The 72,089-nt window shown below is 37.1% G+C and overlaps 4 protein-coding genes and 2 pseudogenes across 6 annotated transcripts; 2 read left to right on the top strand and 4 right to left on the bottom strand.

Annotated features, from left to right (window-relative positions):
- Positions 1 to 5,933: 5,933 nt before the first annotated feature.
- On the top strand, positions 5,934 to 7,498 carry LOC145208910 (uncharacterized; annotated as a pseudogene).
- Positions 7,499 to 8,684: 1,186 nt separating this feature from the next.
- On the bottom strand, positions 8,685 to 10,049 carry LOC145208924 (uncharacterized). The gene is made up of 2 exons (XM_080079173.1): positions 9,458 to 10,049; positions 8,685 to 9,388 (listed from the first exon to the last, which is right to left on the bottom strand). The coding sequence occupies exons 1-2, from the start codon at positions 9,629 to 9,631 to the stop codon at positions 8,792 to 8,794; spliced, it is 771 nt and encodes a 256-aa protein (XP_079935299.1). The 5' UTR covers positions 9,632 to 10,049; the 3' UTR covers positions 8,685 to 8,791.
- A 2,640-nt stretch (positions 10,050 to 12,689) lies between these two features.
- LOC145209503 (26S proteasome regulatory subunit 10B) lies at positions 12,690 to 47,315 on the top strand. The gene is made up of 9 exons (XM_080079799.1): positions 12,690 to 12,848; positions 13,051 to 13,170; positions 27,105 to 27,225; positions 29,208 to 29,322; positions 29,441 to 29,590; positions 31,649 to 31,873; positions 46,351 to 46,455; positions 46,778 to 46,907; positions 46,968 to 47,315. Exons 1-9 carry the CDS (start codon positions 12,764 to 12,766, stop codon positions 47,084 to 47,086), a joined length of 1,170 nt encoding a protein of 389 aa, XP_079935925.1. The 5' UTR covers positions 12,690 to 12,763; the 3' UTR covers positions 47,087 to 47,315.
- LOC145209502 (uncharacterized) lies at positions 41,978 to 43,373 on the bottom strand (annotated as a pseudogene).
- A 147-nt stretch (positions 47,316 to 47,462) lies between the features above and the next one.
- On the bottom strand, positions 47,463 to 51,114 carry LOC145209504 (uncharacterized). 2 transcript variants are annotated; one of them, XM_080079800.1, is made up of 2 exons: positions 49,310 to 51,114; positions 47,463 to 49,128 (listed from the first exon to the last, which is right to left on the bottom strand). In XM_080079800.1, the coding sequence occupies exon 2, from the start codon at positions 48,603 to 48,605 to the stop codon at positions 47,607 to 47,609; it is 999 nt and encodes a 332-aa protein (XP_079935926.1). In that variant the 5' UTR covers positions 48,606 to 49,128; positions 49,310 to 51,114; the 3' UTR covers positions 47,463 to 47,606. The 2 variants fall into 2 exon arrangements, with proteins under 2 accessions (XP_079935926.1, XP_079935927.1); XM_080079801.1 differs by having other exon boundaries at positions 47,463 to 48,676.
- Positions 51,115 to 61,267: 10,153 nt separating this feature from the next.
- Positions 61,268 to 68,798, bottom strand: LOC145229250 (dolichyl-diphosphooligosaccharide--protein glycosyltransferase subunit DAD1-like). Of its 2 annotated transcripts, none has more exons than XM_080094555.1 (4): positions 68,658 to 68,797; positions 68,465 to 68,600; positions 68,089 to 68,223; positions 61,268 to 61,516 (listed from the first exon to the last, which is right to left on the bottom strand). In XM_080094555.1, exons 1-3 carry the CDS (start codon positions 68,733 to 68,735, stop codon positions 68,093 to 68,095), a joined length of 345 nt encoding a protein of 114 aa, XP_079950681.1. In that variant the 5' UTR covers positions 68,736 to 68,797; the 3' UTR covers positions 61,268 to 61,516; positions 68,089 to 68,092. The 2 variants fall into 2 exon arrangements, with proteins under 2 accessions (XP_079950681.1, XP_079950687.1); XM_080094561.1 differs by having other exon boundaries at positions 61,425 to 62,761; positions 68,658 to 68,798.
- Between the last annotated feature and the right edge of the window lie 3,291 nt (positions 68,799 to 72,089).

Raw genomic sequence — 72,089 nt, 5'->3', positions numbered from 1 at the left:
TGCGTTTATGTGTGAGCGACATTTGCGAGCAACATCGGTAAAAGTCATTTCGTTGGCAAATACGAAATGAGACCATAAATTGGACTTTACGAGTTGAAACTACTTGCTCTAACACACATCTGTGCCAATTTATAGAAAAATATTAGACGCGGAATGTATTTTTATTTTGTTCTGATCATTGGACACTATACCTTATATGCGTTTATGTGTGAGCGACATTTGCGAGCAACATCGGTAAAAGTCATTTCGTTGGCAAATACGAAATGAGACCATCAATTGGACTTTACGAGTTGAAACTACTTGCTCTAACACACATCTGTGCCAATTTATAGAAAAATATTAGACGCGGAATGTATTTTAATTTTGTTCTGATCATTGGACACTATACCTTATATGCGTTTATGTGTGAGCGACATTTGCGAGCAACATCGGTAAAAGTCATTTCGTTGGCAAATACGAAATGAGACCATAAATTGGACTTTACGAGTTGAAACTACTTGCTCTAACACACATCTGTGCCAATTTATAGAAAAATATTAGACGCGGAATGTATTTTTATTTTGTTCTGATCATTGGACACTATACCTTATATGCGTTTGTGTGTGAGCGACATTTGCGAGCAACATCGGTAAAAGTCATTTCGTTGGCAAATACGAAATGAGACCATAAATTGGACTTTACGAGTTGAAACTACTTGCTCTAACACACATCTGTGCCAATTTATAGAAAAATATTAGACGCGGAATGTATTTTTATTTTGTTCTGATCATTGGACACTATACCTTATGTGCGTTTATGTGTGAGCGACATTTGCGAGCAACATCGGTAAAAGTCATTTCGTTGGCAAATACGAAATGAGACCATCAATTGGACTTTACGAGTTGAACCTACTTGCTCTAACACACATCTGTGCCAATTTATAGAAAAATATTAGGCGCGGAATGTATTTTTATTTTGTTCTGATCATTGGACATTATATTGTAAATGCGTTTGTGATGTGTGAGCGACATTTGCGAGCATACATCGGTAAAAGTCATTTCGTTGGCAAATACGAAATGAGACCATAAATTGGACTTTACGAGTTGAACCTACTTGCTCTAACACACATCTGTGCCAATTTATAGAAAAATATTAGGCGCGGAATGTATTTTTATTTTGTTCTGAACATTGGACCCTATACCTTATAAGCGTTTATGTGTGAGCGACATTTGCGAGCATACATCGGTAAAAGTCATTTCGTTGGCAAATACGAAATGAGACCATGAATTGGGCTTTACGAGTTGAACCTACTTGCTCCAACACACATCTGTGCCAATTTATAGAAAAATATTAGGCGCGGAATGTATTTTTTTTGTTCTGAACATTGGACACTATATTGTATAAGCGTTTATGTGTGAGCGACATTTGCGAGCATACATCGGTAAAAGTCATTTCGTTGGCAAATACGAAATGAGACCATAAATTTGACTTTACGAGTTGAAACTACTTGCTCTAACACACAATGTATTTTTATTTTGTTCTGAACATTGGACACTATATTGTATAAGCGTTTATGTGTGAGCGACATTTGCGAGCATACATCGGTAAAAGTCATTTCGTTGGCAAATACGAAATGAGACCATAAATTGGGCTTTACGAGTTGAACCTACTTGCTCTAACACACATCTGTGCCAATTTATAGAAAAATATTAGGCGCGGAATGTATTTTTATTTTGTTCTGAACATTGGACACTATATTGTATGTGCGTTTATGTGTGAGCGACATTTGCGAGCATATATCGGTAAAAGTCATTTCGTTGGCAAATACTGTTTGAAACCTGAAATGTGATTTTACAAGCTGATACTTTTTCTCCCATACCTCAAAATGTCGATTTGTACGTACCTTGACCTCTCCCTATGGTTTTTAAAAAATAAAAAAATATTTTGGAAACTGTACGCAGTGGTGCGTAACGCTTATTAACAATTTTCGCACTTACCATTTCGGCGAAATGATGATGGTATTTTGAAGGCAAACTTGACAAAAATTGCTTACCGGTAGGGTTCCTTTATTTCCCGGATTTTTTAATTCCCGGGAATCGGGAAATAATTTTTTCATTTCCCGGGAATCCCGACCGAAGAATATGCCGATTTTTTCGTGGATTGCAAGGTCATTGCAATCGCTAAAATTAGTTTATTTTCGCTGAGGCCATCTATTTAGCCATGATTTTGTCGATTAAACTATGTTTGCAATTGTTTGAACGTAAACACGATTCAGAAATTACGAAAAATAAATTTGTTTTTTCAAGTACCGCTGGGTGGCGTATTTTCGCGAAAATAATTTACCATCTCGTATAAAAACGCTTACTTAATTTATCATTAAAATTGCAAAACGCCGTATTTTGGTAACAGCTAGCAGATATTTAAACATTTCTGTTATTTTTTTTACAAAATTACCACGTTTTTGCTTGTTTCCCGGGAATTGAGAACAAATTTCCCGGGATTCGGGAACGTAATTTTGCCGGGAAATCCCGGGAATTTCCCGTCGAGACATTCCCGAGAAGGAACCCTACTTATCGGTACTTTTTTCCTGCTTTGAACTTTGCGGTACTTTCATCTAACGCGCACGCGCCCCAAAGTAGGCGTCGAGTTTTACAAAAATGCAAGGTGGTATAACTAAATTCATTGCGACGTCATTAATGCATTCAACACCAACAATCGCTCAACTCAAACCCACGACCAAGAGACAGACTGCCCATAAAAAAACGTTGGTCATAACCCGAAAAACAACGGATTGAAACTTTATTAATTTTGGAACACGTTGTTGCAAATATTGCTGTTGCTTTGTGTCTTATTTGCATTGTACGAAACAATGAGGAATCATTCATTGTTCAACAATTGAATATGTGCCATCATAATCAAGCCAATTACCTGTTAAGGTTGCAGTTTCAAGGCAAGGTTTGTGGCCATACCGATAGTAAGTTTGTTTAAAAGCAAAATGTCATAGCCACAAACTAACCAAAAAATCCGCAGTAACCCCAAACTTCCACAACAACGTAAGAGCCGCATAAAACCAGGCATAGCCGCATGCGACTCGCGAGCCACGGGTTGGCCACCCCTGCACTATAGCTACGACAGATAGGAAGCATGGCATCATATTTTGCGCTGTGTGAGATAATCTAGTTTTGACTTAAGAGCAGTTTTTGATTTTCGGCAACAAAAGAGAGAAAATACTGCTCTGTAGCCATAGTTGATAGCTACTTTGTTTTAGCTTGGTAAGTGAAAATGAGCACTTATGTTAATGGCGTGTACTGTTTACCAAAAAACTTTATAAGCCGCGGTTTACAATCGAATAAATATTATACACTACTCCGCAAACTGGTAAGAGGGTGCCCAATAGTTTTGTTGGCATACATTTAAACAAAATTTAATCTGGGGTAGTTTTAACAATCTGGGTAGACCATAAATACAGGGTATCAGCAATGGTTTACAATCGTATAAATATAATACACTACTCTGCAAACTGGTAAGAGGGTGCCCATACTGCCCAACATAAAGGTACACCAAGCGATATTAAGATGCACCAAGTAATATTAAGGTGCACCAAACGATATAAAGGACAGGTGCTTCAAGCGATCCCGCATATTTTGACCAGAGAGAAGCCAGCGCGCAATAGCTTTACGCTAAAACTAAAAAAGATGCGATACTGAAATTTGGACACAATATTCTACGCTTTTAAAGCTTTTCAGCGCACAAACTTTCGAAAAAAAAAAATATTTTTCAGTTATTAATACGCGTATTTTGAAATTAATATTCAACGATATGAACGTCATAACGCCAGGGGTGCTCCATATAATGTCTTGCAAAGTTTTCTCCTGAACACAAGCTTCAAAATAAGCCCAAACACAATGTTCTAGCCAATCGGAATCGTGTCGAAATATTAATAACAATATGCCATATTCACCAAAATCATATTCGATGTGCGCTGGCCTTAAAAATTTAACGCAGCTCTTTGAAATTGACAAATGTTACTCCTTACATTCATACCTTTAAAATAAGCCATCACTCGAGCTTCTAGCAACAAGTTGGCTTTGCCAAATTCGCGGTTAATAATTCATAGATAATATCCAAAATCAACCCAAAAAGTAGTCGATGTGCGCTGGCCCTAAAATTCACCGCTGCCCTGTGAGATTTACATGTGTTATTCTCTACAACTATACCTTTAAAATGAGCCATCACTCGAGCTTCTAGCAAATCGGAGTCGGCACCTAATACGCAAATGAAAATTTATAACCGACAACCCAAAACTGAAACAATTCCACCCAAACAATATGCGATGTGCGCTGGCCCTAAAATTCACCGCTGCCCTGTGAAATTTACTTATGTTATTCTCTACAACTATACCTTTAAAATGAGCCATCACTCGAGCTTCTATCAAATCAGAATCGGCACCTAACACGCAAATGAAAATTCATAACCGACAACCCAATACCGAAAAATTTCCAACCAAACAATATTCGATGTGCGCTGGCCTTAACATTCACCGCTGCCCTGTGAGATTTACATATGTTATTCTCTACAACTATACCTTTAAAATGAGCCATCACTCGAGCTTCTAGCAAATCAGAATCGGCACCTAATACGCAAATGAAAATTCATAATCGACAACCCAATACCGAAAAAATTCCAAAAACTCCGCCGCCCGCTTCTTTTCAGTAGCCATCTTTTCTGCCCTCATCTTTTCAGCCGCCATCTTTTCCGCCCGCTTCTTTTCAGCCGCCATCTTCTCTGCTCGCTTCTTTTCAGCCGCAATCTTCTCTGCTCGCTTCTTTTCAGCCGCAATCTTTTCAGTCTGCTTCTTTTCGGTCGCCATCTTCTCCGCCGCCCGCTTCTTTTCAGTAGCCATCTTTTCAGCCGCCATCTTCTCCGCTGCCATGTTCTCTGCTCGCTTCTTTTCAGCCGCAATCTTCTCCGCTGCCATCTTCTCTGCTCGCTTCTTTTCAGCCGCCATCTTTTCAGTCGCCATCTTCTCCGCCGCCCGCTTCTTTTCAGTAGCCATCTTTTCAGCCGCCATCTTCTCCGCTGCCATCTTCTCTGCTCGCTTCTTTTCAGCCGCAATCTTCTCCGCTGCCATCTTCTCTGCTCGCTTCTTTTCAGCCGCAATCTTTTCTTCTCGCTTCCTAGCCGCCAACTCTTGAGCCCGCTTCTTCGCTATTTCAAAATCCGTTTTGTACGCCTATTAAGAAAAAAAGTGTTTTACATTGTTTTACATTTACACAGTAAAACAAAACACGCACTCAAAAATTGAGAATCATTAAAAACAGCAAATGGCATGTCCATATGTTTTAATATACCTGATAAAAAGAGAGATTCAGCCTTTCTTTAGCAGCGCTACCGGACAGAGGCGGAAATTCCTCGGCAAAGCTGAAATGCTTGTCCGGCGTCGCTGCAAAGCTGTGACTTGGTGCATATGGGCGAATCCACTCCTCAAGTTGATTTAGGAAAATACCTAAACCTTCATCGGAAAGATGGATGTGATCGTACCACAGATCATTACAATTGGGAACAATTAAGTTCATAAACTCGACTCCTCTTCGGGCCGAAACCTGTTGAATCGCCGAGTTTATTTCTCCAATGAAGTGACCTTCGCAGTACCAATGAAGTGGCAGCATAGAGCACTAATACTAGAGAGGTAACTGATTGTTCACTCAAGCGTGAAATCAATCATATCTTGTCTTGTTTAGCAAATATATCTATTTTTTGAAGCAATAAGATATTTAACAACTACATTCTGTGGAACACAGTTTTAGTTTTGCAAAAAAAATAGACAAACAAGGAATGGGGCACAGTTTCTTGAATCGTTGTATCACAAGGGGTCGCTGTTCGAAAGGTCTGGTATCTGTTTGTTGAGCGGAAAATTGGTGTTGCTGTCTGCGGACCGTGATATAAGAATAGGGATGCCTGCATATTGCTGCGTGCCACAGTGTAAAAACCGTGTGGGTGGACACAAATTTCCGACAAACCAACTGCTACTAAAACGATGGAGGGTCGCCATAAAACGGGAGACTTTTTCTGCAAAATCTCTATGGTATCCAAACTTAAGCTACGATGTTGTCTGTTTTGACCATTTTCTACCCTCCGACTATGTGTCAATTAGTTGTGGCCCAAGTGGCAAAATTAAAATAAGAATACTAAAAAAAGATGCCGTTCCTTCAGTCTTTCCGTTTAGAAAAAGAGCAGTGCAGAGAAAGAGCAGACAGGATTTATAAAGCCCTGCATTAGATTTTGTAGAAGTTGTAGTAGATACGGATAAATCTGCTCGGTTGGAGAAAACTTCTTTGACAAAAAATGAAACCACCTACTGCACTCAACAAATACAATGCACTCTCTTAAAACATACTGTAAATTTTAATTATGAATCTTTGAAAGATGATGCAAATGCCATTCAGTATTACACTGGATTTGATGATTCTTCCCATTTTGACATGTTTTTTAATTTACTTGGTCCATCTGCTTTTCACTTAAACCACCAATGTGATTGTTTGACACCACAAAATCAACTCTTCCTTACAATTCTCAAACTGCGGCAAAATAAATATCACAAAGATTTGAGCTTTTTGTTTCAAGTTTCAGAATCAACAGTTTCTTAAATCTTTGTCACTTGGATCAATTTCCTATGGTTTCAACTAAAAGAGATTAACATATGGCCTTCGTCAGAAGTAGTAAAACAAACAATGCCTGCCAATTTTTACAAACATTTTCCAACAACAAGAGTCATTTTAGATGCCACAGAGATACCAATAGAAAAACCTGAAGCTGTTATTGCACAATCTCAAACTTTTTCCACATATAAAAACAAGAATACAGTTAAAACACTTATTGGAATAACTCCTAAAGGAACAGTTTCCTATGTTAGTGACTGCTATGGTGGCTCTGCTAGTGATCGTCAGATTGTTGAAGACTGTGAGCTGTATTTGGAAGCAAGCCAACGATTTAATGCAAAAGAAAGTATAATGGCAGACCGTGGGATAATGGTTCAAGATTTGTTTGCAAATTTTGATGTTTTTGTGAACACTCCTACTATGTTAAAAGGAAAATCTCAGCTCGAACCACACGATGTAATTAAAGACAGGAGAATAGCCTCAAAGCGTATTCATGTGGAACGTTTGATCGGACTTGCAAAAACATACAAAATATTGAAAACCACCATTTCACATCAACTGCTTCCCCTCATTTCCAGAATTGTTTTTGTTTGTTTCATGCTTACCAATTTTCGTAGAAATATTGTCAATGATGCTCAGTAATTTTGTTCTATTATCATACCACTGAATTGTATATGTTATCTTACCACAAAGTGTATGTTCTGTTGGTGCTCATGTACTTTTTTTGACCATTCTGCAATTTGATCCTTGTATTTCATGGTATAACTTTTATTTTTGCTCTCTTTTTACTAGGTAGTTTGAAAATAATATTTCATAGTGGATTTGTGGATTCACATCAAAAATACAATAATTACCAACAACATTACGTGTTTTTCTTACATAGCACATCTCCCAAAAAAGGTCTCCATTGTGTGTCATAGAAGTCTTTCAACTTAGGCAACATACAGTTCTCAAAATAGTTGACATTAACCCTTTAACTGCGGGGGGCGCATAAATGCGCCCCGAGACATGCCTCGTTGTAAACAGCGATAAAAATCATATCAGTGCGAATATTTTTTCCAACTGGGGTGCGTTTGAAAACTTATGCATATTGGCTTCAATTTATTCGAAAAAAATTATATGTCACTATTTGAAAAAAATTAATTACAGTAAGGAGAAAGTAAAAATTCGGAAAAAAACATGTTTTTTCCTAATTTTTGTTTTTGAGCCGTTTTTTGTTATTTTACGCTTGGTTGATTCACAGACAGCTGTTTGGACTTGATTTCAGGGCTTTGCGTGCGTGTTGCGGCGATCTTTGTTTACAATTCGATATGTGTGCAGCTGAATTGGGCTTGGAAGTGGGTAGTTTTGGGCAGTAAATTTGCCTTGGTTTGCTTGAATATAGTGCTGTATCAGTCAGTTTAGATACTATTAGTGGTGAAAGCAGTTATTTATCACGAAAACAACTGTTGTAGAAGCGATTTGACTCGGGAAGTTTATGGTTGCTGACCTATATTTTGATTGTATTTGGTCATCAACTGTATTTATATTTGTCAAATGATGGGAGGATTTGGCCTCATAAATGGACAACAAATACAGAAGAATCAGTGCAAAGTTCCTTTGGAATGCTTGGAATTGTGGTTTTTCTGCTAACTTCTGTGAACTGTGTTTCAAAATTTTACATGTTGTGGTGTAATGATACATAATAAACATCCCATGTACAAACACTTGTGAAAGCATTATGTGTACAGGTATTTGGTAAACATTAGAATAAGTCAGTAAATTGGAAAGATTGCCAATAATTATTATTAAAAACAAGTTTTATACCCTCAAAAACATTAATTTTGTCCTTTACTACAGTAAAACAAGAAACTAAAATTGTTCATTATGACGTCATGGGCTAATTAATGACGTCATCGAAAAAACACACATCAATATTTTATAAGGAATTGTTTGTAAAACAACTTGGAACTAATAATTGTAACGAAAACATAAATAAACTGCAATTTTATGAAAAAATAGAATTGAAATGACGTCATTTCGTAAGTGATGACGTCATTGAAAAAAATTTTTCTTTAAATTGTAGAAAATTTTATACCCAACAACTTTCCCAGAGAAAGTTTTTGCCTATCTTCTATCGATTTTGCATAAAACCTCAAAGAGCAAGAGCATGTCTAAACCATAATTTTTGTCAAAAAGAATTCAGCAGTTAAAGGGTTAAACATAATTTTTTGCACAAACATATCACAAAATGTATACACAATAAAATAACAATATGGTTTCTTACATATTGCAAGTAGACCCTGAACTTGTTTATAGTATTTGTGGCTTGTTTTGAGCTGAAGGACACCCAAACTGGCTTCCAAAAATGGAAAGCAACTGTTTGCTTCGATCTTAGAGTTGCGGCCATTATATGGACATTTAATTTCAACAATGCCATCATAAGCTAAACCATCAGGTGTTGCAGCTAAATAGGGATAAGACACACTGATAAAAAGACCACAGGGAAGAACTGCAATTCCTGAATCTTCAGAAAACTTTGTTAAACCAAATGACTCATATGTCTTTCCATGAATAATGGCATTTGATTGAATGTTTGCAGTGGAATACATTGAAGTACAGAGCTTGCCCATATCCCTTCGATCAGTTATATTAATTATGTCTCCAAATCGTGAAGCTGTTAGCCGCCACTCACGTTGAAGGTGCCATTCCTTGCACTCACGTTGCATGACAGTCCTCCTTTCAATTACCTTTGCCTCAGTTTCAGATACCTGATAAATAAATGATAAGTATGAGATAGACACATAACACAGCTATTTTTTGCCATGTATTTTTTATACCTTCAATGACTTTTCAACCCAGTATTCATGGAATGGCAAAACAAAATAGTCATGATCAACAGTAGCAGTCTTTAAGTCAGCACTTCCATAAATATGCCTTATGCTAATGTCTTTGGATGATTTGCTACAGTAATTGATTACTGTACTTCTCACAAAATCTTGGTAACCAGGCATGTTGCGAAACCGCTGTGGCCTTGGGTCATAAGGGTGACACTAAAACGCTGAATGGGCGGGAGATGGCGGGACGTCGTGAAAACCGCTGAATATCGGGTTAAATTGCTGACGGTTAGTGCTATTAAGGTTGGGATAAGGTTTTATAATAGAAAATCATTAAAAATAATTCCCCCGGATACCTTCCGCGACCGAGCGAAACATTCAGCGGCCGACGGAAACATTCAGCTGCCGAGGGAGACTTCCCGCCCAAGCATTTTTGCTGAATGTCAGGAAACAGCTGAATAAGTTTTAGGCAGGGACATTTTTTGATTCACATACTTTTATAAAACCTCAACCCAACCCTAATAGCACTAACCGTCAGCAATTTACCCGATATTTAACGGTTTCCGCGACGTCCCGCCCATTCAGCGTTTTAGTGTCACCCGATCAGTGGGCAAAACAGTTGCGACCACTGATATCTATAAACAGGTAGAGCCAAAGTCTCTCTGTCAAACACAAGTTGTCGAACGAGAATTCATGCAGCGTGAAATGGGGCGACTTTGCACGCTTTTAACAACGCAAAAGATAGGGTTTTTGGGTTTTTTTCAATAACCTGGTTTAACGCCCAAATATTTTTTATTTCTAAATTGCCTTGCTGACAAGAAAATTTAAATGTGACGTAAAATTGACGTCATTGGTTGCTAGGCAACACGCAATCTCTGCAGGAAAGCTCTTTTATTGGCACTAGTTGGGCGAAAACGTTCGTTTCCTAGCAAATTTGTGAAAATATTGTTTTGAAAAACTAATCTTGATGATAAAATGTAGTAAATATGAATAATCCCGACAGTTTTAAGCAATAAAAATGTTGTCTGCACAGATATTTAAAAAATTAAAAAGTGTTAACCAAAGCAGTTTGAATTGTCAAAATTATACTTTGTAAACTTTTTGTATTTTCAGATACTGGAAAAAGGAAAGTGCAAACCTATGAAAAGTAACAATACGTTAAACAGTTCTATGATAAGATTACTAAGTGTGCACATAAACTTGCAGCTTAAAATAGTGAAAAACTAAAAAAAGTGGCCAGTTAAGTTCACCGAAATAATGAGTAAACTGTTGGATGATTGGGCTTTAAAATGAACAAGACATTGATTTTAAAGTATCCTTACCAAAGAAGAAACATCTTCAGCCTTCCATCATACCAAACCTGGGTGGATAAATGGCACCTGGCTTACAATACCAACAGGCATGAAGACAAAGAAAAGGGAAACATAAATGACAGTGTTTTATTTTGTATTTTCTGATGTCATAAATTTGATTAAAACAGACACAATTATTGACATAAAATAATGATGCATAACACAACAAAAAAGCAAAATACACTTTTTGTTTTAATTGGTTAATGTTATTTTTCTGACATTTATTACACTGACACTAGATGCTTTGGACTTCATGCAACTACTGTGTTTCCGTTTATGAAGCTACAAACAGCCATATCATACAATGCTGTGTTCTAGCTGAAGTTGTGACTTTTTCGTTTTTATGAAAACAGCTTTTTCATAAAAACCAAGGTTTGAAAATTGCAGATAATCCTTACATATTAATTTATGTCCTTAATAGAATCACTTGGAAAATTTTATTCATGATTTCCTCATATAACATGTATTATGAGAACTGGGAAGTATCAGCTGAGATTAAAATAAACAAATAAAAATGCCATTATAAAAATTAATTTTTTTACAAAACAAATCTTTGCTTTTATGCTGTCCAGGTGGATTAGTTGAAGAATCTCTTCCAATTTTGTTTTCTGTTGGTTGTTGCATGTAACAATTTTAGTTGTATTTGTTCATCCTGTCTTTTTTCAAAAAGGGATTTGCTGTTGTGTTTCACATGGTAATTCTTGTAATAAACATGATATATAGTCCTTGATTGATGCAAAAAACATATTTATGACTAAAAGTGTCAAAGAAATGATTAAAAAAATAAAAAGCAGAGTAAAAGATTGTACAATACCTTATAAGGTACTGTCAAAAGCTTATAATATCAAAATACAGTATGTAAAAAATGACGTCACTATTACGTCATCACTTTTTTGACGTTGGAGGAACATAGTCAAACTATTTATTTCAATATTAGATGATTATACATCACAACCTTTGTATCTTCAAACACCGCAAAAGTTTCCAAATTAATCATTTTATAAATCGGCCCCATAAGGCGCAATGCAAAATTCGCCCCATTTTCATCCCCATGATCCGAAACACTGCAATCCAGTTCGTGCGACAACTTGTGTTTTCTATGGATTTTGGATCGGGTGGTAATGCTCTACCGGCAGAATGACATGGATGATTTTGGTAGAGCTGCTAACGAAAAAGTTTAGGGCCAGCGCACATCGCATACTTTTTGGGTTGATTTCGGACATTATTTATGAATTATCAATCGCACATTTTGTACAGTTGACTTGTTGCTAGAAGCTCGAGTAATGGCTCATTTTAATGATATGAATGTAGAGAACAACATTTGTAAATTTCATGGAGTAGCGATAAAGTGTATGGCCAGCGCGCATTGAATATTGTTTGGGTGGAATTTTATCGGTTTTGGGATGTCGGTTCTGAATTTTCGATAGTGTATTAGTGCTGACTCCCCGTTGCTAGAAGCTCGAGTGATGGCTTATTTTAAAGATATGAATGTAGAGAATAACATTTGTAAATCTCGAAGAGTAGCAATGAAGTTTAGGGCCAGCGCACATCGCATACTTTTTGGGTTGATTTCGGACATACTCCGATTTGTGCTGACGGAAACAAATATTGGCAAACGGTTGCCCGTATTCTTATAGTGTTAACTGTGCCTTCGGTATCGAACGTTGGTATCGAAAACTGAGGCAAAAAATTTCTATACCGAGTACGAGTATCGATACCACTGAAATCATTCGATACCGAGTACGGGGTACTCGTCCCATCACTATCACTCATACTTGTTACAAAAAGCATGTGAAACACACACACACAAACAAACAAACAAGTATTTGGGTTTGTCATTTAATTTGTTTTTGCAAGGATAAAATTCATGATTATGTATGTTATGATTCAGTGTTTTCCTATCAGATATTGGATTGGGATTTAAGACATACATTAAAAAGTAGATGTACACATAACAATGATTGAACCCAGGGAAAAAGTACTAACAGACTACAGAAGAAAACTGTTGGAACACAAAGAGATTGATGGAAGACTTAAAGGATGTAAGAGTTTTTCTTATTATTAAAGTGTAAAACTATTGTGAAAAATAATTGTTTTTATTGTTTGTTGCTTTCCAAATAGTTAAAATTGTTTTGTAACATTTGGTTGGATTTGTTCAGAAATTGTCAACCCAGTGAAAATGGTAAATACTAATGATATGTTTGTGTAATCTAATGCACAATTACCAACTGTTTGTAATTGCAGTGAGAGAAGACCTAAAAAAGAAAACCAAAGATTTTGATAAATCAGAAAATGACCTTAAAGCTTTGCAAAGTGTTGGGCAAATTGTTGGTGAAATTCTTAAACAGCTAACTGAAGAAAAATGTAAGTTGGTGATGCCCTTTTTTAGTTATTGTTGCAAAAATGTTACTTGTATTAAAATAATTGTCTAATGTTGGTTTGTAATGCTTGACTGTCTAATGTTGGTTTGTAATGCTTGTTTGGTCAAGAAAGAGTCCTTTAAATTGATTCAAATTTGGACAGATGTTATTTATTTATCCAAATTTTAACCTCGCTGAATGACCCACAGGCTCCCAAAACGTAGTATTTATGGGGGACACATATTGTTTTTGTCTACATTTTCCCCCCCGTCCAACGCAGATTGGTTCCCACGTTTTGGTCAAGAAAGAATGGTTCAAACTTTTTTAAATTTACACACATTATAGATATTGGTCTAAAGATGGCCCATGTGAATTTTGACCCCATTTGATCCCTCGGGTCATCCACAGCCCCCCAAAACGTGAAATTTTTAAAACGGCTATACTTGCTAAAGCAGATGATTCTGGAGTTTCATGCTTTTTTATGGGTATATTGTTTTTGTCTGTATTTTTTTTCTTTTTTCTGTCTAACGCTGGCTTGTGGTCAAGAAAGAGTGCTTTAAATTTATTCAAATTTACAGAGATGCTAGTTAATAATCCAAATTTGATTCTCCTGAAGTTTGACCCTGATTGACCAAGCGGTTCACCCACAGGCCCCCAAAACGTAACGTATCTTGGAGTTTTTTTCTTTTTTTCTTTTTTCTGTCTAACGCTGGTTTGTTAAACGCGTTTGGTCAAGAAAGAATGCTTCAAATTTATTCAAATTTGCACAGATGTTACATATTAATCCAAATTTGAAACGTACAAATTTTAAAACGGCTGTACTGACTAAAGTACATCATCTAGGAGTTATGTGCTCTGTTGGTTGGTGCAATGTGATGTTTTCTAAAGAATTTTCGAACTTTTTACATGATTTACCCATTTTTACCCCCTAAACCCCAAAATATTCGTTTCTGTCTAACGTTGGTTTGTCAAACGCGTTTGGTCAAGAAAGAGTGCTTCAAATTTATTCAAATTGACACAGATGTTAGCTATTGTTTAAAACCTGATCCTCCTAAAGTTTGACCCCAAATGACCCAGCGGTTCACCCACAAGCCCCCAAAACGTAAAATTTGAAAACGGCTGTACTGACTAAAGTACATGATGTAAGAGTTTCATGCTTTGTTGGTTGGTGCAATGTAAGGTATTCTAAATACTTTTCTAATTTTGTATTGGATTTACCCATTTTTTACCCCTTTAACCCCGAAATAATCGTCACCCCTTAAATCCCGAAATAATCTTATTTGGTTTCAGGCCAGAAATACAAGCCCTAATGTGCTAAAATTTTAAACAATTGTTAGCAGTAGGTTACTGGTTTAGTATTCAAAAATTTGCCTTAATCGGCCAAATAATGACTTTCACAGCCCATAGTTTGTGTACACTGTCAATCAGACAGAAGTCCCAAGGGAGTCATTCACTGGTTTACGATTAAAACGGTTTAGTGCAGAGCGGGAGTGCTCAGCTTGACGTCCGGACAGACGTTTTAAGCGACAGTCTTTTCAATGATTAGAAATCAGCTGTTTTTGCGCAGCAATGCCATGTCGTTTTATAAGTTATCACTCGCACTTTCCGCGAACGTTTTACGCCTAAGACGTAATTTAAATTCGATAAAAGTGCTTCGGTTTTGTAAATGTCAAGCAAAACATTGTTGATCAAAAAAAATAAACATAATTTCTTTTTATAGCCGTGATAAATGGTCTTTAAATTCTCGTTGTCAGCTTGGCCACCGCATGACCACAGGTCACTAAAGGTCAACTTGTAGGTATTACAAACACAGTTAAGATCGAATTTTCATCACAACGTAGCTTCATTATTTTTGACAAATCAATACTCAAATATAAATTAGGCAAACCGGTATTGTTTTACACTAAGTCTGCTTGCTATTGAAAAACGGTGTCAAAAGAGGTTACTAAAGGTCAGTGAGAGGTTACTAAAGCTCGATGGTAGTCGTTTTGCGAAACAAAGTTAAGTAAAAAACAATTTGTTATGTATATATACCTGTGCAGCAAATGGCTGTTTAATTTATAGTGTCTGTAATATAACTATTGAGGTTTTGTAGGAAAATTTGTTTAAAACCCGACGTTGGACGACAATATCTGGGTCGAAGCAAGAGATTAAATTGAAGTATTTGTATCGTTTTTTTTTAAGTTTTTGTAATTTTATGACAATAATCTAAAAATCACTGCAACATTTGTTTACCGTAAATCCGCACAAACACGCGTGTGGGGACCCATTAGATTTTGTTTACAAAAACAATCATATGTGTAGATCAAAAATGATGTGTATAGTAAATTGGTAAATATCGTATAGAATATATAAAATGGAAGCATATCAGAAAGCCACTCTTCTAGTTCTTTGTTGTTTAATGCAATGTAAGTTTTTATGGGTCCCCTTCTATGAAGGGGACACATATTGTTTTTGTCCGTATTTTTGTTTCTTTTTTTCTTTTTTCTGTCTAACGCTGGTTTGTTAAACGCGATTGGTCAAGAAAGAGTGCTCCAAATATATTAAAATTTTGACAGATGTTACATATTAATCCAAATTTGATCCTCCTGAAGTTTGACCCCGAATGACCCAGCGGTTCACCCGCAGGCCCTCAAAACGTAAATTTTTTTAAACGGCTGTACTGAGTAAAGTACATCATCTAGGACAGGGGTGTCAAACTCGTGGGGTTCGCGGGCCACATTGCAGTTTGGGAATTATGCCGTGGGCCGCATGTGATTTTTAATCTAGTTGTATACACTTAAACAACCTTTTCGCTACGACGACCGCATTGTAGATCCTTATTTCACCAAAGGCAGCCAATTATCTGCTGTTTTTGTTTAAAAATTACAAGAAAAAGGTTTATATCATATATATACCATCTATTGACGCCCAAAAAGCCCAGATTAATTTCCAACTTATTGTACAGATTAAGCTCCACAATGTGAAGACCCGCAGTTTTAACTCTATTATTACGTCATAATCTATATTGTGACGCTTTTTGTACCTGTTTTTCGCATTGTTGGCACACAATACGCCTACAAAAAGTCTGTCGCATATGGCTACTAGGCTGGTAATACTCTTTTCGGTAACACAAAAATCTGTTTAGGACAGTTTGAAAATCAAAAGTTTTGGCAAAGAAGTTTTAATTACATCACGCCTGCCAGTACATATATTTCAATGTGGCCGTACGGCCGCGGGTTGTACACCCTTGACTGAAACTTTAAGGAACGGTTCAATTACTATCGTTTCTATTCATAACATATGAATTTGTATGTATAAATTAAGTTTCGGTAAACGTCAGTTTAAATAATAGCTTTCAACTTGAAAAGTAAGACAAATTTAGTGTAATTAGATAAAAGTCTGACAAAATACTACAATTGTTGTTGACTGTTCGTGGGCCGCATTGGAGGGCTTCGTGGGCCGCATGCGGCCCGCGGGCCGCGAGTTTGACAGGCCTGATCTAGGAGTTATGTGCTCTGTTGGTTGGTGCAATGTGATGTTTTCTAAAGAATTTTCTAACTTTTAACAAGATTTACCCATTTTTACCCCTTAAACCCCAAAATATTCGTTTCTGTCTAACGCTGGTTTGTCAAACGCGTTTGGTCAAGAAAGAGTGCTTTAAATTTATTCAAATTTAGTCAGATGTTAGCTATTGTTCAAAACCTGATCCTCCTAAAGTTTGACCCCAAATGACCCAGCGGTTAACCCACAAGGCCCCAAAACGTAAAATTTGAAAACGCTGTACTGACTAAAGTACATGATGTAAGAGTTTCATGCTTTGTTGGTTGGTGCAATGTAAGGTATTCTAAATACTTTTCTAATTTTGTATTGGATTTACCCATTTTTTACCCCTTTAACCACGAAATAATTGTCACCCCTTAAATCCCGAAATAATCTTATTTTGTTTTAGGTCAGAAATACAAGCCCTAATGTGCTGAAATTTCAAACAATTGTTTGCAGTAGTTTACTCGTTTAGTATTCAAAAATTTGCCTTAATTGGCCAAGTTATGACTTTCACAGTTTGTGTACACTGCCAGTCAGACAGAAGTCCCAAGGGAGTCATCCACTGGTTTACGATTAAAACGGTTTAGTGCAGAGCGGGAGGGATCAGCTTGACGTCCGGACAGACGTTTTAAGAGACAGTCGTTTCAGTGATTAGAAATCAGCTGTTTTTGCGCAGCAATGCCATGTCGTTTTATAAGTTATCACTCTCACTTTCCGCGAACGTTTTACGCCTAAGACGTAATTTAAATTCGATAAAAGTGCTTCGTTTTGTAAATGTCAAGCAAAACATTGTTGATCAACATAAAGGTGAAATAATAAACATAATTTCTTTTTATAGCCGTGATAAATGGTCTTTAAATTCTCGTTGTCAGCTTGGCCACCGCATGACCACAGGTCACTAAAGGTCAACTTGTAGGTATTACAAACACAGTTAAGATCGAATTTTCGTCACAACGTAGCTTCATTATTTTTGACAAATCAATACTCAAATATAAATTAGGCAAACCGGTATTGTTTTACACTAAGTCTGCTTGCTATTGAAAACGGTGTCAAAAGAGGTTACTAAAGGTCAGTGAGAGTTTACTAAAGCTCAATGGTAGTCGTTTTGCGAAACAAAGTTAAGTAAAAAACAATTTGTTATGTATATATACCTGTGCAGCAAATGGTTGTTTAATTTATAGTGTCTGTAATATGACTATTAAGGCTTTGTAGGAAAATTTGTTTAAAACCCGACGTTGGACGACAATATCTGGGTCGAAGCAAGAGATTACATTGAAGTATTTGTATCGTTTTTTTCAATGTTTTTGTAATTATATGACAATAATAGTGCAAAAAGAATACGAAAATTTTTTTTTTATTGTTGGGTTAATGCTTTCTAAAAATCTGTCCTTAAGAATCTAAAAATCACCGCAACATTTGTTTACCGTAAATCCGCACAAACACGCGTGTGGGGACCCATTAGTTTCTGTTTACAAAAACAATCATATGTGTAGATCAAATGATGTGTATAGTAAATTGGTAAATATCGTATAGAATATATAAAATGGAAGTATATCAGAAAGCCACTCTTCTAGTTTTAAAGAATTTTGTATCTTTTTTTTGGATTCACCCATTTTCACCCTTTAAACCCCGAAATAATCGGTTTTAGTTTTAAGGCAGAAATACAAGCTCTTTGGTGCAGAAATATTAAAAAAATTTGACAATTGTTTAAGCAGGGTATTTGTTTAGTATTTAAAATTTTGCCAGTTACCTTTACAACCCATAATATGTGTATGCTATCAGTCAGATATAAGTACCAAGGAAGGAATTAACTGGTTTACAATTTAGGCGGCAGAGCGGGAGTGCTCAGCTTGACGTCCGGACAGACGTTTTACGAGACAGTCGTTTGGGTGATTAGAAATCAGCTGTTTTTTGTGTGCAGCAATGCTGTGTCGTTTTATTCAGATATCACGCACATTTTTAGTTTTGGCGAAGGTTTTACACCTAAGACGTAATTTAAACTCGATAAACGTACTTTGCTTTCGTTTAGGCTATGTCAGGCAAAACGTCGTTGATCAACATAAATATGAAAAAATAAACTTAACTTTTTCGAACGCCGCGATAAATGGTCTTTAAATTCTCGTTGTCAGCTTGGCCGTTGCATAACCACGGGTCACTAAAGGTCAACTTGTAGGCATTACAACACAGTTAAGAATTTTTCGTCATAACAGAGCTTCTTTGTTTATGACAAATCAGTTCAAGAATCAGTACTTAAGTTATGTATAAATTAGGCAAAACGGTATTGTTGAACACTGCATGCTGTTAAAAACATTGTCAAAAGGTCATTAAATGGTCGTTTTTGCGAAGCAAAGTTAAGTGAAAAACAAGTTGTTATGTATACGAAGCAAAGTTAAGTGAAAAACAAGTTGTAGCAAACGACTTTTTTATATAGTGTCTAATCTAACAGTTGTGTTTAAAAACTGTACTTGAATGACAATGTTAATGCTTTGTGAAAAATTTGTCCTTAAGAATCTAAAAATAGCCGCAACATAGGTTTACCGTAAATCCACATAAACATGCGTGTGGGGACCCAAATATTTGTTTGTTTGTTCACATATTAATGAGGTCAGAAATACAAGACTTAACCTGCTGAAATTTTAAACAGCTGTGGATAGGGTGCTCCTTGTTGGCTGTTAAAAATTTCAGTGCAATCAGCTCAGTAATTACTCTTACAGCCCCAAATATGTTTTTACATGCTGTCTTTTGTCAAATTTGTGCTCGCTCAGTGCACAGCTGATGCAATGGGAGTGATTGACGATAGTGGTGCATGGAAAAAATGCCTCTGCTTCACCTATGAACGCAGTCGTCACTTGACCATTTTCTCACTGGTTGGAATTAAGATGTTACGGTCTTAGTTATATTGCACTGTAAACGTTAATGTAGGTCAACTTATTCGTGTTTCAAAACGCAGAGTGACAACGCAGCACGATTTGTTACACCTGTGTAATGTGACTTCTCAAACTGAAAGCGTTAATAAAACTGTTTCAGAACAGGTTTTGGACTAAAAAGCCCTGCTAAGCAATCGTATTGTTGGCATGAAGAAAACAAAAGTTTATAAATATTTCTTTAATACGACAAATGTCATCTGTGCCATTCAAATTCTTACCTAGCATATGCATGCACCATTCATCCTGTTACAAATTCAAAATATATGTGCGTGGGGGCTAGGGATGTTCAAAGTAGAATAATTGGGTATTCTAGAATAATTGATGCGAATCTAGAATATCAAATCCAATTCTTATATTATTTTTGACTGAGCAATCATTAATCTTGACAACAACTAAAGTAGACCGGTTTAATACATTATAAAACATATTTTTCATATATAATGTAAAAAAAACAAAAACAAATAAAAACACTGGGAAAAAACTTTGCACAACTGCATTGAAACTAAATGACCCAAAATCCACTAAGCCAGAAAAATTGGCATAATGTTAAAAAATAACTTTTACAATTTTATTTAGTGATTATTATTGCCTTCAGTAGAAGTAACTATGTTGTAAGTGTGCTTTAGTAATACTAATATATAACGTTTGTTAACCTAAAACAACTGCAAAAACAGGCACCCTAGCAAAGTTAAAACATTGGGTGATGTAAAGCTGGGACATTGGGTGATTTTAAATTCCAATTAAACTACCAGCGGGTTTGCAACACAAAATGTGAACTTTGCAGCGTGTACTAACTGCATTCTTATGTTTGTATGGGGTTAAAAAATGATGCAAACGTCATATGTTATGGGATTCCATCACTGTTTTTGCGATATTAACAGACAATCCCATGCTTCCAATCGCTGCCTAACGCCATGACCACGTTGCAAAAAGTTGCCGGTATGTCATTTAATGGCATAAGCATAATCACGTGATCAGATGCGTAACAAGTGTGCTAATCGTTAATTATGCCTCCAACGCACAACCGTCGTTATGGCGCGGCGACTCGTAAATTGACGTCATAACGTTGTATAGCGCTCACTGATTTGACGGCGACCATGCACTTGCCGTCTTTGCAACTGGTACAATGACCGGGCGTCAACGTAAAAGCGTAACACATGTGTTTACATTTTTGCCAACGACGAGAGCACACATTCAAATCGGTTCCAATTACCCCGATATAAACAGCAAAAATGGATTTGAATCTAACTGGATTCGAATCCAAAGGATTCGTTATTCTACTTTGAACATCCCTAGTGGTGGCACCCATTGGTTTTTGCTTGCAAAAACAATTACTGTACATACTCACAGATAGGTCGCAATTTTTTCCTTTTAAAAAAAAAATATAGGTGCGACCAATCCGCTCGACATAAGTGAAAATCGCCACCAAGTCGGAACAAAATGGATGCCTGAATCGATATATTAATCACGTATTTATCCATTGATTTAAAACAGATTTTTGACCACCTAAACCAGGGGTCTTCAACCATTTTGGCTCAATCGCCCTCTTTTCAAGGCACTGGCTCAAAATCACCCCCCCATGAGATTGTTATTCGTACCAAGGTTCTGCCTTTTGATCAGATGTGGGCGGTTAGATTCACCTAGCAACATGAAAGCTTCAGTAAACAGTTAAAACCTAATTTAATTGCTACTACAACATGCAAGGTCCATTTCATGCAATTCTTCTATAACGCATCTTAGAAAAAATTGTTCAATCATGGATAAAACAATTATGATTATGCGCAAACAATCGCCTTCTTTCGTTGAGAACAATGACTCGGTAGAGGAGAATTCTAAATGATACAAATACTTTTTTGGAAGCGCTTGTAGGCCTATAGCAGGGGTGACCAAAGTGTGAGTGAATAAATTCGTTTTTGATATTTTGTGTTGCGGCTCTTTTAAAACTAAGTTTTGTGATATGCGGCTCGAGCATGAAGCAGGTCTGACCACCCCTGGCCAATAGGAAAGCGAAACAATTAGTTTGAGGTAAAGCTCGTTACCATTGTATTCAATAAAGTGTCCCATGTGGCAAATTAAATAACCAACCTTGCTTTCGAGATCACAAAAAGTACAAACAATCCCCAGTAAACACAATGTATTCAAATAGCAGTTTGTTTGAGCTGATGCGTCCCTTGTCCCTGGTGTTTGTTTGCAAGACGAATTATGTCCGCAAGTTAAAGTTAGCTAAGTCTCACAGTTCTTGTACATATAGTTATACAATCAGTAATGTTGAAATCGCCCCCTTTTGAAGTCAAATCGCCCCCTAACTTCCAAAATTGTCACCATCGCCCCCTCGGTAGATGAAATCGCCCCCGTTGAACAACCCTGACCTAAACCAAATGACACAGACATAAAAAAAACCTGATCGGGATTCGTCCCCGGGAGTGACCTGGGTTCGAACCCCGTGGAAAAAAAAAAACCAAATACATTCAAGAACATACAACAATACAACACAGTCTAAACAATCTAACTGATATAACATAAAATTATTCACCACAGCAAATTTAATGCATACTCCACAGACTTAGAGATACTGCTGAAACACTAACTAGGCTATACGTGTGGAAACAAAGGAAACCGTGAAAGCAGGCCACACATGGCTGGCAGTTATGTCATAATAATGGACGTATGGTGCAATGGTAGCAACGGCGGGAAAGTTTTTTGCTATCGTGGAGCGTTACTGTCCGTTACAACTAAATCTGCGGGCCGCTCAAAACCCCGTCGCGGGCCGGATCCGGCCCGCGGGCCGTATGTTGCCCACCCCTGGTATATGTGATAAATCGTTACATATGATGTAGTATATATAAACTGGCAATATATAGGAAAATTACTATTCTAGTTTTAAAATGGCTATACTGACTAAAGTACATAATCTATGAGTTTCATGCTTTCTTGTTTGGTGCAATGTAAGGCTTTCTAAAGAAATTTGTAACTTTTAATAGGATTCACCCCTTAAACCAGGGGTGCAAAATTTTTTTAGGAATCTGGTAGCGCGCAAAAAAATTTAGTAGCGCATGCGTTTTTGTGTATGTGACTTTTTCCACCTAATGCACAACCATTTCGCCACTAATAGCCGTATCGCAGGTCCCTATTTAACAAACGCCCACCAAATGTCTCATTGTTTATGATCTAGTGATCTAAAGAATTTTGATTTATTTCACAATATCCCATTTGCTTGGACCTGAAAGTTTATGCCTAATCCAGTGGTTCTTAACTATTTTGGGATGGTTTCCCACTAAAGTCGATCACCAAGTTGGAATTTCCCCCTCTGTTATTTTTATAAAGATGTTTTGTCCTCGACGTTAACAATTTTTTTTATTTTTATTTTTATTGAAATACTTTTGTGAAGCGATTTGGTCGGGACCATAAAGGCTTAGTGCAATGTTATTTAGTTTGAATAGTGCTACCGTTAGAGAGTAAAAGTGTATGGGATATTGAAATGTCCTCTGTTGCATTACTCAATTTTTATCACAATCAACAAAGGGAAGGCATTTATTCGCGCACAATAACAAAAGCATTGATATTTTAGACATGTCTGTGATGTAACACACGGCCTTCTAACACTAGGTGAAATTAATCTTACATGTTGTTGCGAAAAAAATTGTAGTAAATTAACTTTTAACAGTTAATTTAAGTTAATTTAAGGCCCGATTTGACCGTCGGGCCGGAGTGTGGTTGCTCTCGACTTACAAAATTTCCCTCTAAATACAACAAATTTCCCACTAGTGGGAAATTTCCCACCTGTTAAGAACCACTGGCCTAATCCATATATTGAACTGAACAGCTTAATGAGCACGCAAATTTTCGAAAGTTTTAACAATTGTTTGAGCAAGGTATTCGTTTAGTATTTAAAGTTTTGCCAGTTACCTTTACAGCCCATAATATGTGTACACTATCAGTCAGATATAAGTCCCTATAAGTCCCATTCACAGGTTTATGATTAAGGCGGCAGAGCGGGAGTACTCAGCTTTCGTTTGGGTGATTAGAAATCAGCTGTTTTTTATGCAGCAATGCTGTGTCGTTTTCTTAAGTTATCATGTGCATTTTCAGTTTTGGTGAAGGTTTTACACCTAAGACGTAATTTAAACTCAATAAACCACTTGCTGGCTTGTCATGTAACCTAAAACCTTACTGAAATGATTTTTAATTTTCTACCCAAAACTTATTGAATTATTACAAAATGAATTGATTCCCCCTTTTTCTTTACTTTGTATCATTTTTCTTAAGGCCTGGATCCAAATTTGTACTTTTAGCCACGCAGGTATAGTTTTTGGTAAAAACTTCCAAAGGTCCCCTGAATGGGACACATCTTGATTTCACTCTGTTTTTTTTTCTGTTTTTTCACCGAAGTTTGTCCATGCACTTTTGGCATGTAATCTTTGGTGGATTTGGATGAAATTTTCACAGATGGTAGATATGGTTATACCAATGTGTCGTCTGTTTCGTTTGGGTTGATAACCCCAGTATTTACCTCGCTAGCCCCAAAATGAAAAACTTTGTATGTTGCCACGCACCACAAACGAAAGATTTCTGTAGTGTAATAGTGTGATAAAGGTAACAGAACGTATGGTACTTGTGTTTGTGCATTACTTGGTGGACGTTTTTGCACATGCCAGTTGGAGTGGTGTTAACAGCCTTATAACATCAGAAGCATTAACAAGTGTTGCTAATAACACCTCTAGTGGTTAGAAATTTAAACAATGGCCGATTTGGATAAAATTTTACATGACTGTTGATTGGGTCATTGTAATTTGATATTTTATACTTTTGGTTGTAGAACCCCATTAGTTGTCCCACTAACCCCCTAAAATGTTTTTTTTTTAAACAGTGTCGGAATTAAATGAAATTTGGACAGCTTGTATAATTTGTCATTTTTAGGTGTCAATTGTTGTGTATAATCCTGTAGCCCAATATTTACCCTTCTAGCCCCTAAAATGGGTGAATTTTTTAAACAATGTCCGAATTAGATAAAATTTCAACAGTTTATAGAGTGTGCTATTTATAGTTGTTGATTGTTTTGTTCAACCCCGTGGCCCCACATTTACCCCACTAGCCCCCCAATCTTGGTTAATTTTTTAAACAATGTCTGAAATAAATGAAATTTTAACAGCCTGTAGAATGTGCCATTTATAGGTGTAGAATGTTGTGTTTCACCCTGTGACCCCAACATTAACCCCACTAGCCCCCAAAATGGGTCAATTTTTTAAACAATGTCTGAATTGAATGAAATTTGGAGTGTGCCACTCATAGCTGTCAATTGTTGTTTTAACCCTGTAACACTGTCATTTACCCCACTACCCCCTACAATCGGGTGCAATTCGCCATAAATAGGAGCTGATTGTTGTGTTTAGCCTTTTTTCTCAGATAGAGAAAAACCTTCAAAAATGTATGAATGGAATGAAATTTGAATAGTTTGTAGTCCATATAGCTTATTTATACATGCTCAGTGCAGATCACTATGTTTCACCTTACAACACCAAACTTTGTCATGGTTATCTCTTGAAATGCATTATTTACAACTTTGCATGTGTGGGGGACACCTGAGTTTCTGCTTGCAGAAACAACCAAGGTTATGAAAGACAGTGGCTGATATGGGACCCATTTCAAAATAAGTGTTGGAAATATATTAATGTTTTAAAATAGGTTATTATGGGTCCCCTTCCCTGAAGGGGACACATATTGTTTTTGTTTTTTTAGAGTGCTCCAAATTTATTCAAATTTACAGAGATGTTAGTTAATAATCCAAATTTGATCCTCCTGAAGTTTGATCCTCCTGAAGTTTGACCCCGATTGACCCAGTGGTTCACCCACAGGCCCCCAAAACGTAAAATTTTTGAAACGGCTGTACTGACTAAAGTACAGCATCTTGGAGTTTCATGCTTTGTTGTTTGGTGCAATGTAAAGTTTTTCAAAAGAATTTTGTAACTTTTTATTGGATTCACCCATTTTACCCCTTAAACCCCAAAATAATAAGTTTTAGGCCAAAAATACAAGCCCCAATGTGCTGAAATGTTAAACAATTGTTTGCAGTAGGTTGATCGTTCAGTATTTAAAATTTTGCCTTAATCGGCCAAAATCGGCTTTCACAGCCCATAATATGTGTACGCTGTCAGTCAGATAGACGTCTCAACTCTCAAGGGAGTAATTCGCTTGTTTACGATAAAGGCGGGTGAATGCAGCGGGAGTGCTCAGCTTGACGTCCGGACGGACGTTTTACGAGACAGTCATGTCGGTAATTAGAAATCAGCTGTTTTTGCGCAGCATGCTAAGTCGTTTTGTTACGTTATCAAGCACATTTTCAGTTTTGGAAAATTGTGTTTAAAAAGTGACCTTGAACGACAATATCAAGGTCAAAGATTAAATTAAAAGTCTTTTTCCCATTCTTATTTACTGTTTTTTTTGTAATTACATAACAATAATGATGCAAAAAGAATACGGACAAAACTTTTAAAGTTGGGTTATTGCTAAAGTTGGTTAAGTTTTTCCTTAAGAATCTTAAAATAACCAGGATGTTTGTTTACCGTAAACCCGCACAAACGTGCGTGTGGGGACCCATTCGTTTTTGCTTGCAAAAACAATCGTGTGTAGATCAAATGATGTGTATAGTAAATTGTGCTAAGCCACTCTGCTAGTTTTTTAGCAATAAATGCAGTCTTGCATTATATTGCTAACAGACATGGGGTCGAATACAAGCGTCCTGTATTCGAATACTTTACGAATACCACCATGACTGTATTCGAATTCATGAATATTTTGGTAATTTTTGAGTGACAGCAATTCGAATAGTATTCGAATAAAACAAGTCAAGTATTTGTATTCATGAATAGTTGTCCAAATACAACGAAATGTAATTCGATTACTATTTGAATAAACCCAAGCATGTATTCGTATTCACGAGTACTTACGCACTTTTTAAAGTCCAGTGATTTGAATAATGCGAGTCAAATATTTGTATTCATGAATTGTTTTGTAATTTTTAAGTGACATCAATTCGAATTGCATTCGAATAAAATTGCATTCGAATAAAAGTATTTGTATTCACGAATAGTTGACCAAAAAACAATCAAGTATTCGAATTGTATTCATGCACTGTCGAACGAAAGCCAAAATCATTCGAATGCAGCACAAAGGTGGTAAAACCTGTATTCGAATGCGAATGACAAATACGAATTGCCCCATGTCTGATTGCTAATAAGTGGTACACATCAATCTGTAATATCCTTTGTAGATTAGCAGTACATTTTAATTACATAGCAGTCCAATGACCATGGTCATGAGTTTAGAAAAATATCATTTTACAAACAAAATCTTAACAAATTCCACCAGACATGAAAAAGCATGGTGAATGAGCCTTTTTCAAAATGTGCCAAAGTGGGAATATTCATGTTGTAAAAGTCATGCCTGAAGTAAAAATTTTTAATCCACCTAATTCTTATTTTATGTTTAGTCATTGTCAAAGCAACAAATGGCCCAAGATATGTGGTGGGTTGCAGAAGACAAGTAGACAAAAGCAAACTGAAGTCTGGAACCAGAGTTGCATTGGATATGACTACTCTGACTATTATGAGGTGAGTATCTCAGTATATATTGAGTTTAAATGTCTGCTTTGGTCTAAAAGTTTTTGGCTTAAAATGTTGGGCAATGATTAACATACAATAAAAAAACTGTGTTAAAATGAGATATTGTGTTAGGCACTGTAAATGTTTGTGCACACAGCTTTCTACTTTTACAGATTGTGGGTATACAGCTGTTATGTAAGGATTTTTGGCAGCATAGTTACTAATTCCAAACCTAGTAATACTTGACAAATTCAAATGAATCTGGTTAATTGCATGACTAAATTTCTAAGCTTTTATGTGGGTATTATGTAATAATCTGGATGCTGTACAAACAGTGTATGTTGTTTTCCGTGAAGGTGTTGCCTTAATCGACCAAATAATAGCCTTTGCAGTCCATAATATGTGTACACTGTCAGGCAGACAGAAGACCCAAGGGAGTAATTCACTGGTTTACGATTAAGGCATTTTAGTGCAGAGCAGCAGACCTCAGCTTGATGTTGGACATACGTTTTCCAATACAGACGTTTCGGTGATTAGAAATCTTGATGTATTGCACAGCGGTGTCATGTCGTTTTCACGCGCATTTTTAGTTTTGGCGAAGGTTTCACACCTAAGACGTGATTTAAACTCAATAAACATGCTTCGGTTTCAAGATTCAATATTTAAGTCATGCATAAAGTAGGCAAAACGGTGTTGTTGAACACTAAGAACTGCGTGCTATTAAAAATGGTGCCAAAGGGTCAAACCGTCTTTTGACACCGTGAAAGGTTACTACAGGTCAGTGGTACTTGTTTTGCGAAACAAAGTTAAGTGAAAAATATTTTGTTATGTATACCTTTGTAGAAAATTGCTTTTTAAATTATAGTGTCTGTAATACAACTGTTAAGACTTTGTAGGAAAATTTGATTTTAAAAACTGACCTTGGACAACAATACTAGGTCAAAGCAAGAGATTAAATTAAAAGTATTTTTTTCGTATATATTCTTTTTTACTGTTTTTATAATTATATGACAATAATGATGCAAAAAGCAAGATGGACAAACTTTTTTAAAGTTGAGTTAATGCTTTCTAATAATTTGTAAGAGTTTAAAAATAACGGCAGCATTTGTACATTCGCACAAACACGTGTGTGGGGACCCATTCGTTTTTGCTTGCAAAAACAATCATATGTGTAGATCAAATGATGTGTATAGTAAATTAGTAAAGAGGATATAGAATATATAAAATGGAAGTATATTAGAAAGCCACCTTTCTAGTTATGGTCAGGATTGCCATCGACATGTACCCTAAAATAAGGACAACAACAAATTAAATTTAAATAAATGAAACAAACATTTTTCAACAAATCTTTGCATTTATCTGTGTCATGACATATCACATGCCATATTTTTTTGCCAGAAATAATCTGTTGCAGCAACTCCTTGTTAGTAGAAAACACCGCCGTGCATTTTATAACAGCTCAGGCCTAGGTATACTTTTACTTGTACCAGGGGTTTGATTTGACTTGTTGAAAATAAGACAAAATAAGGAGACTAAATTTATAGCCTTTCAAAATAAGGACAAATCTTACAAATAAGGACAGTATGGCAATGCTGGTTATAGTCGTGAAAAATTTCTGTCGCAAGTCATAAACACATCCTCAAATGTTTGTAAATGCATGTTTTCAGTGTGGTCTAAACTCTTAATAATATTTTTGAAATTTATGCTAAACAACCATTGCCTAAATAAAATCATAAATTTGCCACCTGCAAATGCATTTTTTCAAAATACCCACCATTTGCAAATGTATCCTTAATAATTCACCCAACAACAGTGAAAATTTTTTTCAATATGAAACAACTTACTGTAAAATTGACGCTTTGCTGTATTGTTGTGGTCAATGGGTATTATTTTAAATCCCACCTATAGTGTAAGTATAAAAATAGGACTGCAACAGTCATTGGTGCACCATACCACCTAAAGTGTCAGGTAAAATGCAGTCATGTTTTTAGACATTTGCCGCGAGAAGTCGACCCCTTGGTATACAACATGTCTCATGAAGATCCTGGAGATGTTAAGTACTCAAGTATTGGTGGATTATCTGAACAAATCAGAGAATTGCGAGAAGTATGGTGTCTGTTTTGTTTTTTTTAAAAAACTTTTATTATGTTCAGATTATAGAAATCTGAACAAATTGGATAATGGTAAGAAGTGTGCTGTCTGGTATATATTTTGTTGTTTTTAGGTTATAGAACTTCCACTTTTAAATCCAGAGTTGTTTCTTCGTGTTGGAATAACTCCTCCCAAGGGTTGTTTGTTGTATGGACCTCCAGGAACTGGAAAAACCTTGCTTGCGAGAGCTGTTTCTAGCCAACTGGATGCAAATTTTTTGAAGGTAAAATTTTAAGTTATGAAATAAATGCTTTTAACATTTTCAAATTTACATGTTGATCGTCCCAAAACATAAGTTTGACCCCATATGATCCAGGAGTTGCTCACAGGCCTCCATGTCCAGATGTGAGGGTAGAGCCAATCTAGTTGACAGGTGTTATTTATTATGGGTCCTTGATTTCACTCAGTGTTTTTTTCTTTTTTTCCGGTGAAGTTTGTCTATGCACTTTTGGCATGAAATCTTTTGGTGGATTTTGATGAAATTTTCACAGATGGTAGATACAGTTATGCAGATCTGCTTTGTTTGACTTACAGTATTTACCCTGCTGGACCCAAAAGAGTAAAACGTTTTTGTATGTTGCTGCCTACAGAAATAATGACATATTTCTGTAGTGTAATAGTATAATAAAGGCAACAGAACATATGGTACTTGTGTTTGTGCATTACTTGGTGGACGATTTTCCACATGCCAGTCAGAGGGGTTTTAACAGCCTTATAACGTCAGAAGTGTCAACAAATGTTGCTAATGACATCTCTAGTGGAGTTTGTAAACAGTGTCGGAATTTAATGAAATTTGGACAGCTTGTAGAATTTATAGGTGTCAATTGTTGTGTTTTACTTTATTTTGACACTATTTACCTCTTCGTTCATATAAATAGAACATTAAATACAACAAACTTTAAACTATGTCTGAATTGAATCTGATTTGCTTAGTTCATACTTTTATAGCATGATTATGTAAGCCAAGTACTGGTCACAGTGTTTTACCTTACAACACCAAGCTTACTGATGGTTATCTCTTGAAAGGCATTGTTTTTAACTTGTGGGGGACATGAGTTTCTGCATGCTGAAACAACAAAAGTTATAAAAGACAGTGGGTGATATGGGACCCATTTTAACTTAAGTATATTACTGTTTCAAAATACATTTTGGTTTATGTGCTATGGCAAAATGTGCTAAGTGACCCTTCTATTTAGGTGATGAATGTATAAGTGTTGTACATGTTACAAAGGTCTGTGTGTTTACCTATTAAATAGGATACTAATATAAATCGCCAACATATATGCCCAGGGCAAGAAAAAATGAAAATTTTCCAGGAAGCCAGCAAAAATATCCCGCTACTTTTTAGTAAATCCTCCCTGTTGCTATTCGTAAAAAATATAAAACTTCTTAATCCACCGTAGTTCACTCGCACTTTCTGCCTACTTAACGCATCAGACAAATTTATTAATCTCTACTCATTGTTATCACTCGTTTTGTGGAAAGCCTCTTTGCCAAGGAACATTTACAATTTTATGCTGAGAAATACATTGTTATTAAGGTTGTTAGGCCACTCATAAAAATTAGCACCAAACAGGCCTGTGTAACTCACTGTTTTATTGAACAAAATACCCACAAATGGGTATTGTTGCGCATGCACACGCATTGCAAAACAAACAGTGTGTTAACGTGCAAGCCGCCGCACTTTTAAAATGTAGAGACATCATGCATCATAATGTAGGCGGTTTTAAAAAACTAATACTATCTGGCACAGTTATCTTATTCTACCACAATATTTATTTTCGACTTTTTGTCGACCTATCAGACAAGCGGCGAATAATAATTTCCCGGGAGTAGGACCAATTTCCCTGGAAGGAGCTTCGCAACTTCCCCACTTTTTCCAGCCATGTATATTGCACTGACCTTTCTAGGTGTGGTTGGCATATGCTTTTCCAATTATATTGTGAACAGCACTCTTTGCTCCATTCGCGATGGACAGGTGGGATACCATGCAATACAAGGTTTAATATTCTATTCCTTTTATGTGAAGTAGGCGCATCAAACAATAAACTGTGCTTGACTGAAACCATTTTAAAAGATCACAAGAGGTGGCCCACTTGGAGTGTACTTGGCAAGTGATTACAGCAGGTCATGGTATACATACTGCAAAACACAGTTAATTTGTCAGTGTTTGTTTGGTACATTTCTTGCCCAAAGCTGCTTAATGTTTGTTTTAGGTTAATTTAAAAAACATTGAATTATGTGCAGAATATGTTTGCAAAATTTCACTTAATTTAAATAGGTAGTTTCATCTGCTATTGTGGACAAGTATATTGGTGAATCTGCACGGTTGATTCGAGAAATGTTTAACTATGCTCGTGACCATCAACCTTGCATTATTTTCATGGATGAAATTGATGCCATCGGGGGTCGGCGCTTTTCAGAAGGAACAAGTGCTGATCGGGAAATTCAACGAACATTAATGGAACTACTCAACCAAATGGATGGTTTTGATACTCTTGGAAAAGTGAGTTAAGATACAAGTTCTTACCAATTTAAATTTTAATGTGGCGTCAATAGCCTAATGATATCAAAACATTGACTAGTTGTTGCTCATAACACCTTTCAACACCATTTGGAAATATATTTTTTTGGTTTGACTGTAAAACCAGCTATCCTAATAGGTGAACGTACAATCTTCAAATTGGTTGAAATTTCTGCATTTTGTAAATGGGGTATTGCATTTTACCCCAACTCGATACCCCCCCCCTAAACTGGGTTTAAATAGACAGTTTGCATTGCCGCTGCCGGGGCCCTTTAACATGTTTTTCACTTTTATTGCACTATTTAAAGCTTTGTGCATTCGAGTACTTTATGAATACCTGCATTCGATTTCATGAATAATTTAGTAATTTTTAAACGACTGCAGTATGAATTGCATTCGAATAAGGTGAGTCTAATTCAAATCAATTAAGTATTCTTATTCATGAATTATTACATACTTTTTAAATCTAGCAATCAAATAATGCGAGTCAAGTATTTGTATTCATGAATAGTTGACTAAAAAACAACAACTGGCAATTCTAATAAACCGAGGCATGTATTCGTATTCATGGATATTTACCGACTTTTTGAGATCTAACTATTCAAATTGTATTTGAATTAATTGTTCAAGGTAGTTATGGGTCCCCTACCCTGAAGGGGACACATATTGATTTTACTCAAATTGTTTTTCTTTTTTTTATTCTTTTTTTTTCTCCCCAAAGTTTGTCCGACTCGTTTTTCCATCAAATGTTTGATGGATTTGGCTGAAATTTACACAGATGGTAGATATAGTTATGTAGATGTGCATCCCACTTTGTTTTTGTTGATAACCCCAGTATTTACCCCGCTGGCCCCCTAAAATGGGTTATTTTCTTTCCAAAGTTTGTCCGACTCGTTTTTCTATCAAATGTTTGATGGATTTGGATGAAATTTACACAGATGGTAGATATAGTTATGTAGATGTGCATCCCACTTTGTTTTTGTTGATAACCCCAGTATTTACCCTGCTAGCCCCCTAAAATGGGTATTTTTCTTCCCAGAGTTGGTCCGACTCGTTTTTCCATCAAATGTTTGATGGATTTGGATGAAATTTACACAGATGGTAGATATAGTTATGTAGATGTGCATCCCACTTTGTTTTTGTTGATAACCCCAGTATTTACCCTGCTAGCCCCCTAAAATGGGTTATTTTCTTCCCAAAGTTTGTCAGACTCGTTTTTCCATCAAATGTTTGATGGATTTGGATGAAATTTACACAGATGGTAGATATAGTTATGTAGATGTGCATCCCACTTTGTTTTTGTTGATAACCCCAGTATTTACCCCGCTAGCCCCCTAAAATGGGTTATTTTCTTCCCAAAGTTTGTCAGACTCGTTTTTCCATCAAATGTTTGATGGATTTGGATGAAATTTACACAGATGGTAGATATAGTTATGTAGATGTGCATCCCACTTTGTTTTTGTTGATAACCCCAGTATTTACCCCGCTAGCCCCCTAAAATGGGTATTTTTCTTCCCAGAGTTGGTCCGACTCGTTTTTCCATCAAATGTTTGATGGATTTGGATGAAATTTACACAGATGGTAGATATAGTTATGTAGATGTGCATCCCACTTTGTTTTTGTTGATAACCCCAGTATTTACCCCGCTAGCCCCCTAAAATGGGTTATTTTCTGCCCAAAGTTTGTCAGACTCGTTTTTCCATCAAATGTTTGATGGATTTGGATGAAATTTACACAGATGGTAGATATAGTTATGTAGATGTGCATCCCACTTTGTTTTTGTTGATAACCCCAGTATTTACCCGGCTAGCCCCCTAAAATGGGTTATTTTCTTCCCAAAGTTTGTCAGATTCGTTTTTCCATCAAATGTTTGATGGATTTGGATGAAATTTACACAGATGGTAGATATAGTTATGTAGATGTGCATCCCACTTTGTTTTTGTTGATAACCCCAGTATTTACCCCGCTAGCCCCCTAAAATGGGTATTTTTCTTCCCAGAGTTTGTCCGACTCGTTTTTCCATCAAATGTTTGATGGATGTGGCTGAAACTTATACAGATGGTAGATAAAGTTATGTAGATGTGCATCCCACTTTCTTTGTTCAAATAACCCTAGTATTTACCCCGCTAGCCCCCTAAAATGGGTGAGCTTGTAAACAGTGTCAGAATTGGCTGAAATTTGGATAGCTTGTAGAGTATGCCATTTATAGTTGTCGATTGTTGTGTTCAACCCTGTAGCCCTAACATTTACCCCCCAAGCCCCCAAGTGTAAAACGTATTTGTATGTTACTGGACACCACAAACTAAAGATTTCTGTTGCTCAATAGTGTTACAAGGGCAAGCAGTTGTATGTTACTCGTTTGTGACTTTGTGGATTGCTTGGTGAACGCTTTTGTGCCATGGCAGTTAGGGGGTTGTTGCCCTATGACGTCAGAAACATCAACGGTTGTTGCTCAAAACACCTCTAGTGGTCGACATTTTAAACATTAGCAGATTTGGCTGAAATTTTGCAGTACTATTGATTGAGTCATCAAGGTTTCCTATTTTTTAGTTTGTGTGTCAGACCCCATTAGTTACCCTACTAGCCCCCTAAAATGGGTCAGTTTTTTGAACAGTGTCGGGATTGGATAAAGTTTGGGTAGTATGTGGACTATGCTATTTGTAGGTTTCAATTGATGTGTTTTACCTTGTAGCCCCAACATTTACTCAACTAGCCCCCTAAAATAAATGAACTTTTAAAAAACGTCCTAATTATATGAAATTTTGCAAAGTTTATTAAACATACTAAGTCCTCAAATGTTATGTTTTGCCCTGTAGCACCACAACTTAACCAACTAATTCATAAAATAGGTGACCCTTTTCACAATGTTCGAATTGCATGAAAACCGGGCAGTTTTGTTTCACCCCATTATGCCACTACTTACTCCTTCGTTTCTTTGAAAAGGACTGTTAAATAGGACATACTTCAAACAATATCTGGGGTGAATCTAAATTTATACAGTTTGTACTCTACATAGTATTATTATTTAAGCCCAGTGTCGATCACTGCGTTTTACCTTACAACACTAAACGTTCACATGGTTATCTCTTGAAATGCATTATCTACAACTTTGCATGTGTGGGGACCCATGAGTTTCTGCTTGCAGAAACAACTAAGGTTATAAAAGACAGTAGATGGTATGGGACCCAATATAAAATAAGCATAGTAAATATATCAATGTTTTAAAATAGGTTATAGTGTATATGCAAGGGCAATATGTGCTAAGTCACCCTTCTAGTTCCATTTGCAAATTGTTCAGTTTGGTGTAGGAGGAAGACAATTGGAATATCATTTGAATGCATCGAACATAGCATTTGTAATCATGAATAATTAGAAAAACAACTAGCGATGGGACGATACCAGGTTTTGAAGCGAGTACTGATACCGAGTATGAGTACCACATGTATATACCTTAGATACCGAGTACTTAAGTGTAGTGTTGTACTTAGTTGTATATCACTGGCTAATTTATCTACCATGGTCGGGGTCATAGGTGTAGAGTTTTAAAAAATTACGCGGGTGCGACTTTCGATTACCGACGCTGATACCTATATCATGTGCAGTATCTGTACCCGCATGGGACCAAACACCGATACCTTCGGGCTTAGACTATCCCTATATAGTTTCTATCACATTGTTTTGCAAATAGTCACTTGGCACATTTTCTTCGTGTGGTTTGGACGTTTGCTGTGCGTCTGATAACGTCTGATGTAAAGAAAGGACGATTTGCGGAATCAGCAACTTTCACGCCGATTTAGTTCTTAAGTAATGTGTTACGACGGGCGATCCACGTTTTAAATATAGCCAACCATGTATTGTATACGCCTAAACTGAGGTCATTTTGGATCAAGTTTAGGTCGTTGCAGTGCTTTGTAAACGAACATTACACTCGGCTTGGGAATCAACATATTAACTATTTTTATTTTTATTTATTTTTGCAAACGTTAGTCTATATGTCATGTTTGTGTTGCATTAAAATGCCCGCTTATTGCGAAACACCGACGTCTGTTCGATCAATGGCATGAGTTCAAGCGCATTTGTTTAGTTTTAAAACCGACGTAACTTGAACAAAGATGTGATTTTGGCGTTATACAAAGGTCAAGGGCGGCGGTGCGCGGCATATTGGCCAAACGTTGCCCGTATTCTTATGGTGTAAACCGGCCATCGGTACTCGCACGTTGGTATCGAAAACTGAGACAAAACATTTCGATACTGAGTACGAGTAGCGATTAGTGATGTACCGAATCGGCAAAATTTCGATTCGGCCGAAACCGAATATTCGGCGTCTTTGCCGAATAAATTCGGCCGAATTAACCGAATCATTTATGACGTCACGCAAAGTCGTATCCCAGGCGTTTGACATGAAAACAGAAGTTTATCTACCAGGCAGTAATGCAGAATGGTTGTGTTTCGTCCTTATTTTAGTTCTGTGGGGTTTAACATTGCCTCAAGCATGATTGCCGACCCGACAATGAATTACTGATTATTTGTCCGCAGTGGGAAAAGCGTCAATGTGTTAAAAAATATAAAGATTGACGCGATTTTCGTTGGTTCTAAGCAGAAAGGAAACGTTTAACGCTTTAAATGGGTGTTTGTAAGCGATTCGGTTTCAGCCGAATCGCCACAAATTATTCGGCCGAAACCGAATCTTTGCAAAAGTGGCCGATTCGGCCGAATAAATTCGGCAAACCGAATATTCGGTACATCTCTAGTAGCGATACCACTGAAATCGTTCGATACCATCGATACCGAGTACCGAGTGCCGGGTACTCGTCCCATCACTAAAAACAACAGAAATTTACTTGCCATGTGCTAAAAATATTTGCTTGCGTTCCACATTTACATCACATCACAGACAAATTTCCTTCATTTACATGCCATATAAAGACAAACGCCAAATCAGGTTATGTTCACTGACAATTAGAATTATATTCATATCAATTTTGCTAAAAATATGGCAATATATTTCTCGACTACTCGTTTAAATGTAACCAACATTCAAATTGTATTCATAAAAATGTGGTCGTGTATTCGATTGAATAAAATGTTTTAATTCCTGGAAGTTGTAATATATCAGACTATTTTGTGTCCCTCTTTCAATACCTCCACAGCCCACAGGTTGGCTGCAACCTAATGTTTGGGAAGCATTCTGCAAAGCCCTTCCGTGAAGGGGAACCATATTGATTATGGGTCCCCTTCCCTGAAGGGGACGCATCTTGATTTCACTCAGTTTTTTTTTCTTTTTTCTCCGGTGAAGTTTGTCCATGCACTTTTGGCATGAAATCTTTGGTGGATTGGGATGAAACTTTCACAGATGGTAGATATAGTCTTGCAGATGTGCCATCTGCTTCGTTTGACTTGATAACCCCAGTATTTACACCGCTAGACCCCAAAATGTAAAACGTTTTTGTAGGTTGCTGCGCACCACAAACAGAAAATTTCTGTAGTGTAATAGTATAATAAAGGCACCAGTTCACATTACATGTGTGTTTGTGCATTACTTGGTGGATGTTTTTGCATTTTTTTTTTGAAAAAAAAAAAAAAAAAAAAAAAAAGTGGATGTTTTTGCACATGCCAGTCACAGGGGTGTTAACAGCCTTATTTTTTTTGATTATTATTTTTTTATTGGCGATAAAATATGGAAACGACAAAATAACAACATAGGAACACACAGTAGCGAATTAACGCAAGTGCGCATTCCACTTTAATTTATACTTCGACAGAGTATCATTTTTCACTGCTATGATTTTTTCGTTACATTGGCAACGTTTCACTTGGTACACAAACATGTCTACTTTTGGTTTTAGTTTTTGTAATTTACATCTGTAGATGACAAATCTGGCATTTAAAAGCATGCAATTCACACGTTTCAGAAAATATTGATCAATTTTTTTTTATGAAGTCCAAACGTTTTTATACCATTATTTAAAACGATTCGGCAGCCTAGAACACTGTCGATCCATGAACTAACATTTTCCCAATATGCCTGTATACATACACATTCACAAAATAAATGTAACATAGTTTCTTTGCACACGCCGCAAAAAGTGCACTCATCAGCATCAGCAATCCCGAAGCCATAAAGGGTATCGTTTAGAACAGTGCTCCGCAAACTTTTTTCACGCACGTCACACCATACAAGCTTTAATGTTCGGCGGCACACCCGAACCAAAAAATGCGATAATTTTTCGAAAGACTAAAAAGAGCATTAAGCAAGGGGTCTTAAACTTCTTTGAGGGCCCAAAACATATTTTGCGTTGGTAAAGGGCCGTACTCGTACTATTGGAACTTCTTCTGTAAAAGTAATTTGAACAAAAATATTATGTGCTTATGTTGTGCGTTCATGCCATTTAATGTACAAAAAACATTTGTAATGCAATAAACAGATATACATGCAATTACGACACAATTGAAAAATTTGACGCAACAATTGGAATTGCTGATTTTCAACAGGAGGAACTATTTCCATCATACGATTAAATAGTCGCATTTATTTCTAGCCATTACGAATAAAGTTGGAATAAAATTTAGTTGGATGTTGTAGACTACTGTATCATTTGCTATAATGTTAAAATACACAAAAACAAATTTAAAACAAAAAGTTACGGTTTTGCGGCGGCACACCCAGCATCGTCTTGCGGCACACCAGTGTGCCGCGGCACAGCGGTTGCGGAGCACTGGTTTAGAACAATAGCCCTTAGATTAAACTTGATTTGGAAAGAGCGTAGTTTTGTTTCCACTGTGCAATCGTATAGATTTTTGTACATTTCTCCCCATTTTTCAGTGGTGAGCGGTTCCCATTGTAAAATCTCCTCCCATTTATTTTCTTGCTTGGTCGGCCGCTGTACGTTTATTGACGCGAAAAACTGGTATGCATTTTTGCTATTTGGTAATTTGTTGCGTATACCTGCCAATATTTTTTCAGTGGAAGTTTGTCTGTAAATTTTACTTGAGGTGTGTGTTTCCCATGTAGTGGGAATAGCCGCGATTAGACACTGGTAGTCAGAATGATTTTTACTGTCGTTTGCCAAGTCGTAAATTTCGCAAAGTTTATTGAAAGTTTTATATTCCGATTTGTTGTCAATAATTTGGTGGTATTCAAGTATCCCAGCGTTAACGAAACTCTCGTAGGCGATTGGTTTTCGTTTGAACAATACACTTCTATTTAACCACATGCAGTTGTTGTAAACAGTGGGCTGCTGCCAAAACTGGGTTACGCAATCTTTCCAAAGGTCGACCGATGACCATCCTGAGGGGTGTTAGTTTTTTAACTTGTTTATGGGTTGGTTTTAGATTGGTGGCTGCGATGCATATCATGGTATGTAGAGAAGTAATATTAGTTTCGATGCTTTTCCAAAGCGAGACGTAAGCAGTATCGAATAGTTTTCTTATCCAAGAAAAGCGTATTGATTTGACGTAGGCTTCCACGTCTATCATATTTATCCCTCCCTCTTCAATTTTACAGCACTTTGTTCCTTGCTACTCTCTCCCAGTTTGAGCCCCATAAAAAGGTGAAAAGTTTTCTTTTAATTTCTTTTAAAAACGGTCGAGGTATATTTACAGGCAAAACACTTAGTTTGTAAAGTAGCTTGGGTATCGCCAACGTTTTGATAATAATCACTCGACCCAATAGGGAAAGTGACCTTGCCAACCAAGGTTTTGTTACAACTTGAATTTCCTTACTTACAGATTCAAAGTTTAGTGTAAACAGGTTACCACTGTATCTGTTGGTAGGAATTTAACGAAAGTGTTAGGCCAGGTTAAACCTTCTGATTTCAGGTAGTATTTAGGGTTTGTCTCTGCCTTGCCTATGTGCATTGCACTTGATTTTGTGAGATTTATATTGCAGCCAGTGTGCATACCAAATACATTTGCCTCATCAAATGCTGCGCGAAAGCTGCTTTCCGACCCATCTAGAAAAAGTAAGGCGTCGTCAGCAAATAGCGAAATTTTTACTTCCTGTTTTCCTATACTGATTCCTTTTACGTTTTTGTTCCCTTTAATTGCCAAGGCTAGAAATTCTATTGCGAGTACGAAAAGCGAAGGGGACAGCGGGTCCCCTTGACGAACACCCCTTTCAACCCTGATAGGATTTGACATGTGGTTATTGTTTATAATCAAGCACTTCGAGTCCGCATAAAACGTTTTTATCCACCTGCACAAGTCGTTTCCAAAACCAAATTTTGAGCACGCTGCATTAAGAAAGTCCCAATTCACAGAGTCGAACGCTTTACAAATATCTAAAAACAAAAAGGCCCCCGACGTTCCTTGCTCGGCAACGTGATCCCAAATATTAAAAAGCGTTCTTATGTTATCTCCTATGTATCTGCCCCTGACAAAGCCCGTCTGTTCGGGGGCGATGATTGTCGGAAGCACATTTTTGATACGGCTATTGATTGCTTTGGCTGCTATCTTATAGTCAGCGTTCAGTAAAGTTATCGGACGATAGTTTTCCGCGTATAGGAGATCTTTCTCTTGTTTGGGAATTAAGGTTACTACACCCCAAGCCATTTGTCCACCAAAAGAACCTGTCTCGAATGCGTGGTTAAGTGCGTTCACCAGTAAGTGTTTTAATTCTTTCCAGAACGTTTTGTAAAATTCCGCTGGTAAACCGTCTAGTCCCGGGGATTTGTTATTTTTCTTCGTCCTGAGCGCTTCTAAGCATTGCTCGGCGGTCAATTTTCCCTCACACATACGCGCTTTTTCCTCGTCCAGTGTTGGGCACGCTATGTTATTAATATAATCGTATATTTTGCTGGTGGTGCACAACGGGTTTTTGTTCGCGCTGTACAACGTTTTAAAATACTCTTGAAGGGTGCGTAAAATTGTCTTTTGGTCCGTTTCTATCTTCGAAGTTGATTTTAGTCGCGTAATGGCTTTCTTTCCCATTCTCCGTTTTTCGAGGTTTAGAAAGTATGCATTGTTTTTACCTCCATATTCAGCCCATCGCGCTCTAATTCGTATTATTGCGCTTTTGCTGTACTTTTCAATAATATCATCATATTTTTCTTGAGTAACTGCAATTTCGATGGTTGTGCGCTCATCATGGGGTTGGCGTAATTTTCGCATTTCATTAAGTATATTTTCCAGCTCTGTCTGTTTTGCTTTAGCTTTTCGTTTCTTTTCGCTTGCATACTTTATAATGCAACCGCGAAGATTGCATTTTAGTGCTTCCCACAGGATTTACGGAGACACTTCCCCGTTATCATTATTTTTGATGAATTCAGCGATCCATTTTTTGGTATTTTCTACAAATTTCCGGTCTTCTAATAAGGATGTATTGAATTTCCAGTAGCCTCTACCCCTGGGTATTTTATCAAGGTTAAGTGTAAGTTTAACAATACTGTGGTCCGATTGCGTGCTTGGGTCAATTTGAATATGGGTTGTCTTGTTTAGTAGTTCGTTTGTGACAAGCACAAAATCGAGCCGACTAGCCGTGTAGGGGTTGTTTTGTGTGCGTGTGTAATGTTTCGCTTTTGGATGTTTGTTACGAAAAACGTCATATAATTCAAGGTTTTCCATAGCTTGTAAGATGGAAGTTTTTGCGCGTTGGTTAGTGTGCATTGCTCTACCTCCTGTCTTGTCTAGCTCGTCATTAAGTACGCAGTTAAAGTCACCAACCAAAACCATATTTTCGGTTCCGCTTTTAGCGCTTTTATCAGCTACAACCCGAAAGACGTTTTCGTAGAATTGCGGGTTGTCCTGGTTAGGCCCGTAGAGATTGCACAGCGTTATGCGCTGCTGGTGATTTATTTCCAGCTCAATGATTATATAACGCCCGTGGTTATCAACAGTCACGTCGTGTTTCAGGTAGGAAAGGTGTTTGGAAAACAAAACCGCCACTCCTTTACTTTTTGTTGTGCCATGCGAAACTACAATTTCCCCGCCCCATTCTAACTCCCATTGCTTGAGAATTGATGCAGATGAGTGCGTTTCTTGTAGGCACATTATATCGAACTTTTTTTGTCTCAAAAAATGAAAAACGCTTCGCCGTTTCCTAGTGTTTCGCAACCCTGCTACGTTGTAGGTTATTACAGTGAGAGGCATTTAAATACGTTCTACACCAATGTCTATATCATATTCATATTCAAAGCCACAATCGCACAAGTACGGGTTGTTAGGTCCCATTAACTGAGATGTTATTTTCCCACAGCTACAGTGGACAAGCGTATATTTGCATGCATTATTCACACAGTTAGTAGTCATTGTCCGTTTTGGTATAGCGTTAACAGTTTTACAAATGAAAAACATTGAATACCTTCTGCATTCCACGCATTCGAAAGTTCCTTCATCTGTTTGGTACTCCGGCTGAAACTTGTGGCAGCACGGCATCCTTCTCATGGGTTGGTGGCATGTGACACAGTTAGTTTTCACCTCCCTATCCGGGACCAAAAATCTATCAATTTCGTTGCAGCACGATGCAGCAATGTTGAACTCCGATGAACATTTCCAGCAGAAGAATGTTGAATTTTTTTCTGTTACGTAGCTCTCTTCTTTACATTTCGGGCAGGAAATTGGTATTTTTAGTTCACTTAGACTTATCGATTTCGCTTGATGTAGGTTTCCTTCGGTTGGGCTTCGTTGGTGCCGTTTCCTTGATGACCAATTTTTAGTTTCCAAAAGCGATCCGTTAATTAGCTGTTCATCAGGCAAGTTAGTTTCGGGTTTTCTTATCTCCTTTTCTGCTGTTTCGCTTGGGGTGTGGACGGTTTCCAAATATATTGTTGTCCCGTTCGAGTCAATGGTGCCCTTATCTTCTCCCGCGCCGTCCAAGTTGTTTCGTTTCTTATCAGAAGCGGTGCAATCCTTGCCTTCTTGGTTTACCTTTTTGCTTGTTTCTGAGAGTTTTGGGTAGTCTTGTATTCTTTTTGGGCAGTCTTGCTGTTTATGTCCAACTTCTGAGCAATATTTTCAGGTTATTTGCTGGCCGTTATATGTACAATAAAACTCATAACCATGTAATGTTACGTGACTAGGTATTGGATTTTTTTTCCACATCAGCTTTGTCTAGCGTAACAATTCTCATTCCAGTTAGTAAACCATTCTTATCTTTTCGGTGCTGGATATTCTTTACTTCTCCGAATATTTTTTGAAATTCTGTTTTGATTTCTTCGTTGGGGAAAGGTATAGGCACCCATCCTACAGCCACATTAAGCTTGTCAGATTCGTAGAGTCGAACGGAATAAATTGTTTCTACCTGAACCAGTTTTTCAAACAATTCTAAAACATCTTTTCTTGTAGTGCATGTTATGTCGACTATAGGTTTCCTTTCCTTTCTGAGATTCCAATCAGTTTTTGGACAGAGAAACTCTTTTTCTATGATATTCAAAATATCATTTCTTTTACTTTGATTTCTCGTTTTAAAACTTAGACAGGTGGGCCTCTTTAAATAGCCCCCACCCTTTTGTTGCGTGACTTGCGCAAAACTTGGACCTTTATCCATTGCTTGATTGCGTCCGCTCGCTACAAGCGCCAACCGTGAATGTTAACAGCCTTATGACGTCAGAAGCGTAACCAATGTTACTAATAACGCCCCTAGTGGTCAAAATTGTAAACATTGGCCGATTTGGATAAAATTTTACAGGATTGTTGTTTGGGTCATTGTAATTTCATATTTCATACTTTTGGGTGTTGAACCCCATCAATTACCCTACTAACCCCCTAAAATGGGTGAAATTTTTGAACAGCGTCGGAATTAAATGAAATTTGGACAGCTTGTAGAGTTTATCACTTATAGGTGTTGATTGTTATGTTTAACCCTACAGTCCCAATATTTACCCCTCAGGCCCCCTAAAATGCGTGAATTTTTTCAACAATGTCTAAATTGGATGAAATTTGGACAGCTTGTACAGTGTGACATTTATAGTTGTTGATTGTTGTGTTTAACCCTGTCACACCAACATTTACCCCACTAGCCCCCAAATTGGGTATATTTTTTACAATGTCTCAATTGAATGAAATTGGACAGCGTTTTTTAGCTTTTTTTCTCAGATAGAATGTAAAATAAAAACATCTTGAAAAATGTATAAATGGAATGAAATTTAAATAGTTCGTACTCCATATAGCATATTTATTTATGCACAGTACTGTTCACTGTGTTTGCCCTTACAGCACCAAACTTTTCCATAGTTATCTCTTGATATGCATTATTTACATCTTTGCATGTGTGGGGACCCATAAGTTTCTGCTTGCGGAAACAACAAAGGTTATAAAAGACAGTGGACGACATGGGACCCAATATAAAATAAATGTAGGAAATATATTAATCTTTTAAAATAGGTTATGATGTATATGCAAGGGTAATATGTGCTAAGCCACCCTTCCAGTTTTACTCGAATTGTTGTTGTTTTGTTTTTTTCTTCCCAAACTTTGTCCGACTCGTTGTGCCATCAAATGTTTGATGGATTTGGATGAAACTTACACAGATGGTAGATGTAGTTATGTTGATGTGCATGCCACTTTGTTTGTGTTGATAACCCAATATTTACCACACTAGCCCCTAAAATAGGTGAGTTTTTAAACAGTGTGGGAATTGGATGAAATTTGGATAGCTTGTAGAGTATGCTATTTATAGGTGTCGATTGTTGTGTTCAACCCTGTATCCCCAACATTTACCCCACTAGGCCCCAAAGTGCAAAATGTGTTTGTATGTTACTGGGCACCACAAACTAAAGATTTTTGTGGCGCAATAGTGTTACAAGGCCAACCAGTTGTGTGTTACTTGTGTTTATGGTTGCTTGGTGGGCGTTTTTGTGCCATGGCAGTTAGGTGGTTATTAACAGCCTTATGACGCCAGAAGCGTTAACGGCTGTTGCTTAAAACACCACTAGTGGTCAAAATTTTAAACATGCCGGATTGGGCTCAAATTTTGCAGTACTATTGATTGATCCATTCAGGTTTCTTATTTTTTTAGTTTGTGTGTCGAACCCCATTAGTTACCCTACTAGCCCCCTAAAATGGGTGAGTTTATTAAACAGTGTCGGAATTGGCTAAAAATTTGGGTAGCATTTGGAATATGCTAGTAGTGGGTTTCGATAGATGTATTTTATGTTGTAACCCCAACATTTACTCAAATAGCCCCCCAAAATGGGTTAATTTTCTAAATAGCGTTTAAATTGAAAGAAATTGGGATAGCTTGTAGGAATGTTGATTGTTGTGTTTTACCCTATAGCTCCAACATTTACCCCACCAGCCCCCTAAAATAGGTGAATTTTTACAAAACGTTGGAATAAAATGAAATTTGGATTTTTACATGTAAATTTACAAGTTGAATTTTTTGAAAACAAGTTTATTGAAGATACTATTTTAAGTCCTCAATTGTTGTGTTTTGCCCTGTAGCACCACAGTTTAACCAACTGATCCCTAAATGGGCAAAAAAAATCTTTTAATAATGTTCAAGTTAAATGAAAATTGGACAGCTTGTAGAATTTGCTATTCATAGGTTTGTATTTTTTTGTTTTACCCTATTATAACACTATTTACTCCTTTTCTTTAAAAAAGAATGTTAAATAGGACATACTTGAAACAATATGAATCTAATTTGTATAGTTTGTACAGTATTATTATAAGCCCAGTGCCGGTCACTGTGTTTTACCTTACGACACCCTACTTTCTCATGGTTATCTCTTGAAATGCATTATTTTCAACTTTGCATGTATGGGGACCCATGAGTTTCTGCTTGCAGAAACAACTAAGGTTATAATAGACCAGTGGTTCTCAAACTTTTTTGACCACGACCCAAATCTGAGCTTTATGAACATCTTGCGACCCAAGCCTCAAACAACAAAAATGTATTTTTTATTTTTGTATGAATAGTTATCATCCTTAAACGCTAACTGTTACTTTCCAAGTTCAGTATCGTATGATTAACCTCCTATCATTCCCTGTGCTAACGTGTTACTATCGCCGTGTGCGTAATAGAAAATTGGAAGGCTATTGTCTGTATGTTATAATGATTGGTTCATTTTGCTGTATAGCGTTGTCGAGTGAGGCTGTATTTGGCTACGGTGCTATCAAAACTCTCAGAAAATCACTTACTTATGCTGCAATACTCCAAGGTTACTAAGATAAAGCCACATAAAATGCCTATGATACAAGAATTCAGTCATGACTGAGAATTGAAAATACTTGAAAATTGAAATGAAAAAAGTTCGTTTGGACAGAATTAAATCACCACAGCGCGACCCATTTTGTGACCCTGCGTGACCCATGTTTGGGTCGCGACCCATACTTTGAGAACCACTGTAATAGACGATGCCTAATATGGGACCCAATATAATAAAATAAGCATAGGAAATATATTAATGTTTTAAAATAGGTTATAGACTTATAGTGTATGTGCAATGACAAAATGTGCTAAGCCACCCTTCTAGTTTTGCACATTTTTTGTGAACAAAGTAACGTTATATCAACCTTTTCAGGTGAAAATGATTATGGCAACAAATAGACCTGACACATTAGATCCAGCTTTGTTGCGCCCAGGAAGATTGGATCGAAAAATTAGGATTGATTTACCAAATGAACAAGTTAGTTTTATACCAAAATTTTCCTAGAGCCTTTTGTGAGATTTCAGTTACCTAACATGTTCCAGCTTGACAAACTTGTGAAACTATTTTTAGTAATTTAGCATGTAAAATAGTAATATTAGATTACACTGAAATCAATATTTTAGTTATCCAATAATTCATTTAAATTATATTAATTATTCAGGATTTGCGTTTAAGCAATTGTAAATAAATCGGTATTTTTTGTCACAGAAATAGCAATTAACCGAAAGCTTCTGCATTGAGAAGTTTTGCTTTCTTTTGTTGTTTACATAAACTTCTAAAGATACCTGGTATATTGCAGGGAAGATTAGACATTTTAAAAATTCATGCTGCACCGATCACCAAGCACGGTGAAATTGATTATGAGGCTGTTGTTAAACTATCAGATGGTTTTAATGGTGCTGACCTTCGCAATGTTTGCACTGAAGCAGGTAGGTGACAAATATGGGAATCCAGTGTTAAAACATTCAAATAAACAAATCTATGTGTAGGTTTATTTGCAATACGATCGGAAAGGGAGTATGTAATCCAGGAAGACTTCATGAAGGCAGTGCGAAAAGTGGGAGATAACAAGAAGCTTGAATCAAAGTTCGACTATAAACCTTTGTAGTATTATTTTCGTTTGTTTAAGCTGCTACTAAATTTTCATTGTTACCTTCATGTTTTGAAACTGAGTGGCTTGATTACTAATAATGTCATTGCTAAATGAAAATTGAATCCAATATATTGACAACTTTTGGCTTGTTTTGTTGGTACCAAATGCACGAAACAAGTTTTTTTTTCGTTGTTTTGGAGTGTTTTAAAATCTCCAACGCCCATTAAACCTGTCAGGAATGTGGGATATATTTTATCTTAGTGCTATAGTTAACAATAGTCTCACCACCAGAAAAACAGTTGACCATCGGTGAAGTTTAAAAAGCGTGGATGATTTGCTAATTTTTAGGTTTGCTGGTTTTGGCGTGATCCAACTACAACGTTAAATTCGCTGCGTTCAAATAAGTGATTTTTTGGTTTAGTTCCAACAGCCGAAAAGGGCGGACAGTAAACTGCAGGTAAAACAGATACCTGAACATACAAACTATTTTAAACACACATAAAAAACGGATAAAAGATGCAGACTATGTCGTCGGTCAAAAAAAACAGCTGTAACGCAAATTTAAGTCTGAAATACATGGCAACACACCAATGTCTTTGTTCCCGTTAGTGCTTCTGTCCAACCTACAAATAGATGATTGCCTAATACCTAATTCATTGTTTCCTTGAGTAATAACAGTCACGTAGTTTCGAGACCTTTTTCTGGCTTTTCTATCAAAACAACAACGCCGTGCCGATTTTTGATTCCCATTCATTTCTACGCCCAATGGCAATACAGGACTGAATTTCCAGGTGTTTGAGTTGTGAGGCAACGATTGAACACTTTTATTTATGTTTGGGAAGCACAATCTGACAAACAGTTTACGAGAAGTAGGTAGATGGTCATCGCGAAGACTACTTGAAATTGCTGGAGGGAGCTTTTTAACATCAGTGGCAGTCTTGCTCAATTGTGTAAGTTTTCGTATTTTTTTGCTCCTGCCATCTTTGCAAAAATTCTTCGCGCTTGCAACGCCCCTGTATCGATTTTCAACCTGTAGATTGTTCAACGGTGGTGGAGGCAGTTTTGACACATAAGGATTGCAGATTTTCTGTTGCTTTACGTTTTTTATCATTGGATTTAATCTGTTTTGCACAGCGTTTGAACGGACAGAAACAATCATCTCATCACGAGTGCGGATCTTGGAAATAGGTTTTGCAGGAACTAAAAAATCCCTTTTCTTCGGTAAAATTTCTATTGTTTTTGAGGGCAAGATATCCTTAAACTTTTTTTTGGCTTGAATTGTGCTTTGTTTAAATTCAATGGTGCGTAGCGAGCGTTTGTCGCCATCTTCGCAGTTTGCTGTTAAATTTTGAAACGCGAGTTTTAGCAAACGAAAAACATTGTCGTCTCGCCAACCATCAAGGTGATTTTTAGCATAATTTTGTTCTGGTTTTGTGATGAGTTCACAAGAATCACTTATATAACAAAGTTTTGATATAAATTCAACCTGTTGTTGTGTGTTAGGGACAAATGACGTGATATCCCCAAAATCCATTACATGTCGTTTCGGTAACACCAGTGCATTTACATTTAAGTTTTCAACAAACAATAAAACCTACAATTGTCCTGTGGTTTAAAAGTAAAAAAATAAATTTTATGAGCAAATTTGGTTATGCAAGCTATAATGATCAGTCAACAAATACCAAAAACTTACTGCGTTGCTATTTCTGAAAAACTATGGGCATATGTAGAGAAAAAAAGTAAGTGGAATTAACAATAAGTTAATTAACTTAGATCTGGCAAATAACCTTGCGTGCTGTAATAATATACAATATTAAACTAGTATAAATATCTTCAGCCAAAACGCTTGCCAATCAAATTGTTGAAAATCAAACAATTATGAACGCCGACATAGAAAACACAAAATTACAGACGAAATCAGTGATGTGTCGAAAATAAGTTCCGCTTTTTAAAACGTGTCATTATCTTTGAAACTTGAACTTCGAAACTTAAACTTGACAGCTTTTGCCTTTTCGTTGTTTTTTTCCTAATGGGTTAACTACTTGCAGGTTGCAGACCTGTCAACAAAAACATTCCACGAAGGTGACCCCATAAGCAATGGGCTTGCAATTATAAGCTTCATCACTTATTGGCCAAATAAAGGTAACATGACTTTGTTTTGTAAAATAAAGCACAATCATTTCCAGTATTGCATTAAATAGTTTACCAGGCAACTCTTTATTCAAAATCAAAACTTACCTCAACTTTTATTCAATTGGCCGCTTTTGACCTACGGGTCTAGGTTGCACATCCCTGGCGTGGGCTTTTCTGATTCTGACATATAACATTGCCTGAAACTACCAAAACAATCTTTTGAATTGTTCCACACAGATGATCTTATTGTTCGCCAATCAAGCATTATGACGCAACAAAGGCAATTAGGTTCTTAAACAATACAACAGACGTGTTTATGTCATGAAAAAAGTAATGGGACTTTTTTGATTCGATTACTGCAAAATGATTTCGTCCCATATGAAACCTACGCTTATGACATGATGGTGACTTATCGGTTAAATAAGGCAGTGGTGGGATTCAGCCGGTTCGCACCGGTTCTACCATAGAGCACTAATACTAGAGGCGACACTCCGGGTAAGATCGCCGATTTCCAGCAATGCACACAAAAATTTTCTCAATTATCTCAAGGCTGATGTTTTCAAAAAGCGTATGGTACATCTGTTGTTACACTTTTAGCCATTTTTGCTTGAGGTGATAGGCTACATCGGTCTTGGTAGCAGTGAGACAACCTGTACGCTGTTCCTGGACATTCAGCACTGGTTGCCCTTGTCTGGTTTTTACAAACTGGTGGACTTTAACGCGAATTTGATAGGCCAAACCGAATAAAACTTTTGGGTTCTAACATTTCAGCGTGATAATGGACGCTGAATGCAAATATTTAAAGTTTACATGAAAAATAATTAAGCGGCATAATGTTCATGAAAAAGGGCAATTTAGCGTTTAATATGACGTTGAAATGTGAGAGCCCGTTATTTTTATTCAATTTGGCGAACTTTTACTAACTACACAAAGTACTGAATTGTTTAGTGGCCAAGGTTAACAACCAATTGCCTGTGTAATGTACAGGTTTATCACGTTTCCACAATTGTACAAATTTTGACACACCCTATAATGGAATACCAAAAAAGTTTCCTAAAAAAAATGTTTGCACTGAAAAAAAATGTTTGCATCGAAAAATAAATGTTTGTACTGAAAAATAAATGTTTGCATCGAAAAGAAATGTTTGCACTGAAAAATAAATGTTTGCATCGAAAAATAAATGTTTACACTGAAAATAAAATGTTTGCATCGAAAAATAAATGTTTGCACTGAAAATAAAATGTTTGCATCGAAAAACAAATGTTTGCACTGAAAAATAAATGTCTGCCAAAAAGTTGTTGAATTGCACTTGTGGGCCACCGTAACTTTTGGCCCGAGAAAGAAACGTATTTTCGGCAGTTAATTAACATGGAATAGTTGGATAAAGTTCAACGTTTTTTTTACTTTCAATGTTTTTGTGCCCTCCACTTTTTGCGCTCCATAACGTTTCAACGTTGCGCAGCTATTTCTGGCTTGGACCAAGCCGCTTGGTGATTGTTTTAGTGCAATTGTCCCGCGTTGTTGTCTTTCACCAAGCGAAATAAACTCAACTCAAATTGCCAATGTTTACACATGCCGATAGGCAATGGAATATAACCACATTTTTCCGCTTGGAGACAATAAAGATTTTTTTCGTAATTTTTTGTAAAACTATTAAATTGTTATGATTGCGGTTGTTTTAACGTTATTTATGATATTAAACTTTCACATGACCCGAATAGCCCTAACCGCCGGCATTTCTACAAGTCTGCAAAATGAAAAAAACCCAACGGGATTCGACCCAACGCATGAGGAATTGCTACTTCCACCACACTACAGCAGCACTTACATTCTGATGGTTTAAAAATAACTTATATTCTACGGCTCTACGCATTTAGTTATGCATTAAAGGTACTTACGAAATTTATTGTTTTATCAATTATTAAAGAATTAACAAGCATTTTTGGCAACAAAGGAAAGGTTTGTTCTATTTATTAGTACCTAATACTGACCCGACTATTTACTCAGGATTAAACAAATACCGCCCCCAAAAGTTGCAGACAAAAGAGGAGATAACGCTATAACAGTGATGACCAGGTGTTAAAAAGCCGCAGGGGCATAGAAGTTGTGTCAACGTTCAGCTCCGGTGCATGTTGTTGGATTTGAAGCGACTCTAAAATTAATAAACGAACCCGATCAGATGTTGCGTCCAATATTTCAGGTTCGGCAAAGTTGACCCTGTCCATGGGGTTAGTTTGAAGATGCCTGCACACTTCTGATTATTTTTCCTTGGTTATTGTTCTATTCGAGTGACTAAAGTTCGTTGCGTCTCACCAATATAGGAGGACTCACACGAACACGTAAGCTTGTAAACAACACTACTGCGAAGGTTGTTGCAAGGGCGGTCCTTGACAGAAAAAAAACTGTCAATTTTTGTCGGTTTGTGGATAACACGTAGCTCTGCATCGAGTATCAAGCGTTCCACAAATCCCTTCAGCTCTCGTGCTATATTGAATAATGTGGACCTAAAAGGGCAGACGCATGGTCACAAAATGGGTGGTTTCCGATCGTTTGGGTGAAGGTCAAAATGTGATGCGATGACACCTGTTGAAAAACCCTTTAATGCACACGTTAAGAAAGGTGAAAGGGTATCCATTGGAAGCAAGCATGGATTTTACTGTTACAAACTCAAGATCCATAACTTTATATGTAGCCTAAAGTATACGAAATATACGAACTTTAATACGAATTCGTATGCGAACTTGAGATGTTATGTGCCCTTTTTAGTAGGCAGTTAACGAGGTTGCGTTTGTGGTAATGTGATACAAAACTGTCCCACTTGCACTGTGGGTAGGCTAGGCTTGCGGTAGGTAGTAGTGACTATGTTATTGGGTGTATTAGTTACCAGCACATCTAATTAATGGATAGTGTTGTTTACCTCTAGACTTGTGTAAAAGATATGCTCGGATAAACTGCAGCGTCCTGAAAATTTTTGCAGGAAAAGGAAAACACAACGAATAGATCGTCGACAGAGCAGATCGGATTTGTTTTGAGATGGTGTTGAAGCTAAGGCTTTGTCGATGAGAAAGTTAAAAAACATCGGCTAATGAGGGTGCGCTCGGGGACCCCATTGCCATATCATATATATGTTTGTAGTGTTTGCCATTGAAACGTAAGGTTGTGCTGGATGCAGTCCAATGCAGAAGTTTTTGAACCGTAGCCGGTTTAGTCCTTATAGAATGTTGTTGTTGCTTTGTCTGCGAAGACGGCGTTAAGGACGAGCTGGATCGAAAAATCTACGGGTATGTTTGTAAAAAGGTTGACAACATCAAAACCAATATTTTTCTCCAGAAGGACTGCTGCAGCAATAGGGATGTAAGTTGGAATGTCCCTGAGATTTTTGTAGTGTGATGTCGAAGTGGGGAGTTCGGATAGCCATATTGAGCAGGCGTGGTTAAAGGTACCAACAGTGCATAAAATGGACCTAAGAGGGATGGACTGCTTGTGAAAAGAACAAAAGGACATCAGCGTGGCTAAATTGCGATTCAGACACGACCACAAGCTGAGGTCCTTGGCGTTACACACTAAATGTTCTGAACCTTTCGTCATTTACCAACAGACATTTAAAGCGTAGGTCTAAACGTGTCTTTTTTGCTTCTGTAGCCTACTAATAGCCAGGTAGATAAACTTATGTTTTCATGTCAAACGCGTAGGGTACGTAAAACGGCTATGCTTACTTAAGTATATGATACAGGAGATTTATACTTTGTTGGTAGATGCATTGTTAAGTATTGAAAAAAATGGAAAAGTTGTGTTGTCGAAATGAAAACTTATTAAGATATATTAGTACTGGGGTCATTTTAGTTTAATTGAAGCATTATCTCATCTGGAAAAAAGAATTACTTTGCGGAGGTTCGGGCGGTCTTCAAAGTACTACTCTCACAATTTAACAACGCAATAGGTTTGCGCAATGAGCCTCACTAAGTTTGTAGTTCACACTGCTGCCTCAAGATTCCTTGGAGATAAACTCCAGAAAACACCACTTGTATAATCCGTTGACTAGGCTACATTGTTGGTTTATTTGGTTATCAGCGACAGAAATATTTCAAGAAGTCTTATTCAAATAGAATCGTAATTAAAGAAAGCAGTAGCCTAATTAGCAACCAACACCAAAGTACAAAAGAATCCAAAACTTAATTTAAATATTTAATAGTACAGGTAATATTTCACAAACACGGTTAAGTATTAACTTGCAACTCTATGTCTCAGTTCTAATTAATTAGACTTGTGTGTTTCGGTTAATTAATTATGTCTTCTCGGCCTAAGATGTCTAATGGCCACGGGTAGACTCGAGGCCAGGGCCGCCATTTTGTTTTGGTCGGCAATTAAGGGCCGCTGGCCCGAGCGCAGATTTAAGTTAAAATCAGCTAAGTCCGCGCGCCTCTATTTAAACTTAAACACTTTTTTCTAAGTCCCAGCGCTTCAAGTTAAATTAAAAGACTGTCAGTTTTCTAGCCTTATCTAAGCTGACGCAGGTTTGCCTTCTCTTATCGCGGTGTAGGCAGGAGTGAGGGGATTCCCGATCGCTGTGAGCGGTCAAGTGTGGCGGTCAAGAGGAGCTCGGAGCCGTTTTAGAGCGCGATGTATATTCTATGACGTACGGGAAGCTAGTTTTCTAGCCTGCTGTACGCGGCAGTGCTTTTGTTGTGGAAAAAGCTATACAAAATAGCGAGTATTGGTGTGCTGCCGCTACAACTTCAAATAAATTTTATTACGTTTGTGTTTGTCAGTGATTGCTTGCAATATTAAGACCCAAGAATTTTTTGTCATTTTCTAAAGTGTCTTTTATGGTAAAGGCGACTGATATGCCCAAAATTTGCTTTTTTGCTTTCTTGCGGTGATAAAAAGTCCTAATAAGAAGTTTGTGGAATGTAATCTTTCATTTAGTTTTTTTAGTTATCGACTGTCAAGAGGTCGTTTATTCCTTGACGAGGATATCATCAAGATAGACGAACACAAAGTCCAAAGATTGACATACCGTATCCATCAGTCGCTGAAAGGCTTGTGCCGCATTTTTAAGACCGAATGGCATGCGAAGGAATTCAAACAGGCCAAAAGGGGTAATGACCGCGGTTTTCGCGATGTCATCAGGTGCCACAGGAACCTGGTGGTAGCCTCGAACAAGGTCAATTTTGGAAAAAAAGGTCAATTTTGGAAAAGCTAGATCCTGCCAACCGAGCCGAAAAGTCATGAATGTGAGGAATGGCGTAACGATCAAGCTGGGTAACTGCGTTAAGACGGCGGTAATCGCCGCAGGGGCGCCACCCACCGGACGACTTTGGAACCATGTGCAGTGGCGAGGCCCATGGATTGGAAAAACGTCGAATAATGCCCATGGGCATGCAATTGCTGCAGTTGCAGCATGTTGTGAAATTCCTTTTTAGCGAGGCTTAGTTTCTCGGGAGGGAGACGACGAGCGCGAGAGTGCACGGGTGGGCCGTTAGTGGGAATAAAATGCTGAACTCCATGATTGGGAAGCGACTGTGAAAAGTGGGGAGTTGTTATTCCTGGGAACTCGGCCAATAGTCGGGCATAGACAGACGTGACCGCGGAAACAGCATGAATGCGCCCTCAGAAAGTCGGCGCCGAGTAGCGGTCGAGAAACTTCGGCAAGGACAAATTTCCAGTGAAGTTTGCCTGAAGGTAAATGCATGGTTACCAGACGTGAACCGTACGTCCGGATATGGGTGCCATTCGCAGCAACGAGGGTTTTGCCGGGAGGACTGCGCCTCCGCTTCCTGAAACCAAACTCGTGGCTGAGCTGCCTAAAACGTAGGTAACTTTACTGCTACAGCATTCTCTGAGTTTGTGGCTTCTGTCATAATGCAAAAATAACGTTTTTGCACGCTTGGGGTCACCAAATGTAGCGAGGTGTTTATTCGAGGTACATCGTAATAGAACAGTGGTTCTCAAACTTTTTTGACGACCTAAACTGAGTTTTATGAACATCTCACGACCCAAGCCTCAAACATAAAAAATGTAACAATTTAGAGGCCACGTTGTCGCCGCATATGAGTCTGCCCATGTCAAAATGGCTGCAGGTTTAACGAGTTCGATTCGACAATACTACATAACACAACACACATTGTGGCTTTGTAGCACCATGGTCATTGATAGAAGTGAATCCCAAATCTAAAAATGTTTCCGTGTACGAATACTCATCCTCAAACGCTAACTGGTACACATCCGGTAGAGCTAACACCATAACGAGAATCTACTTTTCGCTTTCACAAGGGGGCGTAAAGAGCTGAATTTTTATTTAGCGGCTATAAATGGGTTGGGTCGGGAAATATTTACATAAAATTTTTACATTAGTAACTAATTTTTTGGCTTAGTTTTGAATTTTAAGTGCTAATACCTTACCCCGGCCCCAATAGCCCTAACTGTGAGCATTTTTGGAGATATAACCAATCAAATTGGGGGGTAGATTCTCGTTATGGTGTTAGTAGCTCTACCGGATATACCAGTTAGCGTTTGATGTTGAGTTTTTTTTTTTTTTTAATTTTATTTTTAAAATCATTGACCTACATATCCACGTTCAGTTTTGCATGATTAACTTTTATTCCCCGTGCTATGACGTAACAATCGCCATGTGCGTAACAGCAAAGCGCGACCCATGTTTGGGTCGCGACCCATACTTTGAGAACCACTGTAATAGAATTACACAATTTGCAAATACGCCGGATAAGACGAGAGTCAGAGAAAGAAGGCAATCTGTCCGGTTCGCTGGCTGTACTGTAGTATAAAAGCACACGATAACGGTAGTGAGAGAGGCCGCTACACTTCTTTATATTTGACAAACAAAACTCGACAACCAATACGTGAGTTATGTATAAATTAGGCAAAACGTTATTGTTTAACACTAATTTCACTAGGGACTGTGTGCTATAGAAAACCGTGTCATAAGGTCATCAAGCAGCAGCACGGCTGCCGCTCTGTGGGAGGCTACTGCAGTTTAATGGTAAACATTTGTTATGTACACCTTTGCAGGAAAATAGCTTCTTAATTCTGTTTTAAAACTGGCCTTGGATAACAATACAAAAGCTACTAGAGAACAGGGGCGGCTCGTGCGAGGGGGCTGCGGAGCTGCAGCACCCCCAGTATTTTTACTTGACATTCCTATTCCAAGTTGTTATACAAAACAATCTTTACATATAGTTTTTATGTTTGATCAGTGTATACTAAGAATAACATTATTCGGCCTTTTATTAAAATAAAATAAATAAAAATTTTGTATTATTTAAAAGAAATTAAAAAATAATAATAATAATAATAATAAGTTATCTATGGCGGAGCTGCAGCTCCAGTTTCGTGACGTTTCATGACGTTTTCAGTTGTGCGCATGCGCACTTGGAAAAGCTACATGCCGGGCGAAATAGGCGAGAGGGGGCTGTGGCTCGCGCAGCCCCTCCCGTGACGTAGCGCTGGTTGTGTTGTCTGCTTCGCGTCAGTGAGCTCCAAAGCCAAACCCGTGTGCTGTGTTTTTAAGTTCGACAGTGAGTGTAGTTAAATAATTATTTTGCTATCATTAAATTTATTGTTTGACTGTTAGTCGTGACTTTTTAAGATGACTGCAAGTGGGTTTCAGTTTTTACAGTTATCATTGAATTAAATAAGTGTATCTAACACCTTGAAAAAGAAAAAAAGGTCATCTAACACCTTTAAAAGTCACAATTAACCTTTATAATAAATAACTGAATTAAAAAGATTTATGAAAGTATGGGACAAAACGTCTGCTACTCCAATGTCATGCAGGAATAAGCAACAACAAGAAATACTCAGTTTTAGTTCCTAATGCTACCAAAGAAAAATTAAATTTGTGACTGTGAAGTTAAATGCCTCACTGAAATTCAGGCAATATCAAATGCAGAACAAACAACTGCTAGCAACAGGAATTTTGAAATGAAGACAAAAAAAAAAGAGTGAAGACAATTTAAAGTGTGGCTTTCTTAACACACCATGTTGACAGTATTTGCAACCAATTGCAGTCATGTGTATTGATATAATGGACATGTACTGTTTGTCTGAACAGTAGCTGCTAAATTGCTTCACAGGAAGTGTTTCTTAAGAATGAACATTCTACAGACAAGATAATAGTGACACCAAGCACATCCTATTGTTGACAAAGAAAAGCTAGTTACTCAAATGAAAATGTTTCTGTAGATCTGATGTTCATGATTACTTTGAAAATAATTAATCTAGAGATGATGTTTTGACAAGTTAAATTACTAGGATGAAAAATCCTTTTTGCTGTTTCCATGATTCTTTCAAAGGCAAAACAGTTCTTTTTAACACTGAAAAAGATGCCAATTTTTCTGAGGAACACCAATATTTCCCAAAGACTTGCACTTGCAGTGCTATAGTAGTAAATAGAAAAACAGTTTCTTAGTTATCATTTGGGATTAAGGAAGAAGCTATCAATTATCATGCCCAAACTATAACTTCATGATTCATTTTGGTTGGAAAAAGGAACCACAAGATTTAATAATATGGTTTAAATTTAAGTGAGAGTGTTGTAAATATTAAAGCTTGAAGGCGTTTTGCACTTAAAAAATGAATGTTAAGCTATTTGACAGCAAGCAGCAATTATAGCAGCTAAGAAACTAAAATACAATCAATAGTCTGCACACAAAAATTCAAGAAAGATGTTTAAATGAACAAGTTCTGAAACCAATGTAATGTGGTTATTAAATTTGTTAGTTATGATACCAATAAAAAGCTGTATGGCTAGTTTTTTTGTGTGACAATAATCTGTGAAGTGTCATAGAATAAGATGAACATAAATTCATAACTGGGATCAGCCCTGAAGCGTCTATGCAGACCAGCGATCGCGGCACACTCACATATAAATCACAGTACGCCAGGCCCATTGAAGGCGCTATACCGAATCAGCTGCATAGACGCTTCAGGGCTGATCCCAGTTATGAATTTATGTTCATCTTAACTGATACTGGTCAATCTGGCGATCCCCTACTACGAAGCTGACATGTGCAGCATACGAGGCAGGCAACGGTGCTTGTGATTCGACTTTCGGCGGATTCTCCACTGGGCCTGTTTAGCTCAGTTGGTAGAGCGCGAGTCCCGGAAAGACTCCTGTCGTGGGTTCGAATCCCACCGCAGGCTAGATTTTTCTAGCCTACGCCTTGCCATATGGTGGTGAATGCTTGGTGACCGGCTGATTCGGTATAGCGCCTTCAATGGGCCTGGCGTACTGTGTCATAGAATATGTTGAAAACGCTGACTGTGACTAAATTTACTTAAATGAAACATATCAATTTTTGTTGTCGAACTGAAATACTTCGACCTTTTTCGACTCATTTATATCGATTTTTTTTCTATATTTCTGTTGTGTTTTACCGTATTTACAACCGCTTCGTTTCGAAGCTGTGCCACGTGTGTTTTTGTTTTTCACATTATTACTGAACGTTATTGTGTTTGGCCCGTCGCTGTGCAAGTAAACAAAATACGCAAATGATGCCGTCTGCTGTTTACACTCGTGTACATTATTGCGTAACAAAAATTACGTCACAATGGAGTTGCTAATTAAGATTTGTATTACTTGCACAAAACAAGTGGCTAGAAAACTAGAAATGTAGCTTTTCAATATATTGCCAACTTATATATGTTCAGTAGAGGCTAAAATTTGTGGGGGCAGCACCCCCACAAATTTTAGGCACGAGCCGCCACTGCTAGAGAATAAATTTGCAGAGGATTGGAAGTATTTTTTTACCATTTCTTTACCACTTTTATAAATAAATGACAATATAATAATGTAAAAAGTTTATGGACGAAGCCTTTGACGTTTGGGTTGATGCTTTCTGCTAGGTTGTCCTTAAGAATCCCAAAAAAACTTACCATTTTTATAGCGCCGACTAATTCCCAAAAACACATGTGTGGGTCTGTGGGAACCCATTCGTTTTTGCTTGCAAAAACAACCATGTGTGTAAATGAAATGGTGTGTATAGTAAATCGGTAAATAGGAAAAAGAACATTAAAAGTGGAAATATATGGGAATCCATTTTTAGTTCAGTTTTCCTATTAAATAAAACCAGCTTTTCTACAAAAATGATATATTGCTTTGTATATACAGCAGGGGTGCAAAAAATTTTTCGGAGTTTGGTAGCGCGCCATAATTTTTAGTAGCGCATGTGTTTTAGCCTTATCTACACCAACAGTGTAGAGCCTAATATAACGTACATATATGTCCTTACCACTTGACAATATTGTTAGGTTGTGTGCTGGCTGTATATTTAGCATTGTTTGCACACAAATATTAACGGTTAAACCAGTGGTTCCCAAACTTTTTTTTTAAGGCCCCCTTTTAAGAAAAAACAAAAATTAATTGGCGCACTTCGAACATTTGAATAATTTTTTTAGCTGACAAAGGCACTAACTATGAGGTCACAAAGCCGCCATGCAGGCCTCTCTCATAGTTAAATAGCCTAGTTGAACATCTCATAGACGTGGAGCATGTTGGCCTAGTGGTCTAAGCACCTGGTACTACTACTCTACTTGATTGATTTTAATTTCAATATTTTTTGCGGCACACCTAATGACATCTCGTGGCAAGTGTGCCGCGGCGCATTGTTTGGGAACCACTGGGTTAAACCAACTCACAGCCACCAGCACATATATTTAAATGTAAATTTTCCCGGCAGGACCAGTTCATCTTGAAGGCCGCACGTTGTGCACCTCTGTGCTTGCATGGCATCAGGGCAAAGCATAACATGTTGGTAAGAGGTTTTTTTCCAAAAATTTCCAACGAATTCCGTGGGTTCGAATCCCACAGTGCCTTGCTATGTGGGAATGTTTGCTGATCAGCTAAATCGGTATGTCGCCTTCAACATGCCTGGCATAAACTATTACACACCAAAGCGTCAGCGTAGACATAAATTTCCTCTACACACGTTCATTGCGACCGAACAAAAAAGTCTGCAATACGACAACAACGTATGATCTGTGTTTTCCGACGCACCATACGAGGACTGGAAAATAGGGATTTTAGCTTGTTTGTTGTGGTATACGCGATGTTCTGTTAACCTAGCATTTACTGGATAAAACATAAGTGTAAGTTAGACAAACGTAAAAACGATCAAGGCGAACCATTGTAGCTTGATACGAGAAAGGTGCTTTTCACAGATTGCCGAAAAATTGCGCTGTGAGCCACGATTCCGTAAGATATGTATGTGCGGCGTGTTTGACGTTTTGTTGAATGGATGCGCGTTGCAAGTCATTTTGAAAACACGTGACCGATTGCACCATCCCCACGGCGCTTAGCATGAGTGACGTCACATTCTGCGTCTGAGGTGTGGGAATGGATTTTATTCTGAGAGTAAATATTCTCGGTTATAAAAGAGAGGAAGTAAGTCACTTCTTATTACGACGGTCACTACTGTTAAGCTACGTCAATTGATGATTGCAGAATCAGCACTTTGCATAGCATCGCCACATTGCCTCAAAAGTGTGGCAAATTTAAAAGTTCTACATGCGACCAACCTATTGTGGTAGCGGGCTGATCCATGCGTGTTTTTATGGAAAAGGCAATATTGGTTGATCGTTGTCGGAAACTTATTTTTTTCTCAAGTGGGGCCATTTCTTCAGTGTTTTAGCACTATCTGAGTAAATTAGTTCAAAAAATATATACCACTTTCAAGTAGATGGCAAGAAATTACAGTCGCACACGCCGATTTTATAGTCGCACGGCGCGACCGCGCTACCGCATTTTTGCACCCCAGATATACAGTAATGGAGGATTGCAATAAATTATTTCATACTCCAATATTCTCAAATGATGTCATATGTATTATCCAGTGTATCCGGTGTCCGAATTATCTCGAATCTCCCCTACACAGCTGTTGCATGTGGCCCTACAGATAGTGATGCTGATTTCCAGAAGGATTAAAACCCTGATCTAAATCATACACCTTGTTGCATTTTGCATAATAGTTAGGGCAGGTACTTTGCTTTCTTTGCAAATTCAATTGTCCGAGGTCAAATAGAAGAACAAAAATAGAAAACAAGCCACCTAGTCAAACACCATTTATTGGTTGCACATTTTAAGAACATTTGGCAATTCATAAAGATTGTAAAAAATACTTTTTTATTTGCCTGTTGGGTTGGAACACACCATGTCTCTGCTTTAATATAACGATGCTTGCTTGTTCAAAATTCACGATTAGTGCTGTGTGGAGAATGTGTTTTTATTAATATGCATTCTGAGCGAAAAATATAAATTGTTGTGAGATGATGTTGATGAACAGCATGTCAACATTTCTGCAAAAACAATATACATTTCTTTTGAGATCTATCACTTTAATAGAAGGGGTACAGCAAACACCACTTCATTATCAACAAACAGACAAGCTACATGTTATAATAATATATTAATATACTATACACTTTACAAACAAAAACTACACATGCATATTGTTAACAATGGCAGGATGCACACAACAAATGGACCAGCCCCTTTCGTACATAAAAAATATGAATTTGAATTGTTGCATCTAAAACAGTGGTTCCCAACCTTTTTGTAGTCACGGACTCCTTTTATAAATTTTATAGGCCCACAGACCCCAACGTAATTTAGTCTTATGTTTTTTGTTTCTTGCATTATATGTTATTACTTTCGCATGTGGGGCAGAATTTTAATAACCTTCAATCTCAATATATTTCTGTACTGTAGCTGTCAACACAACAAAGAGATAAATTTTCTGGTATACAATACTTAAAACAAAGCACTATAAGTTTGATTGTTCTTGTGTGTTGTGATGTCACAATGGAGGTAACAATCACAAAAAGTAATTTTTCCTGACCTAAAGGTTTGATAAACAGTCTGCACTTGTATGTAGGAAGTAAAAACGGTTTGAAAACTTTAAAATATTTTACTGTTGGTTAATGGTACTAAGAATGTTAGCCTCCATGGACCCCCTAAAACCATCTCCCTAGGCTAGATCCACACAGGATTTCTCGCGGGCTTAGCGTACGCCAATGAGCTGCCCCGCTGGCGCAGTGACGTACACACAGACATAAAACTCAAGCTCGCGCGCTGGCGTTCTGGCTCACACAGCCGCACTTTTACTATGGGGAATGTTTGGCTATAGATAAAGTTTATTCTTCCCATCCATTCTATTTACTATACTTTGAATTTAGTTCTGTTTGGTATGCTTATAACAGTGGTTGAGGAAGTTTGCATTGTGTGTTGCTACCAATAAACAAAGTTCAAAGTAATCCTCCAATTTGTTTTATTTGCAAGAGTTGTGAACCATGACATCATGAAATAAGCAAACTTGGTAGTTTCAAATAATTGTGTTGCAAAAAGGTTAAATGCAGTTTTAACAGAACCAAACTTGCTAAAGAGTTAATTCATCTAAACATAGCATCCACACAAACAATGTTGAACTAAACACAATTAATCAGTCTTCTTCTGCTTCATAAACCATTTACAATATTTCTTTCCATCAAATCCTTCTAGGGAAAAGGTCAGTGTGGCACAAACTGATCAGTTGTATGTTGTATCTAAAAACAAACCGATGAGTAAACATTTGTCTAACTGTTTGTAAATGTGTACTTCGGCAGAAATTGTACTTTTACAATTAAAAAATACCTTCATTTGCAGTGTTTTCAAGACAGGTAACACAATGTTTTACAGCATCATCCAGTTTTTAGGGTAATGACCTAGCCTGAACCTCTGTTTACTGGTGTTCCATGTTTTCGTGTTAAAAGCAATTGTAAAGTTTTTAGAAATAAAAGAGAACAATGTTTGCTTTCCTTTTTCTGTTTATAGTATATAAACTCTTAAACACAAACTTGGCTGTGTTTACGTCTTCACCTGCACATATACAGGCAATGTCAGTTTTATAATTATATTCCTACAAAGTTTCCAAAATGCATAACCAAACTTACCACATAAAAGTTTACTTTTCAAAATTATTTTCTTCCAGGCATTTTCAACCATGTCTTTCGGGTAGGCTTGAACACATACTATATAATTAAACAATTCCTGATTGCTGTACATTGACAAGACCATGCTGAATAGTGAATACAAGTCTTATTTTGCTGAACTGTAGCCTCTGTAGGGCTACTTCAGAACAATGAAATGGTTTCGTGGAAGCACAAAAACGAACTAGAGCAGCGGGATACGAAAAATTCATTAAACCAGAACAAAGGCCATCAGGGAAGTTAACGGGTACGTGCCCCCAAAAGCAACTGTGCACAATTAATGTGTGATCAAGTGCCTGCCATCATTGCAAGAGAGGACATTCAAATTGGTATTTCGGTTTTCTCGACTTAAAAAAATAGAACTACATATATATTTCCTGCCCTAAAATCACTATACATTACACACATGACATACATTTAGCCCAGCAGGTAAAGTTCCTGAACATCAGAAGTTCACATTTCAAAAATGCGCTGGCTTGCCGGTGTGAGCTAAATCAAATTTATTTAGCCAGCGCTCACTCGCTCGCTCGGCAAAACGCGAGCGTGGTTTCAAGCTCCGCGCCACCTTGTGGGCGAAATCTCACGCTTTGCAGCCGAGTTGAAAGCGTACGCTCGCGCGCCGGCGTTTTACGCTGGCTATAAAAGAACAAACCAACTATGCGCTGGCGCGCGCACGTGTGTGTGTGGATCTAGCCCTAGGTTGGGAACCACTGATCTAAAAGTAGGAGGCATATTTTCTGTAAAAATTAGAAATTTATTATGAGTCAACATGTGTTGTTTTAAATTACCACTGCGCCTGAATCTCTTTCACACATATAACACACTAATGAGATTTCTCTATTGTGTGTGTCATGTGATGTTTCAAATGTCTATTCTGGACAAATATTTTCTCACAAACTATGGTAAGGTTTCTCTTTAGTGTGTCAGCATGTGTTGTTTCAATGTTCCATTGTGGTTAAATCTTTATTACCAACCTTACATGGGTAAGGTTTCACTTTAATCATTAGTGTGTGTTAGCATGTGTTGTTTCAATGTCCAATGCAGTTAATTTTTTTGCACGAACGTTACATGGGTAAGGTTTCTCGTTGGAGTGTGTCAGCATGTGTGTTTTCAAACTTCCATTGCGGTTAAGCTTATGCATTGTGTGATTTTGGAGTGTCATAAACAAGTTCACTTGCATCAACAACATAAGATTGATAGATCAGAAAGGGGATTTTAGATTCGGCCTGATTCAGCTAAAATTGTTCCGCCCGAACCTTTTAAGGTGGGTTTGGTGCATCATTAATGAAAACCTTCTTTTAAACTATAACTCACAGGTCCTAAAACAGTGGTTCTTAACCTGGGTTTGATTCAGGAGTTCGACGAAGGTCTTTTGAAATACAAATACTCGGCAAACGTTTTAATCAAACTTTAATGGTATATAGTCGCTAAAAATAACAATTTTTATTTGCTAGATGGCAAACCTTGGAAGGTTGTAACTAAGTTATATTTGACGTAACAAAGAACACTGTGCACATTGTTCATAAGCAGCAAAACCATAAATGTTTGTTGGCAGCAAAAACATATGGTCAAAACTCAAAACCACAAAATGAGTTAAAAACCTATGATGTAACTTGATGGGGTTCAACGAAAGGATGAAGAATATAGTATGGGGTTCGGTCTTGATAAAAAGTTTAAGAACCACTGTCCTAACACATGCAAGATAATGGATTTAAAAAGATAACCATGATAAAGTTTGGTGCTGTGTGGTATTTTTTCGGTATTTTCTTTATTTTGTACTTTTGGTATAGATTGAGCGCTGAGCTCTCAATTGTACTACATTTTTAGATTTAGAACATAACAATTTTTATTGCAAATACTCTTTTCTAAGCATGGGTGATATACAGAAGGTTTGAGAATCACTGAATTAGGACAATGTTTAGAAGATAAAGAATCACTTTTTAGATGGCTTGCTGGGTAGATACAGGTGTTAAAACTAATGATTAACCAACCACAATGACCCAAACATCAGTCAACAAAAAAATTGTTTCATTTAGTCACTGTTACAAATTTGGTCACCAAAGGAGTTTAGAGCAGCACAAATAAATGCTTTGTTCCAAAAGTTTCAGGATAAATACGGATGTTCAAAGTAGAATAACTTGGTATTCTAGAATAATTGATGAAAAATACAATAAAATAAATAAATAATAATTGTTTTGAATCCATTTCTTATGTCATTTATGACTGCACAAATTCTATCTCAACAACAATAAAAACCCACCGTAAAAACTGTCTAAATGCCCTTAAATTGTGGGGATTTACGGTAAACAAATGTTCCGGTTATTTTTAAATTCTTAAGGACAAATTATTAGAAAGCATTAACCTAACTTCAAAAAAAACTTTTATGAAAACTTTCAACTTAATCTCTTGCTTTGACCTTGATATTATCGGCCAAGGTCAGTTTTTAACCACAAATTTTCCTACAAAGCCTTAACAGTTGTATTACAGACACTTTCAATTAAGTATCAGTTTGCTACAAAGGTATACATAACAAATTGTTTTTCACTTAACTTTGTTTCGCAAAACAAAAACCATTAGTACCTGTAGTAACCTCTCATGGCGCCGACGCCGAACAACTATTTAATAAACTTTTGGCATCAGTTTCAATAGCACACAGTCCTTAGTGTTCAACAATATTGTTTTACCTAATTTATACACGACTTAAGTATTGGTTCTTTACATTGATTTGTCAAATATAAAAAAGCTATGTTATGACGCAAAATTTCTTATCTGTGTTTGGAATACCTACAAGATGAGCTATAGTGACCTATGGTCATGCAGCAGCCAAGCTGACAACAAGAATTTAAAGACCTTTTAACAGCATAGCTGCACAAAAACAGCTGATTTCTAATCATCAAATAGACTGTCTTGTAAAACAGCTTTTCATACATAAATCTGAGCCCTTTCGCTCTGCATTAAAATGTCATAATCGTAAACCAGTAGATTACTCCCTTGGGACATCTATCTGACTGACAATAAACACATATTATGGGCTGTTAAGGTAACCATTTAGTCGATTAACGCAAAAGTTTAAATACTACATGAGTAACCCACTGCAAACAATTGTTAAAAATTTCAGCACAACAGAAAAAACAATTATATCAGGGTTTAAGGAATGAAAATGAGTCCAATAAAAAGTTAGAAAATTCTTTAGAATACCTTACATTGCACCAACCAGCAAAGCATAAAACTGCTATAAGTAGCCTAGCAAGCAAAGTTGGGACCTCGGGTGGTTAATTTAAAATCCTTATCTGCACTTCAGCAGTACACAAGTTAAATTTTGCAACGTTTACTCAAACGCTGACAACAGCATCAGATAAAAATAGTCACAATGTGTAACAAACATACATCACATGCTTATCGTTTAGCATGACCCCAATGCTCTGATGACGTAATGGTGTTGTTAGCGCCAACTAGATGCTCACAAACTTTTTGTCCCATTTTGCAATGGGTAAAAACAAAAACGTTTTTGAAAAGTCAGAGCACAAATTTATATCAGTTCCAACTACCCCATATAAACAGCAAGCTTAGATTCCATATTCTAATTTGAACATCCCTATGTTGAAACACCTTGTGAAACCAGCAAAGCAAAACAAAAGTGTAGTTATGTGGTAATACAAAAAAAGTCCTTACTGTGTGTCAGTGAACGGGACCATAAAGATAAACAATACACAACCATAGGCGTCAATTTAGGGGTGACATGTCTCGCCTTCTGAAAAAACAGCGGTGACAACATATGTATTGTCTCCCCTGTTTTTTGTTCAAAATAAAGTATTGTCAGAAAAACCACATACATGCCTATGCCGTAAAGTAGTTGAAAACGGCTGTTTGTAAGATTGAAGATCACAATCCATGACAAATGCAAGTGTCTCGTGGTTTGTTATGTAACGTAACAATGGTTGCAATAACAATCGGCATTGTTTCATGATAGTTAATTGTTTTATTCCCAGCACAGGCTGGTGGTTGAAGTATCTTATATTTGCTTTATGTTAACTGCAGGAATGAGTGGTCCGGGGGTACACAACCTTTCTACCATGACCGCCACATCGCAGATCTTGATTTCACCAACAGCCAGCCAATTGCCTGCTTGCTTGTGTTTTAAAATTACTGATGTAATGAAATATTATATGTCAACCATCTAATGGCACCTAAAAAGCCTAGATTAATTTCTAACTTGAAGCGCGGATTGAGCTGAACAGTCTGGCGATCAGTCTTAGCTGTTTATGACGTCATAATCTATATTGTGATGCTTAGAGTATCTGGTTTTTCACATTGTTTGCACACAATAGGCACAAAAAAAGTCTGCCACAGATGGCCCTGAGGCGGGTAATACTTTTTCAGTTCCAAAAAATGGATTTAGAGTAGCTTGAAAATCAAAATATTTGACAAAAGAGTTTTTATTTAGGTCACGGCTGCCAGCAGGTTGTGCACCCCTGGACTAGTCAAACTAACATGTAGGCATTTTTGCAACCGAAACGCAAGCAACCCTCGAAAAAGACATTTTCTGTTTAATGTTGAGTCATTCTAAAATCGTCACACGCAATGTAAATGAACATCTTGAATAACGTATACTTAAATCCTGCCACAACTTAACTATCTGACTGTGTGGAAGTTTTCTATATCTGCAAGCTTTATTTCGTTACGTGCAACCGAATATGGGTCATAACTATGATCGTGCGGTTGCCAGGACAAAGGAGCAGTTATCGCAACTGCTTTGTGTTCCTAAGATTGTGGGTTTTACTGGCTGATGGATGTTTTCAAAACATGGAAAGGTCTCCCCTAAAATTTTGCACAACCAACTCAAATAGACAACATATTGAAATCAAAAAACAAACCAGGCTTTTGCAAATAAAACAATGACTTGCCTTTTTAACCAATGAAGTTGATGACTACAAGATGAAGAATAACATGAGCAAACAGGAAGTCTGCAAAGGCTCTTTCTGGGGCAATTGAACAAAAATCATGACTGTTTTCAGAATTCACCTGTAGTCGAAGATTCACTAAAAAACATGTTTTACATGGTAGTTTTTTGGGTTACTGTTGGATAACAGATTTGTCTTTTCTTTGCTCCATGATTATAATGTTTTCTGAATAATATAAATATTATTAAGCTTTCAAAATAATTTTGTCATAAACAATTTCCAAGTGATTTTATGCATCACTGCATGGCAGCACTGTTCACGGAATGCATGATTTTTAAAACACTTACTGTGAGATTACAAAAAATCACATTTTTTTTACCTCCCAAGACAAAAGATGCAACACAGGAAATGAACCCAGCTAAAAACGAATTGAATGGAAATGTTCCTACCAGTGCACAGTACGCAAATTGACAAACTCCAGTAATAAGAATGTAAGCCAAGTAAGAGTCAATCACCTAAAACAACACAAAACTTAAAATACTATTCTGTACCATTCACATATTGAATCTTACTTTCAATTTTGAGGGAGTTTTCACAATGTAGTCTGAAAAGAAACTCGTCACAACAGAAACAATGTTTTCAGATGACATTATGGTAGATTTATTGCAAAGTCTGAAAAATACTAACCCAAAGTCTGGTTATTTAAATAAATAAACAATAATTTGTCAAAAGTCTTTACATGCTACTACCTAGATTATGATATATCTGGATGTTCTGTACAGGGAGGGCAACCTACGGCCCTTGGGCCGCATCCGGGGTGCGAGCAACTTTTGAGCGGCTCGCGACTCGTATTTTTATTTTGATCGGCCGGACGGAATGTGTATGTTAAATCCCATTTTTGTACCAAAGAGTTGTTACATTAAATGTTGATAGGTATCAGTTTATTACTAAGAATAGTCTTTGTTGCGTACAAAGACAAAATCTTTGGGTGTGTGACTTTACCTATACACTGCTATGTTATTGCATGACTATTGTTGCAGCCAGCCTCCGCAATAAATCACAAATACAAAACACTCGCATCTCCATACACAGTGACAGATAAAAATACTCACAGAACAAATTAATGTCACCCTAGAAAAATAGTGGCACACACACTATACAACAGGCCTGCACAACATATAGCCTGTGAAACCTTTTAATACGGCCTACAGTAACAGTATATTTCAAACAAATTAGATTTATAACTATGATTTTTTTAAAAAGGACTTGCAAGTGTGCTTTACAATTACACTTTTTATTATTGCTGTAATAATATTAAATCATCTCTTCACTTTCCTTTCATTCATCATTCCTCACAAAAGCTTAAAGCATTACTCTGGTCAAGAAAACCTTTTTTTAAACTAAAGGTTGTTCAAAACAACTCTGTTTACACCAGTCTGCACTAATGATCAAAACCAGTAACAACAACCTGCCAAACATAGACATTAATTTTCAACAAATTAATCAAATATCTCTTCAAACTCAATCTATGCCTTAACACCATCCTTTCCTACATCACTCAAGCACTACTCTTGTCAATATCTAGATCAAGGGTGTGCAACGTATGTAGCTGATACTTTGCAACAACCATTTAACATATAGCTAACTGGCAAAACAGTCAAATCAATGTTGTGGGACAACTGCAAAATCAAATTCCATCTTTCCTAGTTTGATTAATTCAACATATTTTTAACCGTAAGCAGATTACTGTTAAGGAAGATAACGTTCGCTAAAAGGATGAGCAGTTTTGACCACCAACTAAAATGAGTAGGCTTTATTGTTTATGATCATCAGGAGGATGCAATGCGACACATTTTACGCATGTGCCATAGGTTAGCCACCCCTGCATTAGAACATAATCTTCATGCTACATATACAATGGGCATGTTTATTACATTTATTGCAAGCTTTCTCCATACTTTACAAACGTCTGGCTACTCTAAATAAAACGCATGAAAATGCTGACGATTAGAGATATTCCGGTCGGGGTGAAGTTTTGTAATTATAATAGCACTATAGTTTAAACACTTGTTTTGTGAGTTCTACCGACCTAATAAGGCTACGCGGCAAGCGCACACTCTTTCAAAAATGCGACTTGGGCACCGGCCGATGTGGCATGTGGCATATTTTTCGCTACAGCTAAGCCATTTCGGGACGTCATTTTTAATAACGGGTAATCCCCGACCAAAGTCTCTCTATGAAACACAAGTTGTCGCACGAGAATTCATGGAGCATGAAATGGTAGACGGGGTTCACGAGCAAAAAACTCCACCTGGTGCACATCACTGATCTAGAAAAAAGCCTGGATAGCGCAACCAGGCGTTACGATAAGGGGAATTTTGAAGCCTGTGTGGAGGTTTTGCCGCCATATTGGAAAGATCACCTGGTACACTGGGCAAAGCAGGAACACAGTGTTATGCAACCATCATCATTTCGCCGAAATGGTAAGTGCGAAAATTGTTAATATGCGTTACGCACCACTGCGTACAGTTTCCAAAAAAAATTTTTCATTTTTATTTTTTTTAAACCATAGAGAGTGGTCAAGGTACGTAGAAATCGACATTTTGAGGTATGGGAGAAAACGTTTCAGCTTGTAAAGTCACATTTCTGGTCTCAAACAGTATATGCCAATGAAATGACTTTAACCGATACATGTTTACATAAGTCGCCCATATACAAATGCATACAGCGCTAAGCCAATGTTACGAAAGAAATAAAAAGACTATCCGAGCCTAATATTTTTCTATAAGTTGGCACAGATGTACGTTAGAGCAAGAAGTTTCACCTCTCAAACAGTATTTGCCAACGAAATGACTTTAACCGATACTTGTTTACGTAGGTCGCACATAAACAAATGCATACATCGCTAATCCAATGTTACGATCAAATAAAAATACATTCCGAGCCTAATATTTTTCTATAAATTGGCACAGATGTACGTTAGAGCAAGAAGTTTCACCTCGTAGAGTCACATTTCTGGTCTCAAACAGTATTTGCCAACGAAATGACTTTAACCGATACTTGTTTACGTAGGTCGCCCATATACAAATGCATACATCGCTAAGCCAATGTTACGAAAGAAATAAAAAGATTATCCGAGCCTAATATTTTTCTATAAGTTGGCACAGATGTAGGCTACGTTAGAGCAAGAAGTTTCAGTTTGTAAAGTCACATTTCTGATCTCAAACAGTATTTGCCAACGAAATGACTTTAACCGACACTTGTTTACGTAGGTCGCACATATATACAAATGCATACATCGCTAAGCCAATGTTACGAAAGAAATAAAAAGACTATCCGAACCTAATATTTTTCTATAAATTGGCACAGATGTACGTTAGAGCAAGAAGTTTCAGTTTGTAAAGTCACATTTCTGGTCTCAAACAGTATTTGCCAACGAAATGACTTTAACCGACACTTGTTTACGTAGGTCGCACATATACAAATGCATACATCGCTAAGCCAATGTTACGAAAGAAATAAAAAGACTATCCGAGCCTAATATTTTTCTATAAGTTGGCACAGATGTAGGCTACGTTAGAGCAAGAAGTTTCAGTTTGTAAAGTCACATTTCTGATCTCAAACAGTATTTGCCAACGAAATGACTTTAACCGACACTTGTTTACGTAGGTCGCACATATACAAATACATACATCGCTAAGCCAATGTTACGAAAGAAATAAAAAGACTATCCGAGCCTACTATTTTTCTATAAATTGGCACAGATGTACGTTAGAGCAAGAAGTTTCACCTCGTAGAGTCACATTTCTGGTCTCAAACAGTATTTGCCAACGAAATGACTTTAACCGATACTTGTTTACGTAGGTCGCCCATATACAAATGCATACATCGCTAAGCCAATGTTACGAAAGAAATAAAAAGACTATCCGAGCCTAATTATGGGTCCCCTTCCCTGAAGGGGACACATATTGTTTTTGTCCGTATTTTTTTTTTCTTTTTTTCTT

The sequence above is a fragment of the Phallusia mammillata genome, chromosome 1 (assembly GCF_965637545.1).
Source record: "Phallusia mammillata chromosome 1, kaPhaMamm4.hap1.1, whole genome shotgun sequence".
In the NCBI taxonomy this organism is placed as follows: domain Eukaryota; kingdom Metazoa; phylum Chordata; class Ascidiacea; order Phlebobranchia; family Ascidiidae; genus Phallusia; species Phallusia mammillata.
This window is presented reverse-complemented; position numbering and strand designations above follow the sequence as displayed.

Bases quoted from the DNA above. Each gene is read 5' to 3' on its own strand.
- LOC145208924 (XM_080079173.1), bottom strand. From the start codon at position 9,631: ATGCCTGGTTACCAAGATTTTGTGAGAAGTACAGTAATCAATTACTGT. The intron at 9,389-9,457 runs GTATAAAAAATA...TTTATTTATCAG, and splicing joins GGGTTGAAAAGTCATTGAAG to GTATCTGAAACTGAGGCAAA.
- LOC145209503 (XM_080079799.1), top strand. From the start codon at position 12,764: ATGATTGAACCCAGGGAAAAAGTACTAACAGACTACAGAAGAAAACTG. The intron at 29,591-31,648 runs GTAAAATTTTAA...TAATTTAAATAG, and splicing joins TGGATGCAAATTTTTTGAAG to GTAGTTTCATCTGCTATTGT. The intron at 31,874-46,350 runs GTGAGTTAAGAT...CAACCTTTTCAG, and splicing joins GTTTTGATACTCTTGGAAAA to GTGAAAATGATTATGGCAAC.
- LOC145209504 (XM_080079800.1), bottom strand. From the start codon at position 48,605: ATGGATTTTGGGGATATCACGTCATTTGTCCCTAACACACAACAACAG.
- LOC145229250 (XM_080094561.1), bottom strand. From the start codon at position 68,735: ATGTCATCTGAAAACATTGTTTCTGTTGTGACGAGTTTCTTTTCAGAC. The intron at 68,601-68,657 runs GTAAGATTCAAT...GTGTTGTTTTAG, and splicing joins AAACTCCCTCAAAATTGAAA to GTGATTGACTCTTACTTGGC. The intron at 68,224-68,464 runs GTAAAAAAAATG...CATGTTTTTTAG, and splicing joins TGCATCTTTTGTCTTGGGAG to TGAATCTTCGACTACAGGTG.